At 41.0% G+C, this 72,089-nt stretch overlaps 1 protein-coding gene across 1 annotated transcript; it reads right to left on the minus strand.

Annotated features, from left to right (window-relative positions):
• Positions 1 to 19,119: 19,119 nt before the first annotated feature.
• Positions 19,120 to 49,725, minus strand: LOC134578743 (thyrotropin-releasing hormone receptor-like). Its single transcript, XM_063437768.1, has 4 exons — positions 49,519 to 49,725; positions 40,498 to 41,020; positions 37,794 to 38,217; positions 19,120 to 21,223 (listed from the first exon to the last, which is right to left on the minus strand). Exons 2-4 carry the CDS (start codon positions 40,872 to 40,874, stop codon positions 20,819 to 20,821), a joined length of 1,206 nt encoding a protein of 401 aa, XP_063293838.1. The 5' UTR covers positions 40,875 to 41,020; positions 49,519 to 49,725; the 3' UTR covers positions 19,120 to 20,818.
• Between the last annotated feature and the right edge of the window lie 22,364 nt (positions 49,726 to 72,089).

The following is a 72,089-nucleotide window of genomic DNA, read 5'->3' on the forward strand; positions in this document are numbered from 1 at the left end:
CGTGTCTGTTAAAGTGTTTGTTGGTCTTAAAGAAACACTATTGTGTCAGGAACACAAATATGTATTCCTAACCATATAGCCCCCCGGACTCCTTTTGCACCCCTAAACATAACATCTTATCTTTATTCCAGTCTGCTGGAGCTGGCTCTTCCCCTGATCTGCCTCCTTGGCTGACATCTTCAGATGTGATAATCTCAGCCAATCACAATGCTTTTCCACAGAAAAGCATTGGATTGGCTGAGATAGTCAATACTGATGAGCTCACCCAACAAAGTGGGCTGGGGGCGGAGACAAACCTCCTTGGCCAATCAGCAACTCCTCATAGAGATGCATTGAATCAATTTATCTCTATGAGGAATGTTCAGTGTCTCCATGCAGAGGGTGGAGACACTGAATGTCAGTCACACTGTGCAGCACTGCCCCAGGAAGCAGCTCTAGTGGCCATCTGAGGAGTGGCCACTGGAGGTATCCCTGCGCTGTAAGGTAAACACTACCTTTTCTCTGCAAAGACAGTGTTTACAGCAAAAAGTCTGCAGGGGCTGACTATACTCACCAGAACAAATACAATAAGATGTAGTTGTTATGGTGGCTATAGTGTCCTTTTAAACAGGGAGAGATGTGGCCTTGACAGGGACAGATGGGGAAAATGTAGATTAGGGGGGCGCCCAAGTTAAGTCATGCCTAGGGCAGCACAAAACCAAAATACACCATTGCTCACAGTAAAGTGTGTCTGAACAGCAGTCTATGAAAAGAAGATACCGTATTTATTCGAGTATAACGCGCATTTTTTTTTACCGATTTTTAATTTAAAATTAGGGGTGCGCGTTATACTCGAATAAATATACCTCCCAGGACCGCCGGGCTCATTACAAGCCCGGCGGTCCTGGGGGGGCGGGCAGCAAGCGTTTACTCACCTCCGTGCAGCTCCTCCAGCTTCCCAGTGTAAATCTCGCGAGACCCGCGGCCAGCTCTGACGCTCTGACGTCGTCAGAGCTGGCCGCGGGTCTCGCGAGATTTACACTGGGAAGCTGGAGGAGCTGCACGGAGGTGAGTAAACGCTTGCTGCCCGCCCCCCCAGGACCGCCGGGCTTGTAATGAGCCCGGCGGTCGGTATTATCGAGCACCCACTCGAATATTTATTCGAGTATAACAAGCACCCTAATTTTAGATTAAAAAAAATCGGTATAAAATTTTATACCGATTTTGAATCGAAAATTATGGGTCTGCGTTATACACGTGTGCGCGTTAAATACGGTACATTGTAGAAGTCTATGTAAAGAACTTTCACTTTAAAATGACATTTTAGTTGCATCCAATGGCCATATTCCGCTCACACCCCTGAAATTAAAGTGTTCCTCTTTGTCCATTTGAAATGTTGGGAATTATGGTAAATTGTTAACTACAAATCCTGAGCAAAGATTCTGTGCTCATACACAATCTTGTTGGGAAATTACAGTTGGTGCAATGGCCGTGCGCACGCGCATTAGACCTCCCCATAGGAAAGCATTATTCAATGCTTTCCCATGGGCAGGGCCGGTGCAAGGAATTTTGTCTACACAGGCGAAGGAGCATTTTGCCGCCCTCCCCCCTCCCCCCATACATTTTTCTTGACGTTTCTAAAATGTTTTAGAGGTGTGACAAAACACTAGATTGTAAAGATATTTAGATAGATAGATACACACTTTGTTTTTTTTAAGAGATAAAGCCATTTGACAGCCACTAGAGATGTCCTTAGAAGCAAATATAAACGCTGCCTTGGTCTCGGTGCTGTGTCCCTTTTGCACGCAGTGCTGCAATGTAAACTATTGCAGTTCCAAAGAACTGCAATGTTTACATTGCATCACTAAGTCTGCCCTCAGTGGCTGTCTACCAAAGGGGACGATTCTGGAATTGAAACAGACTTTTGGTCCGTTATCTGATGCTGGACGTCCTCAAGCTCTGCATGAGGACCTCCAGAGTCAGATTTTTACCCATAGGAAAGCATTGATTCAATAATTTCCTGTGGGGAGGTCTAATGTGCACTCGGCATTTGCTGTGCGCATGCGCATTAGACCCTGCTAGGCGCTGCGCTAAGATAAGGCAAGTAAAGGGTTTTTAACCCTTTATTTACAGGTGGGGGGGGGGGGGGCAGGAGGGAAAGGGTAGGCAGAGGGTCAGTAGTGCTAGGAACACAGCTTTGTATTCCTGGTACTACAGTATCCCTTTAAGGAGATACAGCGAATTAAGACTAAATTCGGGAACCAAGTGAAAAGGGGCTTGTTGTGGGATACAGTGAGAAATGGGATGCCGAGGAACAAATGATAGTGGATTTGGGGACAAAATGGTTTAGGATTAGGAGCCTGTAACCCCCTGTCACTCTGACCCCTTAGTGCCCTGACAGGGGGTTACAGACAGTGTACAATTAAAATATTAAATATAAAAAAAAATTCAAACTTACCCCCTTCAAGTGCTGGCAGCCAGGTCTAAAGTGAGGGGGATCTGATGAGACTGCAGGCACTCCAACACTATGGGGAGCAGTCTTGCAGAAGAGGCAGTTCTTCCAAGGTGTGTCTGCTGCCTGCAGGACCTGGACAATATGGAGTCAGGGGGAGGGGGAGGGCGGCGGAAGTCAGGCCACCTACTCACCATGAAGTCCGCCTGGGCCTATCTGCCTCCCTCCCCTCCTTGTCTCCCTCCCCTCCTTGTTTCCCTCCCCTCCTTGTCTCCCTCCCCTTCCCTTCCTGTTACAGTCCGGCTGGCCTGGCTCCAAACGCGGGCGGGCTCCAATGTACATGGGCGCCGCCATATTGGAGCCCGCAGAGGTAGCCCGACACTGTGGACCGCAGGGGACTCTGGGGGAGGTGTAAGTCACGCCCTCCTCCTGACGTCATCAGGAGTGGGCGGCGGCAGACAGAGACTTCACCTCCGTCAAGGGAGGGAGCCAAAAGGAGTCGGAGAGCAGCCTCAGCAGGGCAAGGTAGGCTGCGGCATTATAAAAATCCGAATCCCTAGCCGATGGCTGGGGATACGGATTTTTGCTCCCCCCCTGCTCGGGCGCCCTAAGGCGGCCGCCTGGGCCGCCTTATGGACGCGCCGGCCCTGCCTATGGGAATTCCGGTGACGCTGGAGGTCCTTGTGCATAGCGTGAGGACGTCCAGCGCCGTTTAAACCACTTTTCGCGTTTTAAAAACACGGAACTCCCTCTAGTGGAGGACATAGCCCTGCAAGGTAATTATTGCAGTTTATAAAAACTGCAATAATTACACTTGCAGGGTAAAGGGTGATGGGAGTTGGCACCCAGACCACTCCAATGGGCAGAAGTAGTCTGGGTGCCTACAGTGTCCCTTTAACAGCTTACAGGCTGAACTTAGAAAGATACACCTGACCATACACACTTCACCCTGTGTCCCATCTAGCAACAGGCAGCAGCTGACCAGCAAAACGTATTGACTCGGTTGGAACAAGACATTTTGCTTTAATAGGACGTATTGGGATTTAGTTCAGGCCAGAAGCTGGTGTTACATTTTTTGTGTTAGCGGCGGCTAATGAGAAGCGATAGGGTTGCGGCTCCCATAAAGAATAAAGGTTTTTTCCCTCTTTTTGCTTGGATGTAAATTCACCTCTGGCTCCTGTCAGCTATCCAGCCTGGAACAAGCCCTTATCAACCAGTGTCAATTTTGGCGGCAAATTTCAATTAAGTTTTGGTCATAGTCTTTTGGCTAAAAAGCCATTGTAGTTTTAGTCGTATTTTAGTCATCTGGATTCTGACTAAAATCGTTAGTCGACAAAATTAACACGATCAACATTATCACGTTTTGTGTGTACAGCGTGGCCCATAAGTCCCCACCCATCCAGCACACCGATACACTGGATACATGAGCTACATGGATGGGTAGGGACTTCTGGGCCACCCTATAGATGCAGAATGAACACAGGCCATGGGTTTAAGGGACGAGAGCTCCTTCCTGGTTCAGGAGTGATTTGCTGGTACTTGGAAGCAAACCCTCTAATCAGAGCAATGAGGGATACTTTCAATGTATTTCTTTTTTGCACATTATCTTATTAATTAGAAAATTAGTTACTTTTTACCTCATAGATTCACCTTTTAATAAGTTTTCTTAAAAAAAAAGTTCAACATATAATCTTTTTAAATTATTTTATCACTCTTGTATAGGTAAAGGCCAACTTGTCCCTGCAAAATTTTTCGTACAAAAAAAAAAAAAGATGTAAAGTTATATAAAAAAAAAAAAAAACAAAAAAAAAAAACACACATCTCCACACGTATTAAACTCCATACAAATATACATCACATTGGAATTCATTCACTAAACTGTTTACTAGAATGTAAAATGGATAATTGAGGCCAAAACTATCCAAACGGTAAAAAAAAGTCATCAGTTATATTTATCCAGCTTAACGGATTGTCAAAAGTTTGTTATTACTGGTAATTATACCCAATTCGTAATTTAGTGATTAAACCCCTTTACACCACGGGAAATGTAAGCTTTCTTTATAAATCCACTCACTGTTACAGCCAGGGGCCAGGATTTTCTCTCCTGTCATATGGGGATGGGTAGCACATGAAAAGAGCTGCCCTGCAGTATGTGGAATTAAAATTCTGCAGACACATCTATTCATTGGTTAAAGGGCCCACTGGGTAGCACTTATCATGAGCTGCTCACCACCATTAGTAACCCATGTGTGTCCTGGTTAATGTAAAGGAGAGATCTGGACATTCTAATTGGTAGATGTTTGTTTATAAACCTTCCATCCAATAACTAATTTATTTACAAAAAGCAGAAACTGCTAAGAGTAGACTTCAATAGTCTCACTACACAGAATAAACCAGTTACTGCTTGTCAGCTAAACTAGCAAACTAACTATGAGGACAATACTAAGTACAGTAATAACCAGTAAGCTTGCTCACACAAAACGCATGATTATTATAAAGATATTTAAAACATATAAAAACAAGCTCCTTACCTCCCAGTGAGTGTCTGCTCTATCTGCACTCACACTGAGCTTCCTGGGGTCTCACACACCTGGCTGATTAGCAACACCTGAAACTGTTACACTATCCACTAAACAGTAAATTAATTAATGCTTCTTCGTTAAAAGGGGAATTCAAACATTTATTTACTATTTGATTTATTAATTTCAGCTATATTGATCCCACATTTGAACTAACCCTGCAAATGGCAAAATTCAGTAAAAGCTGGTTTGTGAGGAAAATATATATATTTTTTAGTTCATTCTGTAATGGCAGATTCACAGCTCAGCAATGTTTTGCCTGAATTGTGTAATTTGGTTTTTAATTCACTGTTTAGTGTGTTTGAAAATGCATTTTAGGATTCCTGGTATCCAGAGCAAAGCTTTATGGGATTTAAGCAACAATATATAGGCCAGGGATGCTGGCAAGGCATCATGGGAGTTGTAGTTCAACAGCTGGGGATAAATCTTTTGTATATAAACGGTTTCTCAGGTAAAGTTGGGAGTAGGTCTGTGCAAGACTACAACTCCTATCATCCTCAGGCTTAGGGTAATGGGGCTTGTGGCAATACCATCCTACTGCTTCTGTACTTATATAGTGAATTGCTCAGTCAGTACCTAAAGAAAACAACTGGTATTCAATTAATTAACTGGGATTCAATTAAACCATATACATTGTTACATGATAGATATGTGAATGTATTCACAATATATAGGCCTTTTTGCAGCCACTGTCGTGTACATGTAATTGTGTACAAATAAAGTTTATTGAGATGACCTGTAATTTTAATTTAGGAGCGATAGATGCAGTGCTTACGGTGCACTTAATAGATATTTAACAAAGCATGATTTGACAGGAATTCAAAGTGAATTAAAAGTAAATTTTACATTATAAGCCAAAACAGCCAAACTAAAAAATAAATAGCTGAAGTAGAAACATCAACAAAGTGTTCAGTTCAGTTAATTTGGCCTGAAGTTTGAAATTAAATGAGAATTTTTGACAATACACACTTTATAGGCTTATTCGCTAAATCCTAAATTTTCGCTAACTGAAATCCGAATAGTAAAATTCTTTAGATTATAACGAAAAACCTTTTAAAAAAATTCCCGTTCCAATATTTTTGCCTACATTTATATGATTCAGATTCCAATTTACTACAACTCTAATGTTAGTTAGTACCCTTGTTAGTACTTCAGAGTTATTTACTAATCACACTAAAATAGCCGACCTGGGGACTATAGGTGGGTTGGAGAATATTTTTAGAATCAACAGGTTTATCCTTAATTTTGCCTTTTAGATTTATTCCACGAAATTCCGTTGTTTAGAGGATAATCCTGTCCTGACTTTCCACATACGGCCCAAAGTAGCCAGGACTGATAACATGGAATTAATTTTACAAGCTGGTTCTGAAAAATGATTGTCGGACCTTGAGGTTTGCACCGTAATGTTTAGTTAATTCACTAAATCAGGGATAGGCAACTCCAGATGTCCTGGACTACATCCCCCAGAATGCTCTTTCACCCAGAATGCTGGCAAAGTATTATGGGAGGTGTAGTCTAAAACATGTTTAGTGCCGAAGGTTGGCTATGCCTGCACTAAATGCTGAATTGTAAACCGGTGATCGGAGTGTTCCTTTTTTTTTCGTCTTATTGGCAAAAGGGTTTGTGCTAAGCAAATATGCTGTTATATATACGGTGAAATCCGAATTGTAAGATTTCGGCAAAAATAGCTGATATGAAAAAGTTGCTAAATCAGCGTCAGTCTAACTCTATACTGACTCTTAGGCCTCTAAAGAGCTGCTGTCCTTTCTTTAATCTGTGCCCACTGCATGCACCGCCAAGTTACACGATGTGTGTGGCAGCGAGGCAGGTATCCCAGTATCCTGTCTTCCTTCCTACATCACTGCACACTGAAACACATGCATTTTACACGCAGCAGAGAGCGTAAACGTTAAAGGCCATAGAGCGAAACGCACTTTCTTCCTACATCTGCGCATCTTTCTGTTTGCATAACTAATACATTTAAATTAATTAATGAGGGCAGTTTTTCCTTTTTTTTGGTCTTTTATTTTAAAACACTTTTTTTGCATTCCACTGTCATAACAAGGATTAAATAAGTAGAATTTAAAAAAAAAATTACATAATCTGTAAGTGCTCTTCAGAAAAGCTTCAAATCCTTCATGTTGTGCGTAGGAATTGCATTATTTAATTATATCTCTTTCCCTTGGTGTTCTATAATACAGACAATGCAAACAATGTTTCTACGAACATATTATGCATATAAATTTAACACATTGTCCCCACTGAAGCAACCAAGAGGTCACAGACCTATCCTTAAAGGGACACTCCGGTCACCATAACAACTTAATCTAAATGAAGCTGTTATGGTGCAGGTAGATCCTCAGGTGCACTCTTAGCTTATGGGGTAAAACCGTTCTCAAATGGTTTAACCCCAAAGTGTGCCTCCAGCGTTGATTCTCAGGTCCCCCAGATGGCGTCCAGCTTTTAAATCTCAGACTCAGGAAGTGGGGAGTGCTACCGAGCAGAGAGACTGCTCTTAGACTGATTACTCTTAGCCAATCAGCAGGTCCCCATTGATTAAATAAAAAAAGTATGTTTCTTTTTTAGCAATAAGTTGCTATTGGCTGGCTTATAGCATCAGCTTACCGCTCTAAGCTAATCAGCGACGCCTCTGCCTCGTGGCACTCTGCACATCATGAAACTGAGATTCAGAAGATGGATGCCACCTGGGGGACCTGAGGATTGGAATTGGAGGCACAAATCAGGCCTTAAACAATTCGAAAATTGGCTTATCCCTTTAAAGTAAGAGCCAGATTAGTTTAAGTCTAGCTATAATTCATACATAATGCTTCAAAATTAAATAGCATCTAAAATCACTTCCAAACTTTAAGTGAATGACCCTTCATTGAACTTACAAGATACAATGCAAGTACAGTGTAGTTCTCAGCCTCTCTTTGAGAGCCTATCTGATAAGGCCCAGGTATTAAAGGACACTTGTCTTTGGACCAGATACCGGTTGCAAATAGCTTCATACTATTTGGTTTACAAACCAGAAAAAACACGGCTTTATTGCTCTACCATTTCAAGGTATTTTCCAGATACCAAAAAATATAACCAGTCATTTCCCAGACACAGTCCCCTTCAAGAATTTATCCTGACACCACTATTGGGTAAATATCTTATGTGTCCACCACACACATCACACTGATGGGCTTAATTTTTACATCAAAACCCACTGAGCACTTCACAAGAAAAGAAAACAAACTTGCAGCCAGTATAGCTTTAGCTACTCGCAGAGCCAATGGTGAACGGTGGGCCACTCAAAAATCCCCTCTACCCAATGATAAGCAAACAAATTCAGGAATGCTTGGGCGTAGATAAGCTAACAGGTCAAATACACAACATCCCAAAGATAAGATATGGGACCCTTGGCTGGATGGAGACACCTCTTTACCTCGGTAGACGCTTCACTTACAATTTAAATATGATAGAATCATGCAAAAATTGAGGTCCACTTACCCTGTCACCCCTTACCTCCTTTCCACTTCTTATTTTTCTTCCTCTGTGGTGGCTGAGTAGTGGATGCCCAAACCCTCACCGAGTTAATCCTGACCCATCCTATCCACAGCCTCACAGCCTCACAACAATTTAAGTCATGACCCTATCTTCTCCATCAGCTGCAACCAGAGGCATAGTAAAATTGCTCCCAGTATTGTCAAAAATCTTGGAAAAATGCGCCCAAACACGCAACTATGTGAATATTATCATGTTTAAATTATCTGACCCCTGATCAATTAGGCTTTCAATCAGGGGATTTATCTGACCACTGATCAATCAGGCTTTCTTCAACTGCCCTCTTAAAAGTTTGCAATGACATCCAAATTGGCATGGAACAAGGAGACTTAACCGGAGCTACAGTTGCAAGAAAAAGTATGGGAACCCTTTGGAATGATATGGATTTCTGCACAAATTGGTCATAAAATGTGATCTGATCATCATCTAAGTCACAACAATAGACAATCACAGTCTGCTTAAACTAATAACACACAAAGAATGAAATGTTACCATGTTTTTATTGAACACACCATGTAAACATTCACAGTGCAGGTGGAAAAAGTAGGTGAACCCTTGGATTTAATAACTGGTTGAACCTCCTTTGGCAGCAATAACTTCAACTAAACGTTTCCTGTAGTTGCAGATCAGACGTGCACAACGGTCAGGAGTAATTCTTGACCATTCCTCTTTACAGAACTGTTTCAGTTCAGCAATATTCTTGGGATGTCTGGTGCGAATCGCTTTCTTGAGGTCATGTCACAGCATCTCAATCGGGTTGAGGTCAGGACTCTGACTGGGCCACTTCAGAAGGCGTATTTTCTTCTGTTTAAGCCATTCTGTTGTTGATTTACTTCTATGCTTTGGGTCATTGTCCTGTTGCAACGCCCATCTTCTGTTAAGCTTCAGCTGGTAGACAGATGGCCTTAAGTTCTCCTGCAAAATGTCTTGATAAACTTGGGAATTCATTTTTCCTTCGATGAAACCAATCCGTCCAGGCCCTGACGCAGCAAAGCAGCCCCAAACCATGATGCCCCCACCACCATACACAGTTGGGATGAGGTTTTGATGTTGGTGTGCTGTGCCTCTTTTTCGCCACACACAGTGTTGTGTGTTTCTTCCAAACAACTCAACTTTGGTTTCATCTGTCCACAGAATATTTTGCCAGTACTGCTATGGAACATCCAGGTGCTCTTGTGCAAACTGTAAACGTGCAGCAATGTTTTGTTTGGACAGCAGTGGCTTCCTCTGTGGTATCCTCCCATGAAATCCATTCTTGCTTAGTGTTTTACGTATTGTAGATTCGCTAACAGGGATGTTAGCATTTGCCAGTGACTTTTGTAAGTCTTTAGCTGACACTCTAGGATTCTTCTTCACCTCATTGAGCAGTCTGCGCTGTGCTCTTGCAGTCATCTTTACAGGACGGCCGTAACGGCTTTCTACCCCAGGAGCTCCGCGGTACTTACCTCCACCGCGATCCGCTTCGAGAGGACTGCCTGACAGCCCAAGCCCTCCCCCGGCAAATCAGGCCCCCGGGGGCCATGTGATCGCTCTCAAAGAGCAATCACATGGCCGCAATAGCTGGCTGTGGATCTGCCAACAGGGGGACTGTCTGGGCTGTCAGACAGTCCCCCTGCTGGTGGGTAGTGTAAAAAATATTTTTAAACATGTTAAAATAAATTAAATGTGTGTGTGTATATATATATATATATATATATATATATATAAAATATGTATATAATATGTATACATCTTATATATATGTAACGTCATACGTAGTGTATTTTAATATTATGATAAGTACATATATTAGTATTAAAATACACTTAGAATGAAGTTACATATATATGAGATATATATTATATATATATATATATATATAATATATATATATATTTTTTATATTTATATATGTATAATTACAATAATAAATAAATAAAATATTTTTTTAAATGAAAATAAATTCTATCTACATATGTAATTTCATTCTAACTGTATTTTGTTTTTAATATATATATATATATCGGTAACAAAATACACACAGAATGACATTCTATATATATCTATCTATATATAAAATACAAATAACCGCAAATATATATATAGATAAATACATATAATTACATAAATAATTACATAAGTATACACGTAAAATTTAAATACATATATATGTATATAATATTTATTAAAATTCCATGTGTATATTTAATTAATACTAAAGCAGAAAATAGCAGATACGGCTGTATGAGCAATATAAGCTAAAAAGGAGGGATAGCACATAAATGCTATCTTGGATTAACGTTACAGTACACACTTTTTGTATATTTAATTAATATTTTAACATGATTATGTGATTTTATTAATTAAAATATGATTGACGTGCCTGACAACCCAGGCAGAAAGTGCAGAAAACTTAATTTGCAAGCACTATATTTAGCCCTGTAACTTTCCAAGACACCATAAAACCTGTACATGGGGCATGCTGTTTAATTCAAGAGACTTCGCTGAACACAAATATTTGTGTTTCAGAATGGTAAATTGTATTACAATGATGATATTTTCAGTAAAAGTGTTTTTGGCATTTCTCACACACGAACGGCACGTTTACTGACGATATTATTGTTGTAATATCTTTTACTGTTTTGAAACACTAATGTTTGTGTTGAGTGAAGTCTCCCAAGTATAACAGTACCCCCAATGTACAGATTTTTTTATGGTGTTCTGGAAAGTTAGAGAGTCAAATATAAGGCTTGCATTTCATTTTTTTCACATTATAATTTGCCAGTTTGGTTGTTTGCCTCAGAATTTGCCAGTTTGGTAATGTTGCCTTTGAGACAGTATGGTAGCCCAGGAATTACCCCCATAATGACATACCATTTGCAAAAGTAGACAACCCAAGGTATTGCAAGTGGGGTATGTCTAGTCTTTTTTAGTAGCCACTTAGTCACAAACACTGGCCAAATATTTTTTTTTTTGCTTTTTTCACACAAAAACAAATATGAACACTAACTTTGGCCAGTGTCTGTAACTAAGTGGCTACTAAAAAAGACATACCCCACTTGCAATACCTTGGGTTGTCTACATTTGCAAATGGTATGCCATCATGTGGGTAATTCTCATTCCTGGGCTACCATACGATCTCAAAGGTAACGTAACCAATCTGGCAAATTTCAATGTGAAAAAAACTGAAGACTGAAATGTGCTATATTTTACCCTGTAACTTTTACCCTGTAAAACACCGTAAATGGGGGATACTGTTGTACTCCTGAGACTTTGCTGAATACAAATATGTTCATTTTATTGTAGTAAAAGCAAACAGTATTATGATATGTACAGCTAAAATGTCAGGCGGAACTACAAATTTTTTATTTTATTCATAATAAATTATGTTTCATATATAAAAAGTTTATGATAAATGAAAGCCCTGTTTCTCCTGAACAAAATGATATATAATGAGTATGGGACCACTTAATATGAAAGAGGCGAATTACGGTTGAACAGACATATAGCGCAAATTCCAGTTTTTGTTTACATTTTGTTTTGATCAGAACTATTGACTCTGTCCTGAAGGGGTTAAATACCTAGGTATGTTGCTAGACCCCAATCTATCCTTTGGCCTTCACATTGAAAAAATCTCTTCAAAACTTTACCCAAAACTAGGTGCCCTGTACAGAAACAAATTTTTATTTTCACTACAATTTAATGTTTATTGAATATATGAACCCGGATGTAACTGGCAACCACATGTGTAACTTTTGCATATTTTTTACCAGTTAGCTACCAAAGTACCTTTAACATTTGATTGTTTACAATCTTTTCTCTTTGATATGCCTTGTTTGTGTTTTTTTTTCTTGGCTTTTGAAAAAAAATGAGATAAGCAAACATACATTGTCTATTTTTACAATGACGTGACATATTTGTATACTGAGCATAGTATAATCTTTTGTGAGAGAGCCGTCAAGATGGGTCGTCTCATCCGCGTGAGTGAGCAATATATGCCCAAGTGGGTTTAAGATGCCGATAGGTAGAAAAGGATGGATACAAAGTGATTGAAATCTGGGGCCTGCGTCTGTTTCTTTTGTTCCTTGAGAGCTTTTGAACGTCTCTCAAACACGGGCAATTGTCCATGAATGCATAGAAATACAGAGGCGAGATGCATATTGAGACATACATTAGTAGCATGATAAATAGATTTTATTTAAGTGATGGAATGTCATATTGCCGAGTCTCTCTGTACTTAACTGATGTAGACAAAAGGAAATTAAATGATTATCAATGGATTTATCTAAAACCCATTCGAAGGGACACTCTACACTGTTATTTTTTTTTTTTTTTGCATTACGTAGCTATAACGTTAAATTAAATACAGAAAATATATATATATATGTATATATACATACTATAGTTTGCAGCTTTCTTCATAAAGTACTATCCAGACTAAAATGTAACTGATACATTTCAGCCAATCCTAGCAATTATTATTGGATTTATATAATATGGAGTGTTCAGCATATTCCATAAGGTTCGTATCAGCAGTATTTTTACATAACATTTGCATTTCTCTTGTCAATTCTCTCTATTTTCCAGTTTGTGAGAAAACCCCTTTTTACTGGGGTATTAATACAGCAAATTTTCTAGCCTTTTGGTGTTCTTTTTAACCCCTTAAGGACACATGACGTGTGTGACATGTCATGATTCCCTTTTATTCCAGAAGTTTGGTCCTTAAGGGGTTAAGAGTCTGTAGATACTTTGCCCAATTTTTGACACGACTCGTACATTGTGGAGAGGTTGACGAGCTTACAGAGGCCTAGTGCTCACAGTGGAGGGGAGAGGTGGCCGATTTCCCAGCCTAAAGCAATCTGAGTCCTTGAATCCACACGCTAGTGCCCTGTACCCAATCAATTGGACCCGTGGGGGTTATTCCTGTTCCCAATGGGGGGGGGGGGGATTTGATGCTAATCACCTGGAGATACTCTACCTAACCGCCATTGATACCTTTTCATAGCTGTAACCTAAGGTGTCATCTGCACTGACCTCTATGACACTGTGCAAATGGCTAAGTCTGCAGACTAACAATCTAATAGAAGCATTTGACAATCTCTGCTCTCAAGATTGGGACAAGTTGAAACAGCGCAAACAAGATGGAACTAAGTTGCGCCAGTGAAATGCGGAGAGCCCTCAACCACTCACAGCCTCCATTACGGCACTCGAAACAGGTCGCTGCAGCCACATACCTAGGAAGCAAGGTTCGGGGGATAAACCTACACATTGCAGCCCAAAATCCGGAAGGGTTCTTCGTTGGTGACGGATGGGCCTTCTGTGAAATCTCCCTGGGCTCCGATTTCCGCTCAAAAACTGGCAGGATCTGTGGTGCCAGATGCTGGCTCAAGAAGTGACCTGGGGCTGGTAGAACTGACTGTTTTGGACTTGCTTCTATGTTGGTTCAAACCCATTTTATTTAACTAAAGCTGTACCTGAGGCTGGAGTAGGTTAACAGGCCATCATCTAGGGATGGTAGCCAGTATTTGGTTTTGTCTTTTTAACATCTGCTCAGTATCTCTCCCACGTTACCCCAGTGGCCCCCCACTCTCAGGTTATTTTACCTTTTCATTTTCATTAATTCTATTTCATGTGCCAAAGTAACTGCAGTTATTATATTTAAATCTGTTTATGGTTTATTAAGCTGGACGCTCAACTTGTCTACGTAATATGGTTGTAACTGTTTTATTGAGTCTAAGTAATCCAGTTCCCATATAACATGTCTAGTGTTGACTATTCCTTATTACATTCACCCTAATAATAGTTGCTTTATCCTCACAACTGATCGTTCTCATTGCTCACCACTTTTAGGTCTTCTATCTGATGACGTATATACCTTTACATCGCTGTAACTGTGGTTCAGACTGGATTTTTTGCCTTATTTTGGATCAACAGCAAAAACCGCTGTGAAAAAGGCTGTACTTGAACAGATGTCTCTTTTCAGCCTATGTAACTGCATAACCAAAACTTAAAATTCAGGTGTAGTGTGATTATTATTATTATCCGCTTCACACATTTATCAGCTTCATGCGTCTCATTACTATTTTTCAATTTCTAGAGATTTATAAAGCACAGACATGCTAATGATTTCACAGCAATAAAAATAAGAGTGATAAAACACATTTGATATTGCAGTTTTGCCTATTTAAAACATTTGATGAATTTGTAGCTATAATTTGCTTTAATTAGGAGAAAGTAACATGTATACATAGAGATGGTGCAGGGTTTGTTTTTTATATATCTGATGCAATCATTGTATGCATTAGCGATGTAGTATAGTGGGGTTGGTATGACAATTCTCAAAGAGTAAAAATATATATATATATCATGTTTCAGTGGAAGATACATATAGCCGCAAGGGCAACATATACTATCATTTAGCAAGTACAAATAAATTACTTTCAATATGAAGGAGGGTGGTCTAAAGACAAACTTGTATGTTAATACTTAACATCTTAATAAGAGGAACAACTGCTTAACAACTAGAAGGATCATCAATATCTTTAAGGGAAGTGTCAGGATACCTTTACAAATGCTGTGCCAAAATCGTTGTACTTAAACCTCCCAAGTATCTAGTAAGTATAATAAAGCAAGTTGAGTTACCTTTGAGCCCTCCATGTACAGGAGTATAGGTTTAGCTACAGTATGCGCGGTGGATACTCTTCATTGTACAAAGTAGGGTCAATGAAACGATTACCCCTAACCATGGGGATTGCTTTTGGGAGGAGGGGGGTGGATTATTTAAGCCAGGTAATGGAGCTGTTTGTGGCAGGAAGCCTCTAAGTTGTTACTTGAGCCCTTAGCTGTCTGTACAGCTTTAGATCAAGCAGCTAGTAATTTATAAAAATAGAATGCAACCAAATATATCAACATATAATACATTTCCTGAGTCAAGAGAGCCAATTTCATTTGTAGGAATCAAGTCCCCAGATCAGAGTAAGTACAAAGTCTTGATAGGTCCCATGTCCATTTGGTGGTAGGTCCTGAGGAATCTGGTGGTGGTGGCCCAAGAAATGTCGGATCCTCCTGTGGAGATAATATTTTAAGGACAGTTCCATTGTGAGTAACAAAAATCCCGGGGCTGTCCAGATGTAAGTTATAATAACAGTCTCCTGTAATTGGCTCTTAATTGTGTGAAGTTTTCTTCTCCATTGTAGAGTAACTCTGGTGAGATCTTGGTAAACTTGCGTATGCAGTCTTGCCTTGTAAAAGGTTATTACATTACAGCATACTGATGCTGTTGCCTGTGGTGATTAATGCTGTATACCCTGTTAAAGATAACCTTTTTGGGGGAAGTCCTTCAAAGATGTCATACCGTTGTGTAAGTCCAAGATGTCCTCATCTAAGGCTCTGACATGATCAGTAACTGCTTTGATCCCTGTTTTAACAACTGCTATATCTGCAGTGTAACGGATCCCTTATACTCCGACTAATTATATCCACTGTAGTTCTCCCAAATCCAAGGTAAAGCAGTGATTATAGCTCCCAATTCCTGAAACATCAGCCTAGACTTGATGAAGGGTAGAAACGAATGTCTTTAATCTGGCCAACTGGCCCACTTATATGCAAAATCAGGAGGCAGAAAAAAACACACCCAGAACGCTCCCACAAAATGGTTACAAATTGGTGTCAGCATGACTAGGCGTAAAAGACATAACATTTTAAAACACATGAAAATACATAATAAACATATATGAATCCCCACAAATATGATATCCCTGGATAGCCTGGATCTGAGCGCCCAAGTTGTCCAAATAGTGCCCAGATCCCACGAATACAGTTGAATTGCCACCGGGGTAAAGTTTTGACCGCTCATGAGGCGTCTGCCCAAATTAGTTCCATAGTTTTAGTGATAGCGGTCGGTCAATTTCGGGAGTTCCAAACCGAACAAAAAGGTGAATGGTTTCCCTGGCTCATAGGTAGCAATTGTTCGCCTTGTTCGTGCAAACAAACCTACCGAACAGCGCTCTCCCGACTTATCGCTGAAAGAACCAGGCGTTAGTATATTTTCACCAGTGTTCATGCGGTTGACTGCCCTACTTGTAGTTCCAGACACTCGACCAGGTCCCACTGCCTGCATTCATGCGACAAGATGGCCACAGTTTTCTCTAGCACATGGCACATGGTTCAGTTATTTGAATGGCAGCCACACAGAGAGAGCACTTAGGTCTATGGTTTCTTTGTAGTTAATGAGCCAGGGGGGAGTGGTTGGTGTTCGGTAGATTTATCTACCGATCGCAGGGAAAGTGTTTCTGTTCAGGGAACTATATAAAACAAACCAGGGAAAGTTCTTGTGAACAGAAGGAAAAAGTATTACGTTTGGCACAAGATATATGGCCCATAGTCGGTGAGCAGGAGGCTAGCTTCCACACTCCTCCAGGAATTCGTGGCAAACGTCCAGGGTAAGGAGGGTTTGTCACATGCAGCAAATAACTTCAGAATGTCTATGAACAAGTTTTGAATGTCCTGTTTAGTAGCTAGTATGGAAACCTCTGGAGCTCCTGGTGGAGCCATGATAACCCCTCAGTTTGGGGGTGATTGTAAAGCATCCAGTCTGTTGACACCAGAGATTGTGTTACAGGCCTCATGACCTTCACAGTTGGCCATTTTGGTGTGCACATGTCTTTGTAAGCCGTCACATTTGGTTTCTAGAATGTGTGTCCCATGACTGCAGAATTTGGAGTATGCCCTTTCAAAGCTCATGTCTGAGTGAGTTGTCCACTGTGATCAGAATGAAGCTTCTTACTGCCGTTTGTGTATGGGGGTAAGTAGGCCCCAACCTTGCGCCCATGGCAGTTTGCTACCGGGGCAACAAAGAAGAGCATTTATCGATAGGATTTGATCTCTAGATGAAAATAGCAGCTGTATCATAGGTTAATGTTTTATGATAGGGTGGATATAGGTTTTATACTTATCACTCCTACTTTTTTTGTAGAGTAAATGGGTTTTCCTACTTAGTAGCATTAGAATCTGCTCACACCATGAGCTCTGCAGGCAGCACTTTGACTGCCCATCTGATTGAGCAACTCTTTGAGCCGGGCAGGGAATTGTGTGAAGTGTTTGCACTCACTGCAATGCTCCTGTAAGTGGTGGAGGTGATCAGGTAGTACATACTCACACTGTACAAGTACTTGTATGGCTTAACAAGGAAGTGATGTTTTCCTAAATTATGTCAGAGAGGAGAGAGTGGCATCTGGTTCCCAGAGATTGAATAGAAAATTAAGTAACAGCAAAAATTGTAAATGTAATTTTGCATGAACAGCTACTTAGCACTGTCATTACTATAGCTATGGCATTTGAAGTTGTAACGGTACTTACCCAGTCTGCATGCCGGCAGGAGTCCTGCCTCCAGGCGAACTGCGTGCGGCTCGAACACACCTGGCTCCTAGGGGACGCGCGCACCGAATAGTCTGATCGGGCGCGCGGCCCATAAAGTATTGGGAACACTGCTCGTGTCACAAGCACATTTTTAAAGGGGAAATGGGAGCCTAATCTTGCGCTCGGCTCCCATTGGCCCACGTCGCCCCTATTCACGCACATTTTGGGGTGCAGGCATGACATAGACCAATCAAATTAACAATAAACATATTTAAACTTACCTGGCCCTAGATTCTGTGCCCTATTGGGGTTTCTGTTCCCAGTAACCTTTAGTGCGTTCTTTGTTATAGTGTATTGTATTCTGGTATTGACCTTGGCTTTGGTTCCTGACTCTGAGTTTCTCTTTAACCCATGCCTTCTTTTTTTTGATCTTCTGATTATTACCGTGTACCTGACTCTGGCTAGTTCTCGTTTTCGCTGTCTCTCGGTTACCCTGACCTCGGCTTGTACTTCGACTACGCTTTACTCTGTTTAACGTTAAGTCCTGCCACTCTAAGGCCCGGTAAGATGTTTATATTTCCTTAGTCCGTTCCTTGTGATCCTAAACGCGGCGTGTTAGGGTTATACTCCGAGATAGACGTGTTTTTGTTATCATAAAAAACCCATTACCTGGGATTATCTAAAACAAAACAGCAAACAAAAAACACATACAACCATTTAGGATTCATTTTCCATTTAACACTGGTCATTTATTTCAGTTATATTTTAAGTCCGATACATATCACATATTTGAAGAAATACAAAATGGTAACTACAGTAACTACATATAAAAAAAAAAAAAAGTCAATACACAGACTAATGTTTTTGCTGCAGAGGTATAGAAAGAAAAAGAAAGAAAAAGCAATAAATGCAACAGAAAAAAAAGACTGTTCTTGTATAATAGAATTTTTTTTATCAAACCATCTCCGGTTGTGCACACTATGCTTTTATCAGTCATCGTGTTTTGATTTATGATACAATTAGGTTTTTGTTTTTTTTATTAGCTATTTTGTTCTCTTCCAGCTTTAGAAATTGAAAAAGTTCTAAAGGTGCCTCTTTGTCCAATGTCGTACTGTCACAATAACCTGTTATACACACCGAGATCATGCATTATTCAATTGTTGTTATAAATCCAGTACTATCTCACCAAAATAAACAGAGTAGGACTTTAATCTTTTATTTTATTTTTTTTAAATTTCTTAAAACACTTGTTTTCAGATAATGTAATCACTGGATCACATCAGGACACGTAGCACAGAAAATACCTACACACACAGATCATTAAAGGGTGCAGATTTACAAGCAGAGGTCAACAGAGCTTTGAGAATTCAACTCATTATTGTCATTGCATTGCTGGGTTTTTTTTTTGTTGTCTTAAAGGGACACTTTTTGAGCTGAGTGGTGAATGTTAACTTGAAAACACAACGCATTTTGATTCCGCAAATACTGTCATACAATTGTCAAAATCAGCAAGCTGCTTTATTACAACAATGGGGCTATGGTGCAAGGGAATTATTCACTAAATAGTGAGTTGACATAGATTTACCACCGAAGAGCAAAACTTAAGACCAAATAGTTGGGGTTGAACAAGTTTCCTTGTGGGCGATCAGATCCGGTTGAGTGTTACTGCTGAACGTTTAGCTATAAATAAATGTTAAAAAAAATACTTTAAACACCGTAACCACTACAGCTCTCTGTAGTGGTTGTGCTGGCAGTAGCTTTACTAATATAAGCCCAGCAGTGCAGGACTAGCACATTGGCTGAGAGCATCAGCTGATTTATCTCAGCCAGTGAGCTAAGCCCTGTATAGCTCTTCAAAAGAAGTAGTGCAGGCAGGGAACGGTGCCCGCAGACTCAAGATAAGGAGTCAAACTGTTCTAAATATGAAAATATGGTAGTATGATTTATTTGTGACTCAGCTCCTTCTGTACCATATGATATTCATACTGCTATGATGCAACTTCAAGATTGTTCTATAGGACAAAAGATGAGCGAGCTATGATCTTCACGTATATAGCCTTCAACACCTATAACTGGCCTTAACTTTGGTAACTGTTGCACTGAAGGAAGGCCTTTTAAAATTCCGGTTATGCCACGATACACTCAAAAAAAGTAAATGACACAAACAAAAAAAATTGCATATCATGTAAACTGAACAAGTTTCCGAATATTTTCTTCTTTTTAATTTTTTTTAATAATGTTCTCCATTGTACAAATCCTTAAAATACTTACGGCAGGTCTGCTTTTATTACTCAAATTGTGATGGTTAATTTTGACATATAATGTGCTTAATTTACACATGCTATTGCTGGTATAAACAACAGCAACAACCTTTTTTAAGAAAATCATTTTTGTGACGTCAATGGCTCAGTTAGTTATATTATTATTTACTATTCATAGACACTAACATGCCATGTGATGGTAGGTTTATTCTCTTTCGGTCTGGTGTCTCCTGTGTGAACCCCATATATTTTGTCGCCAGGTAAAAAAACGTTGATACTTTAAAGATATGGCCGCTGTAATTGCCGTTTAAAAATAAGATTTGGCATGTATTGTAATTTGATAAATAAATGACATCCACTTTGGTGGTTGAATGAAGATAATCTCCTAATTTTAGGGATTAAGGATTGTGGCCTTATCTGCACACAAAATGATACAAACAAAGCTTTAACAATTAACCACTTCACCTGCCACTTCCATGGCATTGGCCAACCTGGCGTAATATAGCACGGGAACACAATGAACAACCACTAGACATTTTCTTTGATTTTGCCATAAAAATGTTGGCTTCGCTACATCAGATGGAATGGAATGTTCCCACTTAACAGCAACACATTTGCAATGTTACACAGACCACAACTTAGATCATAAAAGAAATAGGTTAAACGACGCTGTAGTAAAGTTCTCCTTCAATTCCTCCAATGCTGGTCTGTTTTGCTAGAACCGCAGGTTTCTGTAGGACAGCCTTGTCTTTCTTCTCCGCTCCAGTGTTGTTTGCATCTCGAACCATGCTGTAGCTATTGGTGGTCATGTACATACTCCTCCTTTGGGTGTCTTCATGCCCACACTTGCACAGTCTCTTGAAGGCGGTGCGGAACTTCTGGGACATCACATTATAAATCACAGGATTGATGGCACTGTTGGCATAGACGCAAATGCGGCAAAACAAAAGGAACCAAGCGTCCAGGTATGGGTTACTCATGAAGGAGTTGACTAAAACTAAGGTCCGATAGGGCATCCATAAAAGAGCAAAGAGTATCACCACCACTGCTAACATCTTGGTGACCTGTAAAAAGAAAGAGAAAGATAATTAACTGATAACATAAATATTGTACAACAGCAATTCTCAAACCAGTACTCCGGTGCTTCCAATAGTCCATGGCTTATGGATAACCCTATCTGTATACCGGTATTTGGGAACAATACTAAAATACACACTAGTGGGAAATAACAAATTTTAGAAAAATCACCATTTAGCAAATATACCCCCAATGAGAACATGCATTAATTTAACTATGCATTTTTCATTGGTGGTATAGCTAAAAATAGTTTGCAAAAGCTGCAGATCTTATCTTAATCTTATGTTAAGCCTTCATAAGCCCTCCCCTTCTAATCCCGCCCAGACTTTCAGTGACTGTCCAATCACAGACTTCCCAATGCAGCTCTATGAGAAGTCTCTGCAAGGCAGGTGCTCTGGGCATTTTCTGCCTCTTGAGTTTGTCTCCACTGAGCTAACCAAACCAGGAAGTAACATAACCTATTATCTGATTGACAGTTGGAGAGGGAGGGAGGGGGGGGGGGGGAGTTGTAACAAGGTTAGTGTAAAAAAAAAGCAAGTTGAAGGGCTTTAGGAGCCTGAAAGGAACCCTTTAATAAAAAGTGAGAATTAATTTTGTATAATGTATCTGCATGGTATAGTAAGAGTAGGGATAGTTAATAGGGCCATATTTGTATGTGAATATATGTCTTCCATTTGCTGAAGAACATTCTGCCATAGAATAGTCCTATTGTGCATAGTACATGCAGAGGCATCGGCAAACATCTTTCTTTTCACATATTTGTTTTTATTATTGAAAAGGTATTTTGCAATATTCAACATAAAAAAATGAACATCTTTCTGACATGTTGTGCCAACAAACAATAATTCAAGCCAAAAAAAAAACATCTTTATAATTGCAATTCCATTCAAATATACAAATATGAGCAGGTTGAAGGACATGAACAGTTTGCTCAAAGGAAATCTACTTAGTGTTATTTATTATAACGAAAATCACAAAGCCATTAAAACCCTTCCGTCAATCTCGGAACCTGAGTTCCTTATTCCTCTATGACGATAATTTCTTCCATGTCTCACTATTACTAATGTCTCACTATTACTAATGTCTCACTATTGCTAATGTTTATTGTTTCAACTTGTTATTGCCGAACGCAATGCGCTACTCTTTCTCAAGAAAGAGGGAGGGTGGAACAGAGGCACAAGTTTGGGAGTGGACCACCCAGGTCATTTGGAAAGTAATATTTCTATGGAATTTTTTAGCTCATCGCAATTAATAATATTATTTACAAAAAATTGGATGTATGTAGTAAATAAGGGTGTAGGAAAGGCAATTTAACTAGGAATATGCCTGGTTGTTTGTTTAACCACTATTAAAGATTACTTATACGATAATAAGGACTCTCAGGGTGACGGGTACTTCGTTTGTCACTGAGTGATTTACCTAAAGATGTGGTTAGCCATTCTGTGATCAGACTGAACTTCTGTGAACTTATTTGAAGGGATCAGCTCACTATTTACAGAGCCTTGATCTACCTATCACTAAGGTCGTGTCTGATCCATAATCTGCAATAAAAATCTTAAACCAGTGTAAGGAGTCTGTAGATATAATTGCATGCATGATCACATACAACCTCTAGTAGAGGAATACGGCTCGGTAATTAAGAAGTCTATTTGAAGCCAGTTCTAAAACTGTTGGCCAGTAATTTGTCAGGGACTCGGTCATGTAGAGATGCAATTATTTATGGTTAATAGGACAGTATTAACTGAAAACATATATTTAAGTTGATCTGTCATCAGAAATAGTCCATGCACCATCATATAGCATTTTGAAAGCTTTATATGTCTTGTCTTGATCAATTTTCAATCAATTTCGGTTTAACACAAAGTAGTGAATTTCTAGGTGCCAGAAGGATTATGATGAGACCAAACATGAGAAAATTCTACTGTGCCAGTAGAAAAATTACTATTGTGCATCACCGACACATCTCAAGTCGGACTTTTTTTTTTCCTGTTTCCACAACTTTCCCAGAGTTCCTAACTTCAGATGCAAATGAGAACTGTGACAAACTTGCCTTCGCCACGAGCTCCTAGAGGGAGCTAGCTTCCTGCCCCAGGACTATGGGCCATGGAAAGGACCTGTAAAAAAACTTGGTTTGTGGGGTTTATTTGTACTGTTTGGGAACCGAAAAGACTCACGAACTGCGGATTACCACTGTGCTTGTTAACCCCTGTTAACCTCTCCTGATACCTCAATCATCAAGGTTTCTAATTGTTCGGCTGGGTGGCCGCCGTTTGTATGCATAAACACGTGGGAACTGAGTTGGCCATCTTGTTCACAAGAATGCAGGCAGCGGTGTTCAGTCGTCGAGTTCATGGAACTACAATTGGACACAGGTACTCCCGAACACCATTGAACTTTGACGAGTGCCTGCTTTTTATCCACACATGTCAGGAGAGCGCAGTTCGGTAGGTTTGTTCGTATGAACCATACAACAAACGCTACCAACAAGCCAGAGGATGTGTTCGGTAATTCACTCGTATGGAACTCCTGGAAGTGACCGGCCGCTACCACTGAATCCCTGGAACTGATTTGGGCTGAGGCCTCGTGTGCGGTCAGTAAACTTTACCCCGGTGGCAATTCGATTGTGTTCGTGGGATCTGAGCGATATTTGGACAACTTGGGCGTTCAGATCCAAGCTATCCGGGGATGTAATATTTATGGGGGTTCCTATATGTTTTATGTATATTTCTGTGTTTTTGATATTTTGTATTTTATGCCTAGTCATGCTGACTCTGTAATTTGTAACCATTTTGTGGGTGTGCTGTGGGAGTGTTCTGGATGTGTTTTCCAGCCTCCTGATTTTGTATATAAGTGGGCCAGTTGGCCAGATTAAAGACATAAATTTCTACCCTAAAGTAGTAGAGGTCCAGGCACTCCTTGTTTCAAGACAGGTACTTTATTAGGAACCACAACAGCAACGTTTCGACCCCAAAAGGTCTTTCTCAATTTTTTGAAATTTTGAAATTTTTGGAAATCTGGTGTTTGATTCCGGTTCAGCAAGCACCCTGGCTTCAGATTTATGGGAGTGAGTGCAGTTCCACACACACTACTAAAGATTAATTACCACCCATCATCAAGTCTAGGCTGATGTTTGGGGAATTGGGAGCTATAATCACTGCTTCACTGGGGATCTGGGAGAACTACCGCAGATATACTCGGTGGTATAGGGCAGTGCTCCCCAACCTTTTTATCGCCGCGGACCGGTAAACATTTGATAATTTTTCCGTGGCCCACTTGTTTTGATTTAATAAGACAAAAAAAACCCAAAGTCACATATATTAAAAAAAACACGCAGACACATACATAGTCAGAAAATCACAAACACAGTCACATAAAGACATAGACTCAAAATTGTGTGTATGTGTGTGTGAGCGGTGCAGTGTGTATGTGAGGGTGGCAGTGTGTGTGAGAGTTGCAGTGTGTGTGTGGGGGGCAGTGTTTGTGGGGCAGTGTGTGTAGTGTGTGTATGGGGGAAATGTTTGTGGGGCAGTGTGTGCAGTGTGTGTATGGGGGCAGTGTTTGTGGGGCAGTGTGTGTAGTGTGTGTATGGGGCAGTGTGTGTATGGGGGCAATGTGTGTAGTGTGTTTATGGGGCAGTGTTTGTGGGGCAGTGTGTGTAGTGTGTGTATGGGGGAAATGTTTGTGGGGCAGTGTGTGTAGTGTGTGTATGGGGGCAGTGTTTGTGGGGCAGTGTGTGTAGTGTGTGTATGGGGCAGTGTGTGTAGTGTGTGTATGGGGCAGTGTGTGTATGGGGCAGTGTGTGTATGGGGCAGTGTGTGTAGTGTGTTTATGGGGCAGTGTTTGTGGGGCAGTGTGTGCAGTCTGTGTATGGGGCAATGTTTGTAGTGTGTGTATGGGGCAATGTGTGTAGTGTGTGTATGGGGCAGTGTTTGTGGGGCAGTGTGTGTATGGGGACAGTGTTTGTGGGGCAGTGTGTGTAGTGTGTGTATGGGGCAATGTGTGTAGTGTGTGTATGGGGCAGTGTTTGTGGGGCAGTGTGTGTAGTGTGTGCATGGGGGCAGTGTTTGTGGGGCAATGTGTGTAGTGTGTATGGGGCAGTGTTTGTGGGGCAATGTGTGTAGTGTGTGTATGGGGCAGTGTGTGTAGTGTGTGCATGGGGGCAGTGTTTGTGGGGCAATGTGTGTAGTGTGTGCATGGGGCAGTGTTTGTAGTGTGTATGGGGCAGTGTTTGTGGGGCAGTGTGTGTAGTGTGTGTGTGTGGGCAGTGTGTGTATGGGGCGTAAGGAGGCTTTTTAAAAATGTATTTAATTAAAATTAATATATTCATGTCCCCCCTCCCTTCTTACCTTTACTGGGAGGAGGGGGGACATTTCTTAGTCCCTGGTGGTCCGGTGGGGAATCCCTGGTGGTCCGGTGGTGGTGAGGTGAACTCTAGCCCAGTTACAGGGCTAGAGTTCACTCTCGCGAGATTTGGAGCGTTGCCGTGGTTACCGCGGCAACGCTCCAAATCTCGCGAGAGGAGGACCCGGAGGAGCTGCAGGTAAGAGCTTCCGGGTCCTCTCTCACTCCCCTGCCGGCTGCCAGCAATGTGCCTGCAGACCGGGGAGGGAGATCTCTGATCTCCCCTCCGGTCCGCAGGCACATTGCAGGGCTGGCACTTGGGCAATGCCAGCCCTGCATTAGCCGGCAGGCTCGCACACCCCTGGGCGGCCCGGTACCGTTTGATCCACGGAGGGAACACTGGTATAGGGGATCCATTACAAGCACAGACAGCCATTGTGTTTCAAAATTCGTTCTGCATTTCTGCGAGTACCGTGGCAATGGTACGCTGTATTAAACACAACTTATTTAAAACTAAAGCATGGCTTGTAATCCAAAAAGACCAGTAACCATAGACAGCCACGGGCTCATTCACTGCGAGTCTACAGTACTTGCGAGCCTAGATTTAACAACTTTCAAAAATGCCTTCAATTCAGCTGTAACTCTATTATTTGGTCCTTTAAGGAGCATTCAAGCACTATAACCACAACAGCATGATGCATTACTTATGGTGCCAGAAGTTTCCAGAACCCCACCCCCCTGCCATTTTAAGTTATCAAGATGTTTAAGAATGCGTAACCCTGGGTGAGAAGTCAAACTATTCTAAAACAGTTTGATTATTCACAATTGCTGATTTGGGGTGAGGTGGGCACTAGGGCACTCCTGGCACCATCACCACTTCAATGAGTTGTAATGGTTGTGGTGTTTTGTGTTATCCTTTAAGTACACAGGAAAAGTAAATTAATTATTACAAATAATTGAAAATGACGGCTCCCCTTTTAAACCTGCCGATGGGTCTCCGAGGCTAGCATTGGCCTCCTCCATATGGTTCCCTGCCCACGTACGACACACACCCCTCCAGTCCCCAGAAGAATAGTCATATGGGGACACATAAACCTACAAATGTCCCCAAGTCAGGTAAGAAGCAAATTCACTCTTTCAGATATATTTCATATGTAGGAACCTGCTAGAAAAACAAGAACTACTGCATCCAAACTCAGTGGGAATATCAATATATAAATAGATAACATGATTTCTGGCGCAGTATGATTCGTAATAACTGCATATTTTTCTTTTATGACCTCGACTTGCTGAACTCCTTTTTCTTGGAGAATTAAGGGGAAAGCACAGCTGTTGCAGTCCTTTCCTGCTGTAATTGTATTCATAAAAATGCAGGTATTAAAGTGTAAAACAATCCAATCTCACAGCAGGCCATATCCACTTGAACGCAACGCTACCGCCGAGAGTGTCTTATTTCTGCTTTTAATAAACAATACAGCAGTAGTCAGAGAAGAGGAAAAAATAGCTAATGGATTTCTGGAGCACTGATAGGAAAACTGATTTGTGTGGTCCCAGCGTTCAGTGCCTGTGCGCTGGCCATTGCTCCCTGCGACACGCGTCAGGGCACGGAGAGCTAGAGTGACAGGGGGACTCTGACGTTTAACTCTTTGAACATCAAACAGGACTTTGCAAATCACTCTTACTTGAGACACATACATAGAGAAATGTTACTTTCCAACCATGAAAGTCACTAACGACACACATTGTATCAGTGGTACACCCTCCTCTGCAATTCTGTCCCCTTTACATAGTATTCCCTCCAGCATGAACTGCCGTGTTACCTTCAGTGTTCCCTCCCGTGTTCCCTCTAATGTAAGCTGCCATGTTCCCTCCCGTGTTACCTCCAGCATGAATTGCCGTGTTCCCCCCCAGTATGAGCTGCCGTGTTCCCACCAGTATGAGCTGCTGGGTTCCCCCCAGTGTGAGCTGCTGTGTTCCCCCCAGTGTGAGCTGCCGTGTTCCCTCCAGTATGAGCTGCCGTGTTCCCTCCAGTATGAGCTGCCATGTTCCCCCCAGTGTGAGCTGCTGTTTTCCCTCCAGTGTGAGCTGCTGTGTTCCCCCCAGTCAGGGCCGGATTAACATAGGGGCTGATGGAGCTGCAGCTCCAGGCCCAGGCCCATGGAATAGGCCCATTTAAAAAAAAAAAAAAATAATAATAATTTTTTTTTTTTTTTTACACACACTACTCTTAGGTTTGCCACCTGACTGGTATTTTACTGGTTTGCCACCTGACTAGTATTTGAGGCTGCCTGGCCGTGCCAGTATTGCAGTAATACCGGCAATACAAATGCAGGTATTTTTCTCAGAATAAATGGAGATTACTCTGCAATACAAGCACCGGCCAGTAGGGGTCACTGTGTGTGGAGAGAGGCAGGGATAGGAAGTTACAGCATATCCCTGCCTCTCTCTACTACTTGCTGATCCGTGGGGGAGCAGCAACACAGCACAGAGTCCAAACAGCAGCTCTACAACTCAGGTAAGAGAGGGATGGGGGGGGGGGGAGAAAGGCAGCAGGGACACATGGGGACACTGAAACACTAGGGGACACACGGGGACACTGAGACACTAGGGGACATATGGGACACTGAGACACTAGGGGACAAATGGGGACACAGACACTAGGGGACACTGAGACACTAGGACACATGGGGACACAGACACTGGGAGACCTGGAAACACTGAGACACTTGGGGACACTGGAAAACATGGGGACACTGAGACACTAGGGGACACTGAGACACTAGGGGACACTGGGACACATGGGGATGCTGAGACACATGGGGATGCTGAGACACATGGGGATGCTGTGAGACATAGGGACATTGGGAGACACTGAGACATTGGGACACAGAGACACTATATCCCCATTTCTCCCAGTGTCCTCATGTCCCCCATCCATTGTCGCTAGTGTCTGTGTCCCCAAGTCTCCCAGTGTCTGTGTCCCATGTCTCTCAGTGTGCCTAGTGTCCCCATGTGTCCCAGTGTCCTTATATGTCTCAGTGTCCCCATGTCTATGTCCACAACTGTCCCCATGTCTCCCAGTGTCCCCAAGTGTCCGTCTCCCAGCCAGTGTCCCTAGTCTCCCAGTGTATGTGTTCCCATGTCTCTGTGTCCCTAGTGTCTTAGTGTCCCCAAATGTTTCAGTGTCCCCATGTCTCCCAGTGTCTGTGTCCCTAGTGTCTCAGTGTCCCCATTTCTCCCAGTTTCCCTAAATGTTTCAGTGTCCCCATGTCTCTGTGTCCCCATGTCTCTGTGTCCCCAGTATCCTAGTGACATGGGGACACACTGAGACATTGGGACACTGGGAGAAATGGGGACACTGAGACACTGGGAGACTAGGGGACTGGGCGACATGGGGACACTGACACTGTGATACATAGGGACACTGAGACACTGGGTGGCTTGCGAGACTGAGACACTGGGAGCAATCCATATATACAGCAGAATCAAACTGTGAGTAGTTTGTTGGTGATTTTACAGAATTTTCTCTGATGTCACTCCTTGTGATTATGCAAATGATTAACGCTGGTATTTTTTTCAAACAAAAGTGGCAACCCTAACTACTCTTCACATACTCTTGCTTAAAGGAGCACTATAGGGTCAGGAACACAATCATGTATTTCTGACCCTATTATGTTAAAACCACCAACCTGGCCCCTTCTTGCCTCCCTAAGTATAGTAAAATATAACTTGTGTTCAAGTCTGCAGCTGCTGGCTCTGCCTCTGAGCTGACTGTCTGCTGACATCATCAGAAGTGGTGGTCTGAGCAAATTACGATACTTACCCATTGGATTGGCTGAGACTGTCAACTAGGCAGATCAGGGGCAGAGCCAGCACAAGTCCAACATAGCCCTGGCCAATCAGCATCTCCTCATAAAGATAAATTGAATCAATGCATCTGTATGAGGAAAGTTCAGTGTCTGCATGCAGAGGGTGGAGACACTGAATGGCAGTGCTGCACACTAGGCAGTACTGCCCCAGGAAGCACCTCTAGCAGCCATCTAAGGAGTGGCCAGTGGAGTTATTTTCTCTGAAAATGCAGTGTTTATTGCAAAAGGCCTGAATGGAATGATTCTACTTACCAGAACAAATACAATAAGCTGTAGTTGTTATGGTGACTATAGTGTCCCTTTAAATCTGGAAGCTTAAGAGAGATGTATGGGAACAAAACTTGTGTGGACTGGCTGACAATGAAATTAGTTTAGGTAATGCAGACGTTGGTCTCTCTAACATTGTGGCATGTTCCCTTTTTTCTACACTCACTACAAACACCTTTTCTCTGTCTCAGACTATATACCAAGAACTTCTGCCTGCTAGTAAGAAGGTAAGGAGACAAGTGGACATGTGAGTGCTAGGGGACAGTCCTTAGAAAGCATGGAGTGAGCGCATCATTAGAAGCATTTATGTCAAGCTCAGGGTGCTGCCTGCATAGTATGCCGTTAGTTGGACAGCCTGCAGGATTGGCGGGCAGCCTGACATGCATTCATGCCAGGCTGACCTTCCAATTCTTTGGACAGATATGCCCCCTTTTTGGGCATGTTCTCCCCTTTTGGCAGGTCTGGTCACGTGATTCGCACCAGTGGCCCACCCTTTTACCCCGCCCATTGACTTCCTGCTTCACTGGACACTGCTGTTAGGGGTTATGGATTTACTTGAAAGATGAAAGCATAAATTAGAGAGATTAGCATAGAGTATGGGTTTTCTTATATCCTCATCCTATGAGTTTCCCTCCAGCACCATCTCCATCAGATACATGACGCTTGGGAGGCATGAGTGTTTTAGTGTTTTTGGTCAATAAGATTCCGTAATTAGGCCCATCATAATTGTCAGCACCAGGCCCAGTGTGCTCTTAATCCGGCCCTGCCCCCAGTGTGAGCTGCTGTGTTCCCACCAGTGTGAGCTGCCGTGTTCCCCCCAGTGTGAGCTGCTGTGTTCCCCCCAGTATGAGCTGCTGTGTTCCCCTCAGTGTGAGCTGCTGTGTTCCCCCCAGTGTGAGCTGCTGTGTTCCCCCCAGTGTGAGCTGCTGTGTTCCCACCAGTGTGAGCTGCCGTGTTCCCCCCAGTGTGAGCTGCCATGTTCCCCCCAGTGTGAGCTGCCATGTTCCCCCCCAGTGTGAGCTGCTGTGTTCCCCCCAGTGTGAGCTGCTGTGTTCCCCCCAGTGTGAGCTGCTGTGTTCCCCCCAGTGTGAGCTGCCGTGTTCCCTCCAGTGTGAGCTGCTGTGTTCCCCCCAGTGTGAGCTGCCGTGTTCCCTCCAGTGTGAGCTGCCGTGTTCCCTGATTACTGTACAGACAGTTGTTGGTCTAACTGTTTGGATTACTGACACCCTGACCCTTGCTGACAATAGAGAAGCCGGAGGAGGTAATATAATCCCGAATATATTTTATATGTCATATAATATGATCTATTTATGGCCATTGTAACTTTGCAGGATAACATATATTAATATGTGCTACAACAGAATGATATAGAGTTTTTTCCCAATAGTTCCCCGTCAGTTTTAGCTTGTGTTTCTGGATATAAGGGGAGCAGAGAGATCTGTAGTCTCCGAATCCCACCCATTCCCATGTAATTGCGGACGTTGGCCCACTGAGAGCAAAGTACGATCACAGGTAGCGTTCTCAAGGGCGGTACGCAGCTGCAATACCTCTTACTGGCACCACCAAATGGATGCTAAGTGCTCTACGAAACTAATTCACTACTATAAAAGCATTTTTCATGCAGCTGTTAACCCTATGCTATTAAATACATGTTCATCTATAATAGCATATTGCCCAATGACATGTACAGCACTGGAGGGAGGGGTGGGGGCAGGGTGTGACATTACTTGAAAAGGTCAGTATTCTTTAACCTCCTAGTGACCGAGGCATGTGAGGATGCGTTTTGTCCACCGTAAATTAAATCTTTAAGTCTAAGTGCACATATAGAATATGTATATATATATACACACACACATATACACACATTCAGCTAATACTCTACAGAAATACTGGGCAAAAGATTAAGTACAAATAAAATATTTTAAAATGAGGAGAAATATTAATTTCTGTGCAACTAAAACTAAATAACTCCTAAAAGATTAATTTATCAGTCCGAATTATTAAAATAAATGGTTTCCATAATTTCCTGAAAGTTAAACGGGCAATTTAGTCAATTTAATAGCAATCAGCAAATCAGGTCGGACAGATTGTCATTCACAGCTGTCTGTGGGGCTGTCACTGATCTAAACAACACAGTGACTTTTTTAAATTTACTTTGATCTCCTGACAATTCACATCTTAGTAAATCACCCTGACCAAAGGATGTCATTTCACAACCAAATAACATGTTTTATAATGATCTATATAGCAATCTACACATCTGGATGTTTTAGAATTATAATACACAGACACTGTTCCAAATATATTTTGAGAGACCCAAATATCTCTCCAGGAAAGAATTGCTAGTTGTTACCCAAGTCAGCAAACATTTACGATGCATGTTAATACAGCCCTAAGGGATCACATCGACACTTCAATGACCTCAGTAAACGAATTCAGTGTCTGCATTACTAATGCGATTTTACTGAATGGGTCGTGAAGGGAAGTATTATTATATGTTGCGACACATTACGTAGATCAGAAAAAACAATCAATACCAATAAGCTCAGAACTGGGAATTTGATTTATGTGCAAAGGTTCATTAAAGGGACACTATAGGCACCCAGACCACTTCAGCTCTGGTGGTGCAGCTAAAGTGGTCTGGGTGCAGTGTCCCTGTCAGTTTAAACCTGCAATTGTAATTAAAGCACATGTAAATTAGCCCCTCCCCCCACCCCCCGCACGCCGTCGGCTGACATCAGTAGAGATGGGGCAGACGCAGAGCCTGACCTTGTACCAAGAGACTTTGGCGCTGGAAGCAGGTAAATGACAGAAAGGGGGGAGGAGAGGGTGGCGCAAGGGAGCGCACTATATGTATTCCTAGCACGATAGTTTCCCTTTAAAGAAGAAATGTTTGATAATTCCTAGTCTGTTTATACCAGCAAACTCAATCAGGAGTTCATCCAATAAATATTAAATTCACTTGGAATTCCCAACAATAATCCAATGAATTAAAAAAATAGAATCGGAAAACTTAGGTTCGCATAACCAAGCTGTGACTATAGCTGAATTGGATAAAGTTTACAAATCAGCTATTTTAATTTTTGTTTATTACGTTTTCCAATTTGGCCGTCAATTCACTACAATTTTGTCTTTAATGAATAAACCCTTTGATGCCTTTATAGATTTTACATTATATATTTCGTATATAACATATTTACGTACCACCACCCCTTTTATAGTGTAAGCTGCTTTCCCTGAAGGTCATCCTCCTCTCTTGTTCACGTAAGTCACCTTTTTATTGCAATTCTTTATTTAGGAGACATGATACACATCTGAAACAGTACGTTATAAACCTATACAGGTCTCAATTTTATAATTATTGTAACACAAACAAAAAGTACAACTGGAAAAAAAAAGGGGAAGGAAAAAAGGGCGGGGGCAAGTCAAAACCAAATATCTTTGGACACAGTTTGTTGCATGTTTAATTTACTCATTATATAGCGCAACAGCATATAGTGGCAGCATATTATTATCAATATTGTTGCACTACTATTAAAGGACCGTTTCATCATAATGAAGTGGTCAGGGTGCAGCGAGCCCTTAGTTTGAACCCTGCAATGTAAAACATTTTATTTTTTATTTTAAAACACTGCAATGTTTACATTACAGGGTTCAACACCCCACTAATGGCTTTAACACTGACAGCCACTAGGGGCGCCTTCACTGACTGAGTAAAACTGGGTCACATGACCTGGAAGCTCACAGGAAGTGTGAAATCAATGCTTTCCTGTGTGAAGGATTTGGTTGCGCGGGGCGCTCACGGCACATGCGCACCAGTTTTTATATGTTCATAGAGGTGCATTGGATTAGAAATAGTCTCGGGGAGCCAGGAGGTGGAGGGGCAGCAGCACCGAGGGAGTCTTGGCACTGAAGTAAAGGTAAGTAAAGTCCTTTTTTTTATGTTTTTTACTGGAAATGGGAATTCCTAAACAAACCAACCGAAAGGGCACTAGAGCATTAGCAGCACAATTCTAACACTATAGTTTTCCTTTATTAGCTGTTATGCTAAAGATCCTTGTTTAACCTCTTTTTTTTTTTTTTTTTGACAATTTTTAATGAGTGAAAGGTAATTTGGAGGTAGAGAAAAAAGAGAAAAGAGGGAGTTCACAATGATATAGGTGGGTTAACAGAATCAATCAACAGATACCAATACGCTCTGCTGAATAGATCAATACACAAATTGATATGCTCAGTATTTACATGCGTCTTATTTTACATGAAAATATCTGTAGGCTCTCGTCCTATGGTTCATTTTTAGTCACCTATATACATCGGCTTAGCCATTTTACAGAATTGGGTGATAACCCTTAAGTAGCAGTGCCGGACGGCGGTTGACTTCATAAAATAGGGGCAATTCTCTCCCTATCGGTTTCTATATTGTGCCAACAGTCCTCCTCAATGCCTTCTGGCTGAATTCCTGCTTTCGGCTCTCACCTACACACTCTTAAATATTTCTACCATTAGTGTGGTCTCGGTGAGTACTTCCCCATTCTAGCGCACCCTCTTAAATTCACCCAACTCTAATTTTTTTATTTTTGTGATAGAAAAAGTAAACAAGACAAGCAAGGAAGGAAACAACTATATACAGGACAGATATTGCTACACTGGTGTCTCGTGAATGGAATCAGTTCCTGGGATTAGCCCCTGTATGGCGTCTCATAACTGATGTTGATGCCCTTAGTTGCCATTGGCACTCTAGTCACAACTGCGATGCTCCTCAAAACGAGCTCTATGTGACCCTCAGGTACATGTTGTTGTCCCCTCTCTCCACCACGTCTCCGTTCCATCACTGTGACATCACCATGGCTTCACACAGCTCACGACTATCAAAATGTAATTTTTCCTCTCCCCCCTTATGTTTTCTGCCCATCTTCCCAGCATCGTGCCGGTTACCTATCAGGGCTCGGTGCAATATCGGAATGTTTAGCTGTATATGCGTCCCATATATCGCATGCTCCTTTTAGGTGTTTTTTGGTCCAATGGCCGCATGTGTCATGGATTTATAATCTAAATTTAAGGATATTTGTGTTAGCAGTGCCAAAGATGTTGGTGTATCAGTGTACTTCCATGTCCCAGCTATCAAAAGGTTCGCTGCTACTAACATACTGTATGATAAAGTAGAACTGCAGCCGATCTCTGAGTGTTCGTGATATAAATAAAAGACATAGTTCAGGGGTGGGTGTTGTGTCTGTTCCTAGTGCTTTAGACGCAATGTTTTCCACTATGCTCCAAAATGACTTAATGGCTGTGCACGTCCACCAGGTATGGAGCATTATGCCTGCCTCTTGTGAGCACCTCAAACACATGTTAGAGGCAGTAGGGAATATGCGGGACAATCTACCTGGCACCATATACCATCTATACTGGAGTTTCCTTATCAGTTCTTTAGGCGGTTAGCCAAATTTATGTTTAACCTCCTTTTTAATCCTAAATCTCCAGGCGCTAGACTTTAGAGTTTGTTCAGTAAACACCGGATAGCAGCAAATTGAAATAGAAATGGACAGATTTTAAGGCCCAAATGACTGATTTTGCATAATTCTCCATGTGAGTTGTAGTCCGAGCGTAGCAATTTTAGTCTACATTTTCCAATTCAGTTATCAAGTCTCTACAATTCAGCATTTAATGTGTAAACCCCTTCATGTACCTATTGGCACAGACATAGCACATCCAACCTTTAGAAGTGTCTTCACATAGTACTTTGTCTTTTATCGTACAGTAATATTCAGAATACTGCTTGCAGTATAGTTATGTTGCTATGGAAATTGGACGGCATTTTAAGGTTGGCCCCCATTTGGTTATCCAGTGCAAATTAGTAGTTGATGTTCTAAGCCAGACGCTGTGATTGACAAAGCACTCGATGCGACATCATAATGTATTTCTCTTGCACTTTGCCAATCACACATCTCATAGAAACACTAAAACCCCATAATTTCGCAGGCATAGTCTACAAACTTAAATTGCTTTACATGTACGGAGCGCCTAAAGAAATGGAAGGATTTGGGGAAATAATAACCCTTTGTAGCTGATTTAAAGAGACACTCCAAGTACTATGTACTGTGCATGTCTTACTGCATACGACAATTCGAAGTGAAACAGTTTGAAGAGATCGCTGTAACAATAAACCCCCTTCAATGTCTGATATCGGACAAGGAAGTTATGCTAAAAAATCTAAAGTATCTGTCTGTGCGCACATAGCACCATAGTGGTTATGGTACCTAGTCCACCATGCGCTGCCCCTCCACTTCTCTTCTGGTCCTCAGAGTGTGAATCTCCTGTTCGAAGATTCTGTTAGCTCTCCTGCGCTAACCTCAGGGCAGGTCCAGCTCATTAGCTGATTGCTCTCAGCCAAAAAGACAGGCCTGCACTTAGCTTAAACAGAGCAATTCCGCTGTCATTGAAGCAGGAAGTGGTGCATGTTGCAACCCATGTAGACCATTAGAAAATGTATTGATTCCTTACATTGGGGAGGGTGCCAGGCACTCCTGACACCATCGTCACTACAGGATACTGCAGTGGTTCTGGTACTTAGATTGTTTTTTGTTTTTTTTATAGATGCAAACACCTTACATTTTGTGTTACTGTATCAAGGTATGAAGGGCTTATTCACTAAATGGGAATTGGAGTGAACTGAAACCCAGTCACATTTCTTTCTGTTTATATATATAGTATATTCTGATGTAAAATTTGTATTTTAAAATATAATAAATTCCACAGGAGGAAATGAATTATCATTATGCAAAGGTGATAGGTTTCCATTTTATAAAAAAACTAAAAAAAAAAAAAAAAGAATATTTTAATTATAATCACGCAAAGAATATGTCAGTATTTTTCAACACAAAAAGATAATATATTAATTATACAAAAATGCAAGCGAGTACTGAGCACAGATTCCTTCAGGGAAATATTCAACCTGTGAACTTTGCAAATAATTAGAGATAGGGATCTTTAACCTACACGAAATTAACATCTTTGTTAAAGTAATGTGAGTCAAGATTCTGCACTGGCCACGTGTACCGGGAGATCGCTTTATAAAGTGCTGTGCATGGATGCACGAACTAGGGGAAATAGGGGCCATGGATACACCCCAGGCTATTTACTGGGTGCAGGTAATCACCCCAAGAATATATCAATCTGGAACAGCTATAATTGTACTGATTTAGCGTAAGACTGCTTTACAGAGAAAGTTAGCTGCCACTGGGTCATGTAACCTGTAATCTGGTACCCCAAAAATAATGTGACCTCATACTGTGCCCTCACACCTGCATGCGAACATGATTGTCCTATTTTTGCTAGAATTGTCTTATTTATGACTGATTTCATGTAACAAGATCTTTAGTTTGTGCAGTTATGAATGTGTCACTCTTAAAGAGGTAAAATAGTATTATTACATTTCTTTCACAAACCTATACATATTGGAATATAATAAATGAATATATATAGTATTGAAAAAAGAGATGCACTCTGCAGTCTTCGATTAGTGAAGAGGTATTTTAATCCATATACAGGTTTACATGTATCAGATCGACGTTTCGACCCGTTCGGGTCTTCATTAAGATTAATGTGTTACCCCAATATTAATCTATATATAAGAAATTTCTAAGTGCACTCACCAATGTCTCACCAAACGTCGATTGGATACATGTAAACATGTATATGGAATAAAATACCACTTCCCTTATCGAAGAGTGCATTTCTTTTTTCAATACTATATATTTTCGACATCGGATTGCACCAGGGCATTAATTTTCATTTTATGTATGAACAGAAAGGGGGAGTGCCAAGCCAAGTATGTGTATATATTATTATTATTATTATTTTATTATTTATATAGCGCCAACAAATTCCGTAGCGCTGTACAATGGGTGGACTTACAGACACATATATATATCTACATAAATCTCCAGCAAAATATATATACAGAGAGTATCATATTTTACAAAATAGTAACACCAGTAATGCCTCATTTACATTTTTGGTGAGACCATCATAGTGTTATATATGTTTCTCCTGTTTTACGTTTGTGGTATTGCTAAATTACCTGTTTTCTGGAGGAGAGCGCCCCCTTGGGCCTGGGTCGGTTAGCAGTTTTGTTGGTGTCTGCTTGGGAGCCATTTTTCTCCTTGGAGCTTTTTTCCCTCCAACGTTCGGTAGTGCTTTCAGGATGATGGGGTATGGGGCTGAGAAACAGAACCCTCCCAATCAGGCCATACAGGACTGTGGCCACGAAAAGCGGGATAACATAGAAAATAGCGAAGTCCGTCAGGTATATGGGCAGGTAGAGGTTACGGGATACTTTGTAGCCACATTCCACCTGCTGGGTCTTGTTAACGTGTATATCGACCAGGAAAAACCAGAGCATGCAGTAAATCGACGTGAAGATCCACACTACGGCAATGATACGTTTAGCCCGCGACACAGTGCAAACGGTCTGTGCCCTCATTGGGTGGCAAATAGCAATGTACCTAGAGAATAAACGCAGGTAAACAGAGATCAGGGATAATCGATAAATGTATCTGTCAGATATAAAAAATATTTAAGAACCGAATGTACTTATGATAACTATTAGACTTGTGCAAAAGTCTGTTTCGGACGGTTCATTAGAATCAAATGTTTTTTAATCCACACGCAGATGAGATGATAGTGTGAGATTTAAAAGTGGAGTTTTATTCATTGAAATAAAAAAATAACACTCCACAGATAGATCCTGGGCAATAGACCCTTAAGGACCAAACTTCTGGAATAAAAGGGAATCATGACATGTCACACATGTCATGTGTCCTTAAGGGGTTAAGATGGGGGATTAAAAGACATTTGATTTGGACAAATCGTGCGAAACAAACTTTTGCTCAAGTCTATATACCCATAGGTTTTGCTTTTGTTTTGTTTTGTCTACGTGGTAATAGTTTGAATGTTACCTCATTTAGAACATACGAAAGTACTGTCCATTAAAGTGGAACTGTCATATCTCTGAAAAATACACTATTGAAATTCCACATTGAAAACCACCTATAACTTTGATCCTACATTTTGAAATATGCTTGTCTGCTCATCATGACTCGCTATTTAGCGAACAAACCCCTTTCTTTACCTACACATTGAGCCGGGTGAACTGTGGACGAATGCATGTCAAGAAAAACTATAATAAATTACATTTAGAAGAATCAATACTCGCTGCTGTGTGCAAATTATTTTCCTCTGTAGCACATTTTGCGAGGGGCTAAATGAAATTCCTTTTATTTTCATAATGTTTGAATTTACCAGTAATCGTGTCCGTACAATATACAAGTTCCACAGATACATTCACTGTACATCATAGTTTGGGTACCAAACTGCATTTAGAGGGACACTTCGAGGTGTAAATATGACATGATCCATCTAATTGAGTTTCACACAAGGTATTATTTTGTTTTGGTGTTATATAAATATTATATAATTGTTTGCAAAATATAGCAAAAACCTCATGCCAGGAACATAGGTTGCTAAGTGGCAAAAATACCATGGGCTTCTACCCAAGAGTATATATATTTATGGCCCCTCCTAAAATAAACCATGTCCTAAGTCCAAATCCTAAATCCTAATGTGTTCTATGCAGCACAATGTATCAGAGTATAACATGGATCTATATACACCACATGTACTGTGTTAACCTCAAGCCATTCTGTTATTATCCCTTTCACCAAAGCATTAACACCCTACCCCAGGGGTGCCCAAAAGGTAGATCCGCAGATGTTTTAGAACTACAATTCCTATGATGCTTTGCATGCCTTTAAAATGACGAAGCATTGTTGGAGTTTAGCAGCATATGGGGATCAACTTTATGGGCACGTCTGCCCTATCTCCTCTGTGCTGTATAATTAACTCCAAACATGGTGCATTCAAGATAGCAAGGACTTGGAGACATAATAAGGCCCGAGACTTTCAGGATCTCACTTGGGGCTCCAGCCAGTGTTCACCTCCCCGCCTGCCCCCCCCCCCCCCACCTAGCGATGCCCCTGTCTTCCTTGTGCTTGTGAAAGAATGCACAACAGAGGTTCATGGGAAATATACAGAAGTCACAATAATGGTAGTTACTTTTTGCTTTAGTAGATCTACTTGTGATGTCTCATTCATCAACAAACTAAATTAATATAACGTGTGCAACTGAGGGGAATCACTGCCAATTTTCAATCACAGTAATGAGATGGGCAGGACTAGCTGAGATAACTGTGACATCTTTATAATACATTAAATAATTAGTGCTAAATACACCCATTGGTATCCTTTTATTAAAAAGGGGGAAAAAGTTGAGGAAGAGAAAGACAGAGGGAAGAAAAGAAAGAAAGATTTGGAAAACGGAAAGGAGAACACAAAGGATAGAACAAGATAAAAGGAGAAAGATGGGAAACATTCTGTGAGCTATATCTATCCCATTCTCTACTACACCCTATCTATTATCTCCAGCAGGTGAAGATGCTGAGATACATAATGTAGCAAACAAAAAATATCAGTTCAAAACAGAGAAAACACCGACTGTTAATTCTTCAGAATAGCACGGCTGTAACTAGCTAAGTACACCATCCATTACATAGAGAGAAATATAATGAAACAATAAATACAAAATCAAAGGTTAATGCCTCTGTAATGCACACAATCGTCCTCATAAAATATGTTATTTGCCTTCAGCGCACGTTTGGAGAGCATTCTTTCTGCCATAATGTAATATATTTTCAGTCACTTCTTGGAGGACTTTTGGCCTGTCTTACCTTTCCACTGTGAAAGCAGTGATCGAGCACGAGGAAGCGTTGATTCCTAAATACTGGAAGTATGTTATGCCCAAACAGCCTGCGTGACCATAAATCCATGTGCCGGCCAAGCTGTCGGAGACATTGGGTAATCCAGCCGCCACCAACACCATTAAATCTGCCACGGCCAGACTGACCAAGTAACAATTGGTAGGTGTCCTCATGTCTCGTGTGATGAACACCACCAGAACCACCATGATGTTTCCGATAATACCAATCCCACAGATAAACAAGACCAGGAACACTGAGATGACTTTATACTCGACCATGCTGTAAACCAAGTCATTGTTGGCTAAGGAGATATTGGTGGGACTGTCAAATTTACTGCTGTTCTCCATGATGCTAGGAAGTTCAGAGGTGAGTTTCAAGGGTTCTGTTAGTTACAAGAAAGAAGTATCACCTTTGTATCCCATGTTGGGCTGCGACTGGAACTTTGCATGTTGATCTCACAGCCGAGGCTGAGCTTCAGGCCACCAGTAAGACACTACATGAAAGTGGAAGAAAGGAAACGCAATATAAGAAACAAATAACAACATTGTTCCTTAAAATATTGTGTAGTATGTTAAAATTGCTGAGACTGCATGGTTTATTAACAAAACTACAAATTCTGGAGAATTAACAATGGAATTGCACATTGTATGTCAATATCATTGAATTAGAGAATTCTCTAAATCAGCTTTTTTTTTTCATCTTGACTATTTTGCCCAGATATTAGCAATTCCCTTGTGGATTCTCGACAGATTCTGTTTAGAGCTTAAACGTGTTGGTTATCATCTACTTTCTAATATTTATTCAGCAGATATTTTCTGTTTTAAAGAGAAACCGTCACATCCCAGGGTTTTTAATATTGTGTTTACTTATCCCCATTGAGCATAGAGAGAGCACAGAAAGAGGATGAAGAACAGAAACAATGTATCTGTTACTCCTTCTCCTTTGCATAGTGTGCCCTGGCTGTGCCAGGATTGGGCTGATGTCAAACAGAACAGAGCATTGCATAAAAAAAGTTAATACAAGTTATTAACTGAGCCGAGTAGGCATATGGTTTTAACAGGTAGTTCAAACACAATTTGACCACTAATCACTGGCTCTGGGAAAGTCAACTCTAATTTGTATTTGCCACTATAATTATAAACAACATGGGCAAAAACTGCAATCTTCAACCTGCCCTGATCACTGAAGGCACCTCTCAGACAAGATATATGGCATCCATTGCAGTCCTAAACGACTGACTCCAATATGGCGCACAACTCTAGTGGTACCTCCTCCAGCTCCATGAGCTGTTGTCCCCCACACTCTCCGGCCGGAGGGGATCCAGGGTAATCCAACTGGGATGCAATGATATCCTCATTATCCAAAGGATAACCAAAGAAGATGTCTCCAACATGTTGGAACATATCTCTGGCCTTATCTGTACAGAAATTGGAGGCACATGTTTCCCAGGCTGAATGAACGATACAAGGTGCCTCTATTATAGCATGTGAGGATAAGGATGCTACAACTCTCCATAACACCGCCTTACCTCACATTTTGACAAGAACGGATGACCTGGATAATTGAGGCAGGCGCTGTAACCTGAGAGTGCGAGGTTTGGGATTGGGGACTGTTTAGGTTGAGGTTTGCCTGAGGGCATGGTATGAGATGTATAATTACATTTGTTAAGTTAATTGGTAGAATCTGTTTGAGTTTGTAGAATGCTGGATACCTGGAATATATATCCTTAATTATTTAAATTTTGAGTGAGATAACACACAGGGGTGTTACACTGTTACAGATTAATAGCCCTGATCACTCTGCTTACTCTTATAGGTACCTTCGAGGGTGGCTGAGTGATGTAGGATGTGGCCCCGCATATCCAACACAGACTAACTCTTCTCTACATTACATGAGCTGGCCCATATAATATTTTTTTTCTCTCCCAGGAGATTAGACCATAACCCTCTTTGGAGGTGGACCGTGGAGTATTTCTGGACCCTGCGAGTAGGTGACAGTCAAGTGCTGTGTCCTGGAGATGGGGCTCCAGACAGTGTGTAAACTCCAATAAAAAAAAATTTCATGCAACACTTGTCTCACTCCTCTTTGCTTTATTTTTTACTTCCCTTCTACCTATCTGCTCTTGGTCCCCTTATGCTATCACCCTCCCACTTCCCCACCCCCCTTTTTGCTTGTCCATCACTCTCCCCAAGCTATGAATGCGGGTGATGGCGAAAATTGAGGGTCAGCAAGAGAAGAAGACCCTCCTTCAAGACAGCAGATCTGAAGTTGATCTCCATCAATGTCGCATCATGCAATTCAGTAATAGATTAAACAGATTTAACAGAATAAAAGTGCATAAAACAGTGTAAAGTATGTTAGAACAATAGTACCATAACCACTTCAGAGTAACAATAAAGTGCTAAGAATAACTTGCCTTGCATCCATTTTCTATTTTCTGATTGATCTGATCTACCCCTAATGAGCCCCTAATGAGCCGTGTTTGGAATCTGTGTACATGTCACTATGTTGATCTAAGATGTGAAAGTTGTAGCCATGTGAGTCTACCACAATTGTGTTTATATCCTGACAATTGTTTACGTGACTTTCCCATATTGGAGCTTTACGCCATATTTATTGTGCTATTTGTGATTATATACTTAATAAACGCTGATTTAACACAAACACAGTTTGTATTTCGACTTCTCTGCACATCGGAATGCTGGGACACTAATTAGCTCAATTAAGGAAATAGCAAGTTTTAATTAGGTGTTGGCAGCAAACGTTTCAATTTTAAATTGTTCTTTTTATCAGTAACTGCTTCTGCGCCCCTCACAGAGGTTTTAGAATTTGCAGCGTTACGTCAAGATTGTCACCTCCACACTGGAAAATTATATTTTGACGTTGTAAGGACAGATTTATTCCTTACAGTTTGATGAGATGAAAATAAAATAAATCTCCGAAAAACATTGTTTGAAACTGATTAATTTAAAGAAAGCGTCAGGTAACAGTGCCACTTTAACCCATATTAAAGAAGAAACATATTAAAAAAGAAACATTTACCAGGGAGACCCAAATACAGCTATTATTATAAAGTGTGACTTGTTAGGAATTCAAGCTGAATTTCCCATTTTTAGCCAGTAGTAGATGAATAGACAACTGTGTTTTCACTTTAGTTATCTTGGTTTAAATCTTGACTGGCAATTCACACTTATTATTATGATATTTATACAGCGCAGTCAAATTCCGCAGCGCTTTACAATGGGTGGACGAACAGAGATGTAGTTGTAAGCAGACTAGTTGGACACACAGGAACAGAGGGGTTGAGGGCCCTGCTCAATGAGCTTACATGCTAGAGGGAGTGGGGTAAAATGACACAAAAAGGTAAGGATAGTATTAGACTAATGACAGTTGCAGAAGAGGAATCAGTTAGGAGCTATTTGATAGTTTAATTGATACGCTTTTATGAAGAAGTGGGTTTTTAACGATTTTTTGAAGGAGTGGAGACTGGGTGAGCATCTAACGGAGGAGGGAAGTGAGTTCGACAGGAACGGTGCAGCCCTCGAGAAATATTGAAGGCGAGCATCAGTGGTGGGAGTACAGACAGAAGATAGACGTAAGTCTTCAGCAGATTGTAAGGGCCTAGACGGGACATACTTGTGTATAAGGGAGGATAGATAGGTGGGAGCAGCATTATGTAGACATTTGAAAGCAAGAACCAGAATTTTAAATTGAGCTCTATATTTTATAGGAAGCCAATGTAGGGACTGACAGAAGGGTGAGGCATGGGAGGTGAGGGCGGACAGGAAGATGAGCCTCACAGCCGCATTCATTATGGTCTGTAACGGCGCCAGTTGGGAGCACGTAAGACCACTGAGAAGCGGATTACAGTAGTCAAGGCGAGAAAGGACAGTGGACTGGACCAACACCTTAGTCGCATCTGGCGTTAAGTAGGGGCGGATGCGCGCAATGTTTTTGAGATGGAAATGACCGGATTTGGCGATAGATTGAACATGAGGCTTGAAAGAGAGCAAGCATGCGTGGTGGAGCTGATGGTATGAACTTTATTGAAGTTCATTATCGCTAATTGTTGAATCGTGCTCGGTTATATTGGAAAATATTTGCTAATACATTATTTGCTACTAAACAAACTTCATAGTTTCAAGACATGTGTTTCAGCCTGAGTCTGATAAGAATGTCCCACGTTCTGTCAGAAATTTACCGTTGTTGATCGTGTTAAATACTCGTCATGGGTTATCATCCTGGAGGCTAAAAACCTAGATTTTTTTTTAGCTTGAATTTAAAAAGCAAGATTTAAACATGACTTCACTCCCACACACTAACCTAGAATCATTCGTTGTCAGTGAATTCGCATGTATATCTATATCAATTTCTCCATCTGCGCACATACTGACACATCATATCAAAATGTATCTGTCTTTCTGTCTGTCCATCCACCCACTTATCCATCCATCCTTCCATCTATCCATCCACCCATCCATATGTCCATTCATTGATCTATCCACCCATCCATCCATACACTCATCCATCCACCCATCCATCCATCCACCCACTCATCCATCCATCCATCCACCCACTAATCCATCCATCCACCCACTCATCCATCCATCCATCCATCCACCCACTCATCCATCTATCCATCCACCCATCCATATGTCCATTCATTGATCTATCCACCCATCCGTCCACCCACCCACTCATCCACCCATCCATCCATCCATCCACCCACTCATCCATCCATCCATCCATCCATCCACCCACTCATCCACTCATCCACCCACTCATCCATCCATCCACCCACTCATCCATCCATCCATCCACTCATCCACTCATCCACCCACTCATCCACCCAACTACCCACTCATGCATACATACATATACACATCCATCCATCCATCCATCCAACCACTCGCACATCCATACATACATCCCTCCATCCATCCATCAATCTATACATCCAACTACCCGCCCATCCACACATCCATCCATCCGTTCATTCATCAATCAATCCATCTAACCACCCGCACATCCATACATTCCTCCATTCATCCATCCAACCACCAGTCCGTCCACACATACGTTCATCCATCCATCCATCAATCCATCCAACCACCTGCCAATCCATACATACATACATCCCTCCATCCATCCAACTACATGCCCATCCACACATACGTCCATCCATCCGTCAATCAATCCATCCAACCACCCGCCAATCCATACATACATACATCCATCCCTCCATCCATCCAACTACATGCCCATCCACACATACGTCCATGCATCCGTCCATCAATCCATCCAACCACCCGCCAATCCATACATACATACATCCCTCCGTCCATCCATCCAACTACCCGCCCATCCACACATACGTCCATACATTCATCAATCCATCCAACCACCCGCCCACGCATGCATACATATATGCACACATACATCCTTCCACCCACCCATCCATAGATACAGACATCATTCCATATATCCATTCCTATACAGAGATATGACAGAGTAAGAGATTACTATTGGTGCACGTCAGTAATTTAAAATAGGACATGTCAAGGCCAATGGGCATTAAGATGAAGAGTTTAAAGGAAGGCAAACCAAGAGAAAGTCTAGCATGGAAAGATAGTCTATCTATCTATCTATCTTTTCCTCACTCTAATTCAGTTTTTTAAGTATTCAGCTTACAAAAATGAACGCAACTTGCAACAGTTTAGAATGAACAAAATCATGGAACAGTATTGAGGATTGAAATGGTCATGATGGTACTTTAAAAAGAAGGGGTAATGTATCAGAATATTCTGCCCTTAAATAACAATCTCCAACCCATAGCATAAAACAACAACTGCCAAATGATCAGTACGTTGAAGGCCCCAAATGAATTGTGTGCCGAGTTCCAGATCCTATACTTGGCTGACAGATAAGCAGGAATTGCTCTTTCTTCTGTAATGCCAACACAGACCTAACATCCCCAGTGATTAACACAAGGTAACACAATGCAAACCATGAATATAGTGAGGATTCACACAGAATGATACTCTATTCATCTCTAAAACGGAGATCTAACCCTTTGTACAATATAATGTGAGCTCCTATAACAGGTGTAATGGATAGGATGAGTCAGCTTAGTCTAAGAACCCATTCATATAAGAGTTATTACTGTGTACACAACACTAGAACTCTAATGTGGTTTAATAGTGTTACCAGCTCAAAACCTCTCATTAAACACTTATTACTCAAATAAAAATAAATAATAACATATTGGCAATCATTGCAAACATCATATTTCATTTATTTAAGAGAAAGTAAATTCAGTTGTATCCTCACAGTTTTTAAGTTGAACTACGTTTCCCATAATTCTCTGTCACATTCAACTACAGGTGGATGATAATGGTTGGACATGTTTGTTTTATGACTGTTCATCTAGATGAAAGGCCCAGAGGATTACATAGGAGAGTGTTACAATGGGACCAATAGGCGGCGATACCCCAGGGTCCCATGGTATCAACAGAGTTCAAAGATGGTCAGAAAGAAGGTTAAATTAGAGTGTGGGCCCACCCTAAAGATATATTTGAAAATATTTTCCTCACTGATATATTTACCAAAGTAAATTGCAGGACAGTTTGTGAAATTCTAAACATTTTATAGATCAGCTGACTTTGAAGACAGTGCTGGGTTCTCGTGAAATAGGCAATCATAAAACAAGACAATAAACACCAATGAGGATTTCGCTCGTCTACTATACTGTACATTATTGATTGGCATCTGAGTGGGAAGGTAAATTAATTGAGAAAATGTATATATGACATGAATGATTACCGCTCATGCCTTGTGAATGGTTTTTCAGTAAGAGCACAATAGATCCAGATACTCTGCCTACACCCCTGTAACATTTGAATCAATCCTAGAATTGTACTTTTTAAATGTCGGTTAAGTTATAAATAATAGCAATTAGACAAGAATGAAGAGACAGTTGTGTAAGGTCAAGACATTAACATGGATTGTAACAACAGATACAAACTAATTGGCTCATCTTGCCTCCTATTATGAAATCTCAGACCAATTCCACTTATGTCTTCTCTAAGGTAATCTAAGACATAAAACCATATATTACAGAAACCCACCCACAGGCTAGAAGTTTATTTGACAGCTCCAAACATTATATTTGTGAAAGCTACTCAGAATAAATCACTCAATGTTTTTATCAAAGCTACTAATTATTCACGAATCGTGTTAGAAACATGTAATTATTCATTACTTTGCATTGAGAATCTGATTTCACCCATTCTCCGCTGTCTTTTAAATTACATAATCCCAACTATTTATCATAAACAATTACCAGCATTCAAAGGGCTCACATTTTAAAGTCAGTCTAAGAATCTCCCAGCTCCACAACACAGAAAAACAAAATGCAAATACAGTGTTATATTTACTAGCCGTACAATACAAAGCCATCTCTGGGGAAAAAATAACACAGACCACAAGTGTCAATAGCTAGATCCTTGTCTGCACTACAACTCCCACAATCCTCTGCCAACCGTTAACAAATACTGAAAAAACAAGATGCAAAATATTTAAGCACAACACTTGCTATAACGTATATTCTTTTGCATTTGTCAGATGAACAGCTTTAATACAAATATCACAGAAAATAAATTGTTTTACAATAAGTTCTTTTGATTATTTATAAAACTTGTTTTGCAGAATTGAAATTACTTTCGGAGTAAGACAAGCGTAGACTATGGAAAATTTCCATTTCAATATTTATATGTTAAACAGAATTTCATCTATTGTATCTTCCAATAAAAAGCATTTACATACTCGGTGCTAATGCAAATGGAACACTAAGAGAAGTCTCTGAACAGAAGATTTACAAAAATGACTTACATTTTCTCTTATAAAATAATATTACAATTTCACGCCTTCCTGAGTTGGTTTGGCTGTGTGCTTTATACTAGGGACATTGTGACAATGTAATATTTCCTGCGGTTGGAAAAATTAAATGTTAAAAACATGTTCTTTCAAAGGCCCAACCCCTGTGGAAAAATTCGAATAAACAAAACAGCTAGATAAAATAAGCCTAGACTTAAAATGGTTAATTCCATTTGTGCAAAACACTCATGCAGATGAAAAGGGATAATGGATATGGGAATGGCTCCATTGAAAGTTTTGATTACACCCTGTGTTCGTTCACCCCTAAAAAGCACTTTTATTCCTACTGCAATTGCTTTTTAAGCTAGACATGTTTTGTTGGGTAAAATCAAAATAATGTAGTTTGATAGCATCAAATTGTTATCTCTGAAGGCAATAATTACATTGGCACTCACATATTAGCACTGATAAGACATCTGCACATCAGAAGAATTCCATCGAAAGCCAACAGCTGCTAAAAGCTACATGAACATAGGAGCTGTAGAAGCTGTGGTCCTCACAATGAAAGATGAATGAAGTACCAGAATAATGATAGACTGTAACATTTAAATCATTAAGGGAACAATCCAATTGTCCAATAGCAGCAGAAGGTTTGGAAAATAAAATCCATCCGTCCTGTAATTAGTCCCCAGGTCACAGCATGCAACTGTGTAAATGGAAAATTTGTCATAGAAGATAATAGGAATAGTGATCACATAATATTATCTCGAGATATTAATTTTCCCAGTTTACTAGTAGGATGTAATCATCCTCTATCCTGATGCCTTGCCTGTGGAGGAGCCTGTGGGGTCAGAAATCTAAATTCTGATCTGTGTCTGATTTCTTTTAAAAGTAAATACATGGAATACAATCAATGATGAGCATTTCATTGTAAAATAAAAAGGTGAAGGCTCAGTCACAGGGAGATTCTTTCAGCTTCTTCAAATTCCACTGCCCATACAATTTGTGCAGCAGACACTAGTACAAGGACATCTCTAAATATTTCAGCAGTAAGTACTAAGACTGACAAGCACTTTTGCATTAAGGACAGAGAGGACCTTAAAATGCCAAACTCACCTGTCAGAGAATCCCCTGAATCCCTGGTCTGGCAGCTTGTCAGATGTAGGTGTAGGGCAGCAAACTGTCAGGATGCTCTGTGTTTGTGTGTGTGAATGGTTCTGTTAGACCCTGGTTCTGTCACAGCTAGTCTGATGCTGATAGTTATAAGGGGACTTCTCATGTAGCTCCTAGATTCTCTTTGCCACACCAGCCTATGAGAGAGCACAGGCTGAGCTGGCTGCAATGGGGAGGGTGCAGCACACTTGCTTATATATAGTGGAGTGTCTATGGGGGTGTGTTGGTATGTATCTCACTGTACATGGCACCGGATACATAGTTTATTTGGTGATGTGTTTAAATGATTCACATGGCTCTAGTTCATAATGATGCTGTGACAATGTGTAGCTGGAAGGATACATCTGTGTGGGACAGTTGTAGTCATAAACTAGGTCAGGCAGGCACTGATTTGGCTGCTGCAGAACCTCTTGGCTATGGTAAATGGATCTCTTTAATAACAATAACTGTTTTATTTATCTCTCCTGGCAAGGCTGAGGTTAGATTGTATTTCTTGTAAACATATTGAAAATAGGAGTTAGTAAAATGTAACTAATCTGTCTCTCTGGCTGAGCCATAGGATATCATTGAGAGCTGTCCAGAGTGCTGAACGAGGCTGAGGCTGGCTTTACCAGCTCATAGAGCAAGCAATGTCTTAGGGAAATTAACTCCTTCGTGGCTGACCACATGCCAATACTCTTACTATAACAGATTTTGCTTAACCCCTTGTTAGATTGAAGCCAAACAACTTTAGATTGGAAAAACAATTAACAAAATCATTATTGGAAAAACAATAAACAAAATCTTCATGGAAATCACCTTGTAGTGTTTGCCTGAGCCAACCTTGTTTTACTGGATACATATCAGTTTTTCATGCTGTTGGGCAGGGCAAGAAATGCACTTCCCTGAAAATGGGCATGTTTCAGAAGGGAAATCTATCCCCCTACGTTTTCCAGGGGGAACCCAATAGTCTTGCTAGCTTGGCTTATGCATTGACTTTACTTGTGCATCTTAGGAATGTTACAATGTAACACCCTGCTGACCAGCACTTTTCATGGGGGGGGGGGGGGGGGGGGGGGGGTAGCAGTAATAAACATTTAGAGACTATGGGTTAAATGGCCTACTTTTTGAGCCATTTTATAGATAATGTATTATTAATTTATTTATTTTTTTAATTCTGCTACAATCGCGTTAATGTAAAATTCATGTTGACTTTACCTTATATTACTGGTGATTCATACTTGTGAATAACCAATGTACACTCCAATTGGTCTGGCTACCAATTTCCTACAATTTTTGTGAATAGTTCCAAATTGCAAATGGTGATGAATTGAATGTATAATAAATTCAGCCTCAAATAGCTCAGCTGTAAACAGAGCTATTGGATCTATTATTTCATTTGTGAATGCATCCCTGGCTGCTGTTTAGTGAATAAAGCCAAAGTGTTAAATCAGAAGTACACCGAATAAAAAAAACAAAAATCATATTAAATATTCCTTAATATTTAGGATGAGAGTTAGACATTTTATTATTTTTTTGCAAGACTTGCCATTGCATTGCAAATGTTATAGTATTTCCTAAAATAAAATCTATTAATGAGGCAATATCCTTAATTTATGTCTCTTTTACCTTTTAATGCATTTTATCACCACTTACAGGAAGATCTATGATCTAAGACAAATAGCACTACAGCAAAATAAATTATAGTTCACTACCCCATCTGTTTCTAAGGATCATTGAATTCTTGATTATTTAAAAGCAGGGCATGGGATGGTGTTGTTATGACATTTAGAGGCAGATTTTACCCATTTAAATGTATGATTGTTACAACAGGTCTTGTGTGGACAGCAGGTAATAGCTTTGTATCATAGAACTCTTAGGGCACTAGAATTGTAGACATGGGAATATATTGTTGAAATGAAGTGGAACAGACCAATAAATATATTTACAATAACCCCTTTAATAACAAGAAGTCATGCAATACTCTATATTCTTACAGGAAACTACTAACAAGGAGTGCATTTTTACATAATATATTGGCATCCCTGCTTACATTCCTCATACTGATTCCCCCTACAATATACTGCCCTAACACATTCACCAGTGGGTAATTAAATCGCAAGGCAGGAAAGCTGATGATGTCATGCTGATGATGTCACACTGATGATGTAGCACTGATGATGTCACACTGATGATGTCACACGGAGGATGTCACACGGAGGATGTCGCACTGATGATGTCACACTGATGATGTCACACTGATGATGTCACACGGAGGATGTCGCACTGATGACGTCACACTGATGATGTCACACGGAGGATGTTACACGGATGATGTCACACTGATGATGTCACACGGAGGATGTCACACGGAGGATGTCGCACTGATGACGTCACACTGATGATGTCACACTGATGATGTCACACGGAGGATGTTACACGGATGATGTCACACTGATGATGTCACACTGATGATGTCACACGGAGGATGTCACACGGATGCTGTCATACTGATGATGTCACACGGAGGATGTCACACGGAGGCTGTCGCACTGATGACGTCACACTGATGATGTCACACGGAGGATGTCACACAGAGGATGTCACACGGATGATGTCACACTGATGATGTCACACGGAGGATGTCACACGGATGCTGTCATACTGATGATGTCACACTGGAATGGAGTAGTGTTTTTAAACCACCTATTTGCCAATGCTTGAAGTGCTGCACCTATTAGTAGCCATGGTCCCCTGCTTTCCTAGAGACAGAAGCTGGTTCCCATTTACTTTATCTTTTGGCATTTTTTTTTTGTGTTGTGTAAAGACTTTATCATTAAAACCACATTAACAAAACGTTTCTGTTGGGTAGTTTCCATTTATTCAGCTAACGACACCTGTGTTCTATTTAGATCCACATGTAGCAGTGTCTGGCCTGGCCTTTAAGTAGTTGGTTGATATCATTTCTACGTTGAGTTGGTTAAGATTTCTCAAACCAAAAAAAACAAAAAAGGCAACGGAGTATGGATGGATTGGCGCTGATTTGAAAAGGTGCAAATGATGCAACCCTAGTGTCTATAGTCACTCACCAGACACTACACACAGTATACAATAATACACAATACAGGGTGTGCAATAATAACCACAAACACACTGTGAGATATACTTATTACAGGGAAATCCTGATGATAAATATGGTATACCCCTGATCAATCTGCAAAAACAGAAAAACTACATGGCATAATGCTGTTTAAACATACAGAAGGAGAGGACACAGAGGTAATGGGTCACTCACACCTTCCAGAGTCATATATAGCAGGCTCTGGCTGTATTGGCTCTTCAATAAATCAGGCTGCTTTGATGTGTTATTAAGATCTGTGGCTCCTTCTCCCAAATATATTGTGAAGAGACTTGAAGTTTATTAAAAACAATTTACTTCAAATATAAGGTGCAAAATACAGAAAATAGCAACGACATAAAAGTGCATAAAAATCCAAGATAACAAGCACAACGCGTTTCAACCTTACAATCTTCCTCAAGGTGCATGATTGTTCCTTCCCTCTGTCTGTTTATATAGGGACAGAGGGAAGGACAGAGGGAAGGACAGAGGGAAGGACAGAGGGAAGGACAGAGGAAAGGACTAATCATGGGGTAATGGCCTTTTTGCCCATACTTGTCTTCGTAGATACCAGGAGAGAATGTGATGTTACACTTTCTGAGCTGGTGACATCATATCTTTAGTTTTCAGAGTGGCCTTGCACATGTCCATGTGGGAAATTATAGACATCTCAACTTTGACCACCAAGAAAGAGTCAACCATGGAGCCGAGGCCAGATATGAAACAGAAAGATGACATCCTGTTTAACACTACAACTGCAGGGCACTGACCTGCTGTCTACCTTTATCACTATGGGAAGGTGACCTAATCTCTTACTCTGCCATTGTGAACTACTGCGCAAGGTGACATGCTCTAAAACACTGCAAACATGTACAGGTAAATGCTGTCTACCTGTGGTCTAACTCTACCACTATGAGAGGGTTACCTGCTGTCTAACTTTACCACTGTGAGAGGATGACCTGCTCTCTAACTCTACCACTGTGTGAGGGTGACCTTCTATCTAACCGGCACTATGAGAGGGTGACCTTCTGTCTAACTGGCACTATGAGAGGGTGACCTTCTGTCTAACTGGCACTATGAGAGGGTGACCTGCTGTCTAATGCTAGCACTGTGAAAGGGTGACCTGTTGTCTAACGCTAGCTTTGTGAGAGGGTGACCTGCTTCTGTCTAACTCTAGCACTGTGAGAGAGTGACCTGCTGTCTAACCCTTGCACTGTGAGAGGTTTTCTAGCTGTCTAAAATAGGACTGTGAGATGGGAAACTGCTGTCTAATTCTAGTTTTATGAGAGGGGGACCTGCTGTCTAACTCTAGCACTTTGAGAAGGTGGCTTACTAAAATGTTGAAATGTTCCACTTGATATGCAATTACTAATTAATCATCTAAGCTCAGGCATGTACTGCTCTGAAAACCAGATGTGCAAATGGCAAGATCTAGATTTGACCACATCTGCTGGCTGCTATTTAGTTTCTAATGGAAAGACAATATTCGAGAACAATTCTACCATTCCACACTAAAAATAAACTTCAGAGGGATTCCTCAAACTGCCTCGAACTGTGCTGCTGGAAATTGGATTCTATAAATAAATAATGGTGAAGACTCCCGGTAATAGCATTGAGCAGGTACAAAGGTTCACATATTGAATCAAAATATCGCATTCAATATTTACTGAGTGTAGCTGCTTCGTTAGTTTGAAAAACAGCAAAATGTCTAATGATACGAATAAGTGAACTATACCCAGCAACTGGTGTGACATAAACCTAAGTGGTGAATAATGAAATGCAACTTAAATTATTACCCTTCGGAGACAGTTAAGGAAGTTAACGTGGTTAATGTAAAATCTAGCAGGATATCATTTGTAGCTAGCTGCGTGACCTATATATTTTTATTGGTGAGTGAGCAGGTAAATATTTCCTAACAAAACACAGATGTGGGAATGTGTCACGATAAGAAGTATTGATAAGTGATGGATTCTTGTCTTCGGGGGAAAAAAGCTAATGATGGAAACTAAAGTGAGAGAATGCAAGAAAAAATACAAAAAAACAAGCAATAAAAATAAAATTGCACATGTATCTTCACCATCATATAATATAGTAAAAAAAATATTACTTAGATATTTCCAAATAAATTGTCACATGGGACCATGGGAATTTAGCTTGGCAGACCATGTTTGGAGATAGACCACAGTGTGACTTAAAGGGATACTGTAGTCACTGCAACCATTTCATCTCAATTAATTGGTTATTGAGCTGGAAGCCCCCTGTCACTGTCCCTTTGTTCCATTTTTGAGCAGCTTAACACTAAATACTGTTCTCTGGCTTCCCATAGCCTGGCCCGTACTGGAAGTGTGGCTAAGGTTAAGATTAAACACTTCCTTAGCCATAGCAATCCAAGGAATGGGTGGCTGTTATAGGCTGAATGCAGTCACTCTCAGCCAATCACAGCCACCCATTTGCTGCTCAGGCTAAGATTGGGGGGAACTTTGATTTAACATTAAAAAATGGCTTAATGCTGAAGGAAGGATGGCGCTAGGGGGTCTCCAGACACCATAACCACTTCATTGAGAGGAAACAGTTAGCGCCTTTAATGAAAATATCATTCACAGATGTCTAAGTGTTGCAGTATCTGTAGATGTGTAGTCCTATTGTATTATCATTTCAATCACTTTTATTAGTTTGATATTGTCAGAAAAAGCAACGCTTTGTGCAAGCCACCTACACATATCAAGACAAAGAAAAAACACTTCCCGGAACAGCGAACCTCAGTGAGGGATGAATGAGTCACTGGGAATAGGAAGGTCAGATCACAGAAGCCTCATTATATGCAGATTTACAAAATCTTTTATCACATAGAAGGTTTGGTGAAATGCTAACAGGGGATTAAGTGAAGGAATGATGGATTGTACCCCAAAATATTCTGTCTGCTTCCTCCTATCTCATAATAGTCCACATTAAAACAGGTAAAAAACACAAAGTTTGTTCCTCACCCCAAATCCACTTTTTCATACACAGAGATAGACTTCAGCACTCACTAATTTGTGAATTGACCCTTTAAGCAGGGGTGCCCAAATGTAGATCCCCCAAATGTTTTAAAACTACAGCTTCCGTGATTCTTTGTCAATCTAAAGACATTCTAAAGGCATGCAAAGCATCATGGGAGTTGTAGTTCTACCACAACTGTGCATCTACCATTTGGGCACCCCTGTCTTAAAGGGCACCTGTCATGCCACTAAGTGCTCCACAGGAATTAAATCTTCTCCTTAAACGGTCTCCATGGACAATCGGGGGGCTGTGTCGGTTGCTGGGAAGAGTTACTATGCTTTCCAAAGAAGGAAAGCCCCAGGGAAAAGGTTGCCGCTCACACATGGCGTCGCTGGAGCCAGTGAGCAGGAGGCGAGCATGGTATAAAGATGAACACATCAAAGGTAAATAAGAAGGTATTTTATTCCGACACTATGGAAGGAACTAAACAGGATTACAATATGCGTTACAGGTTCACTTTAATAACAATATTTTGGTTTATTGATATTTTTCATATCCTGACAATACCTTGCCGTCCAATGTCTGTTATGTAGAGAGTATTGGGTATCTACTGGCAACCAATCAGAGTACAGATCTGGGTATCATTTAGTAGACCTGGGGACTACACAGCCAGTGTTTTAAGCCTTTTTTTCTGCTGATTTCTGAAGCTGTGCATTTACCGAAAGCCTTTTCCACTTTTCTGCAAAATACATTGTTCATAAATGAATCGTCCAAAAATAATGATGGGGAATTGTAGTTACTGATCATGGGTTTATAGTTGAGACGCAAATTACCGCAGACCCGGTATTTCACACAGTCCAGATTTCAAAGACTGATCAGAATTAATCAGAGAATTGCAAACGTTGGACCAAAATGACCAAATTAGAAAATAATTCACGTTTAAGTTACTTTGAATTCCTGACAACTCACAATTTGGGGTTTATTCATCTATTGAAAAAAATGGTTGAAAAAGAATGTATTGATCAATCTTTTCAACCTTCAAAATGAGGTTCCCCGTCGGGGATCAATGGCCACATGCCTGGTATATATAATCTCTACAATGCTCTCTTGATCACAATAAAGGGTTAAAAGAAAGTGTTTAAAAAATTATTATCGAGATTTTTTAAAAATACCCAAGTCTTGATGTTAATTTGTGACTTGCAAAAACCCCGGATGTCACATTATCATTGTGCCTCTGATTCTTGGAAATGTCGTCTGTAAACTCATTTGAGGCTAAAATGTCGTTGCTATGCATGCTACATTTTTTAATGTTTTTTAACGTTCTTAGAATTTGAAGTGATTCTTATACAAATTGAAACATTGCGTTTCTGGCACACAGTTTGTGAAAAATCGAGGAAGGCCAGCTTAAAATGAAAGGTCTGTTTTAAAGGGATATTCCAAGCACCACAGTGGTTATGGTGCATGGAGTGCCCTGTTGTTGTCCTATGGTAATTAGTCAAATCTTTCTTGTATGCATTCCCACCATGAACCTGCAGCCACAGCTCCGTTTGCCATCTTATGCTGTGGTTTATTACAGTTAGGTTGGCCCTTCATGGCCCAGCTCAGCTCTGTAGAGCTAACTGGATAAAATTGCAGGAGGAGACTGGAAGCAGGGGCTGGGGCCATGGGTAAGTACTAAAATGGTTTGACTACTAACCTTAAGATGGAGCAAGGGCACCTCTGAACTGTTCCTGTAAATAAAATAGAACACTGAAGCATGTTTAAAGGACCACTATAGTGCCAGGAAAACATACTCGTTTTCCTGGCACTATAGTGCCCTGAGGGTGCCCCCACCCTCAGGGTCCCCCTCCCGCCGGGCTCTAGGGGGTGGAAGGGGTTAAATTTACCTCCAAAGTTTAGTTTCCAATATTGTTGAATGGGTAAAGCAAAAGCAGTGGCCGAGTGACAGTCAACAGAGGGTTGTAGTCAATGGAGTATATTCGAAGCTTGGGCTTGTCACCAGTGGGGTACCTCAGGGATCTGTACTTGGACTCATTCTCTTTAATATTTTTATTAGTGATATTGCAGAAGGTCTTGATGGTAAGGTATGTATTTTTGCTGATGATACTAAGATATGTAACAGACTTGATGTTCCAGGAGGGATAAGCCAAATGGTAAATGATTTAGGAAAACTAGAAAAATGGTCAGAGCTGTGGCAGCTGAAATTTAATGTGGATAAGTGCAAGATAATGCATCTTGGATGTAAAAACCCAAGGGCAGAGTACAGAATATTTGATAGAGTCCTAACCTCAACATCTGAGGAAAGGGATTTAGGGGTGATTATTTCTGATGACTTAAAGGTAGGCAGACAATGTAATAGAGCAGCAGAAATGCTAGCAGAATGCTTGGTTGTATAGGGAGAGGTATTAGCAGTGGAAAGAGGGATGTGCTCATGCCATTGTACAGAACATTGGTGAGACCTCACTTGGAGTATTGTACGCAGTACTGGAGACTCCAGTCTCCAGAAGGATATTGGTACTTTAGAGAGAGTTCAGAGAAGGGCTACCAAACTGGTTAAAGGATCTTAACATGTATAGCTTGGAAGAAAGACGAGACAGGGGGGATATGATAGAAACATTTAAATACATAAAGGGAATCAACACAGTAAAGGAGCAGACTATATTTAAAAGAAGAAAAACTACCACAACAATAGGACATAGTCTTAAATTAGAGGGGCAAAGGTTTAAAAATTATATCAGGAAGTATTACTTTACTGAGAGGGTAGTGGATGCATGGACTAGCCTTCTAGCTGAAGTGGTAGAGGTTAACACAGTAAAGGAGTTTAAGCATGCGTGGGATAAGCATAAGGCTATCCTAACTATAAGATGAGGCCAGGGACTAATGAAAGTATTTAGAAAATTGGGCAGACTAGATGGGCCGAATGGTTCTTATCTGCCGTCACATTCTATGTTTCTATTCCATCACGATGCCTGTGTGACACAGACCCTGTTGACATATTCACGTGTTTTGCTCAAATTCTTGAACCAATCAATTCCCATGTCTTGGATACTGACTGGTATAGAAACATGCTCTACATATTGGGCATGTGGTTAAAGAAAAACAAGGCTTTTCACTGAATAACACTGAACCCAGGACTGGATTAATGTAGGGGCTGATAGAGCTAAAGCTCCGGCCCATGGAATAGTCCCATTGATAATAAAACAAAATGTTTTTTTTTTCTACTCTTCACATGCTCTTGCTTTGTGTAGAGGGAAGTCAGTTTGGGAACTTAGAAGAGATGTAGGGAAACAAGACATGTGTGGACCGGCTGACCATGAAATTAGTTACGGTAAAGCTGACTTTATGCACTGTGTAAATGCTCTTACTGCTTCAGAGTCTCTAACACTGTGCCATGTCCCCTTAATTCTACACAAATTACATCCAACATTTCTCTAAGTTTTTGCCTGCTAGTAAGAAGGTAAGGAGAGGAGTGGACAAGTGAGTGCTGGGGGACACCCAGAAAACATATAGAGCGAGCACATAATTAGATGCATTTGCACCAAGCTCACTGTTTGCATAGTTTCTCCTTAGTTGGTCAACGTGCATGATTCTTGGGCAGCCTGATATGCGTTCGCGCCAGGCCTACTGTCCAATTCTTTGGGCAGTGCTGGTTACGTGATTTGCGTCAGTAACCCATTCATTTACCCCGCCTACCAATGACCTGCTTCACCGGGCACTGCTGCTAGGGGATATGGATTTACTTATAAGATGAAAGCGAGAGATTAGCACAGGGTATGTGTTTTCTGATAGCTGCATCCTGTGAGTTTCCCTGCAGCACCACCTCCACCAGGTACACGACACTTGTGAGGTATGACTGTTTTAGTGCTTTCTGCCGATAACATTGTGTAATTAGGCCCATCATAATTGTCAGCACCAGGCCCAAGGGGCTCTAAATCTGACCCTGACTGAACCAATCAAGATGTCTAATTTCTGTGTGAGCGCGGTGTGTCTTGTCTGCACTGTTACAGTTACTAACGTGTCAATTGTCAGGAAATCAAAGTGACTGAATTCAAAGTGAACTTTCAGGGTAAAATCGCTGAACTGAAAACACAGCTGATTTGGAGAATTTTCAGATTGGTCTTTTAATGCCTAAAATATAAAATTCACTTTGAATTCACACTTTGTTTGATTTCATCGAACAAATCCTCAAAAATCTGACAGTATGTGGTGGAGTGTTAATCACAGAGATAACGAGCCACTAATATACATTGACGATACAGTGACGATACAGTGACATAAGTCATACCGTGTACACTGTACTATTTATAAAGTCAATTTAGCAATTCCAAAAACCTGTGAAAACTAAAAATAACATTAACTGATAACATGTTGCATGAGAAATCGAATCAGTTCCACAAAGTGTTACTATACGCACCGCATGCCTGCAGTTTATGGAAATGCTTGATTCTAATAGTTTCACTAGAATAAGGAGAAAACATACATTTACACAGAACTGAATCTTAACCTGGAATTTGAAGTTTGAGGCTATTTAACCCTTTCACTAACAGGGACTTTTTCATTGAAAAAAATATTAGCATAACATTTCAGACGAACTTCAAATTTACACAATTTTTCCTTTTTCACTTAATTATTGGCATACTGTGTCCATTCTCATGTAATATTTCAAACGGGGTCAAAGATGCTATTTTTTTTTCACATCCAGTTGGTGACCGTGTGACCAAACTAGATAAATAAAAATGGCCAAATACCTTGCTTATATGTATTTGTAAGGACCTTGAAGGCATTAGTAGCTTAACCAACATGGCAACAGAATGAAAAACAATGCCCCCACACAGTAAATACAGCGAAATAATATCTTAAATAAAGGTATTTCAAAATCCTATAGCAATCGTTATCAATCTTAAAATGCTAATGTAATGCTAGAAGTGAAATGGTAGAATCAGTTCACTAACCCCTGAGTTGATCCATTGAAACTTTCAGTGACTTCTGACACAGACATAATGTTTCCTAGATTACCGGTATATTGAGGGTGAGTGAGGCTTAATAAACTAAATTGTATTAATACTTGAAGGTCTAACCTTTATATTCGATTCTGGGAGTGAAGTGGTTAATAAACAGGGAATTTGGGGGATTTTCCAGTCAAGTATTTTGAACTAAAACTTGGGAGTCTATGATTTTTGACTACCAAAGTCAGGACAAACACAATACACTACTTCATCCGGACCACACATGGGTTGCTAAGATCTAGCATCAAGCGCAGCAGACTACCCTATACTAGCCGTAACGTACACTTGAGTGAACGGGGATACAAGGAGATACAAGTGGTAACCCTACTGTTTGTCAGGTGTATGAGATTTTGTAACCCTGTTATACCTTGTCGGGGCTGTCAACCAATGTCATATGATACTGGTTTGTGTGTGCAACTCGTTGTGTCATGATAAAATAAAGAATTTAAAAAAAAAAAAGCACCAAGACAACTTTAGCTTAATGATGTAGTTTTGGTGTATACGTCATAACTCACACATCCTCCCTACACACTTTCTGAAAAAAGTTAAATTTTATTAGCTCCCCTTATTGCACAGTATGTTTAATTTAGAAGTTGTTATCTCATGCTCTGCAACAGCCTGCTGCGTGTGACTAATGTTCAATTAAAAGAGCTGGAGATAAAAATGTCTAAAGTAAACACACTGTGTTGTAAGATCTGAAACATTTTTTTTTTCATGTTGGCTGTGTCAGTCACAGCCAGGGGAGGTGTGGCTAGGGCTGAATAAACAGAAACGAAAGTGATTTAACTCTTAAATGGCAGTGAATTGAGCAGTGAGACTGCAGGGGTATGATCGATACACTTCATTAAAGGACCACTTAAGTCACCCAGACCACTTCATCTCAGTAAAGAGGACTGGGTGCAGTGGTCCTGTATGTTTAACCCTTGAAGGTAAAACATTGCAATTTTGCAGAGCGGGTGATGTTTACCTTAAAGGATTAAACACGTTCCTAGTAGCTGTCCCACGGAAGCCATGCCTCCTCGATTACATCACAGGAAGCAGAGAGGCCACTGTTAAAAGATAAGTTTAAAGCTTTTTTTCATTTCACTCTTATTGGAAGAAGACGAGGGGGAGGACCTGCATATAACAGGAGCAGTATAGCGTTAAGAATAGAGGTCTCTGTTGCTAAAACATATTGTGATCTTTTATGCTAAAGTAGTGTTGGTGCTAAGAGTATCCCTTTAAGAACTTGGAGTAAAAAAAATACTCAAAACAGAATGCATGCAGATTTGAATCAGAAGCGGCGTCATCTTGGCAGAATATTAAGGGCTCACTGATGGCATTAAATACCGTAATGAAAGGCTGCATCAATGCTATCACAACATTATGATCTACGGGACAGATCTGTCTGATGACTAAAGCAGTGATTGTTTATGTAAATATCCGAATGCTGCTATCTAATTACACACCATGTACCTCCAACACAGGGAATTCGGAAAACAACGCGGCTCTTAATTCTATATAAACTCCCATTGCTTTGATTGTCAGTTACAGGGATACAAAAAAAAATACATCAAACAAAAAGTGAAATACATTGTGCTTATTGTGCTGGCTGACACCATCTGTAATCAAAAGGCTTGATGTTAAAACACTGAATTCTGTTTATATATATTGCCCATTCTAAGCATGCCCTGTCCTCGTGTCTTTGCAGTTACGTTTAATAAGTTTAAATAGTTACTCTGAGCACTGTGACCACTTCACTGAACTAAAGGAGGAGGTTGACAGACTTAAGCCTTTTTTCAGTCTATAATACTTTGAAAACGATCACCGATGAAGAAAATGAAGGTTCTGTGAAACAGTCCAGTCATAATAGAATGTGACGCAGATAAGAACCATTCGGCCCATCTAGTCTGCCCAATTTTCTAAATACTTTCATTAGTCCCTGGCCTTATCTTATAGTTTGGATAGCCTTATGCCTATCCCACGCATGCTTAAACTCCTTTACTGTGTTAACCTCTACCACTTCAGCTGGAAGGCTATTCCATGCATCCACTACCCTCTCAGTAAAGTAAAATAATGGTATAATATTTCCCTTCCTGACTGCAGAACCAACCAGGTCTTGTCTAAAGAATTGGGTAAGAAATTAACTATTCCGCGTTACCAGAACAACAGAGAGAGAGAGAGAGAGAGAGAGAGAAAGAGAGAGAGAGAGAGAGAGAGAGAGAGAGAGAGGTATCTTACATGTCACATCTCATCTGTTTCAGCACACTGCAATCAATACTGTTACTTGTATATCAGCAAACAATGCTGTTTGTCTCTCATTATTTCCACAAACTGAAAACAAGATTTTAAACTGCATTCTTCTGGGACTGGGAGCTCATTAACTATTGGAAGGGGGGCCCATCAATTCGCAAGATTTTTAATATTTTGTTTACCTCTCACCTATATTTAACAAGTTTGAGTCTATAAGATCAGAGAAATAAAATGGTAGAAATACAGAAAATGAAACAAAAAAGATCTCCGGAATAAATGTCTACTACCCCATACCTTGTGCTAATCTAGCGGCACGTCTAAACTCCAGACGAGGAATAGAAAGTATCTCAGATGGGTCCACGGAAACAGCGAAGCCAACCTCATCAATTAAAACTGGGCATTAATTGTGCAAAATCAAAATGTGTAAAATATAAAAAAGGAATCTAGCTTGCTGTCGGTGAGCTGGCCCTACATTAAAGGGACTCTTAAGCCACCAGAACAACTACAGCTTATTGCATTTGTTCTGGTGAGTAGAATCATTCACTTCAGGCTTTTTGCTGTAAATGCGATTGCCTTGTGCTGGCTCTGCCCCTGATCTGCCTCCTTGACAGTCTCAAACAATCCTATGGGTAAGCATTGCAATTGGCTCACAGAATCACTTCTGATGATGTCAGCCAATCAGGCAGATAAATGGCAGAGGCAGCCGCTGCAGTCTTGAATACAAGTAAGATTTTACTATATTTAGGGAGGCAGGGGTGCTAGCTGGTGGTTTTAGCCCTATAGGGTCAGGAATACATGATAGTGTTCCTGACCCTATAGTGTCCCTTTAATGTTTGCTGACTTGGGGTTTATGTGTCGTGTTTTCCTTTTTATATTTTATACGTTTTGAAATTTCACAATATATGTCCACTTTTAACTGAAGATGTTGGCTGCATTATTCGCATCTGGTAGAAATCTACATCACTTTATTTTTCCTCTGCCCGGGAACTGAGCACCCCCATCCTGGCTCCCTGTCAGTCACTGGTATAAGCTCCTCCCTTTTCTGTCATTGATCACAGTAAGTGAAGGAGGGGAATCAGAAACATTGTTTCTTTTTCTCCTCCTCCAAAACAATGTGTGCCTTGGTTGTGCCAGGAAGAAACCGGATTGTGACGTGAGTTGTGTAATCTTTAGTAACATTTTAAACAAACTGGAACATGAAAAAAGGTTCACACAAGTTATATGTGACTGTTAATCTTTTATTCAATGGTGTAATTTTTAGAGAAGTGATGGTATCCCTTTAAGTGACAGAAGGTTGGCCAATGCCTATCCCTAAAACTCATGATAACATTAATACTTGTAAATAACACACTGATAACGCATGTGCTAATGCCACATTATGATTTATAAAGACTATGAGCAGGTCATGGCAGGTCATGGCACACAGTGACCCCCTGTCCATCTTCCTGCACACAGTTGCTCATTTTTGGCAGGTCTAATATCGGGAGATGGAGGGGGTAAGAGGGCCCATTAGGTGGGCATTTAGTGTTAAACAAATATGTCTGCCCCTTTGAGGTATGTCATCCCAGAGCGTATGAGAAGTAAGCCAATCAGGGCTTCTGAACCATTCACACCCAGAATTGCATTACGCAGCTATTGATACATTGATACATTTGTGACACACTTTCCTGGGTGACAGAACCAGAACCAGTCTGATGGGTGATCAGATGGACTCAGGTAGACTGGTGGATCCACCATGTGACTTTACTACTCCGTCATAACAAGTCAGTTTGTAAAAATGGCTGTGGCTATAAGCCTGGCCCGTTATTCCAGTTATCAGAGGACCCAGCAATATTCCCTCCTGTGCCAATCACAAGACTGGCCAGTGGCCAGAGCTGATAAGAGGCTGATATAAGACCTGGCGCGGCTGCTATCAGCTTACTCAGCTATTTCCACTTATCAAATCCAAGGAATGGAACTATTGTCGAGAGCTGTACTACATATCCCATAAAATCATGCTGGATTAGGGTTTATGGGATACATTCAGATCCCAAACAACAGATTGAGATACCCCCTGATTGACAGAGCCACTTTGTTGTCTGGGGAAAATGAGCTGCTGCTAATTACTTGTGGATTTGTCGCAATGCAGGAATTATATTATTTTGCATCGATTTTGCATGTTTTTATATATATCGTTAAAGCATAAAAATGGGGGTCACATGACTCACATCCTACCCCTTTAAAATAGCTAAATGTATCCTTTACAGTGAAACAAGTTTTATATTATCACGGTTGTTATTTAAATATCATATAAGACAAATGAACAGCCTATACAGGACCGAGGACTTCTCTATCTATCACAGGTCTGGCTAGGGTTTCAAAACCACTGTTTAGTAAATTAACCCCATGACTGTAAACTTTTACAATGATTGCTGGTCTTGAATATTCATTAAATATAGTGACATCATATCTACAGTATCCAAGTAATAACAATTAATAATTAGCCTGTTTTTTTCTGTTAAATGTAAAAAAAAAAGATAGGTTTTCTTTGTAACCTACTACTGCCCTCTGGTGGTAAACACAAAATGTGCAACTGCAGAAAATAACCACTTTAAAGTACAAAGTGAATCTACATGAGCAAATTTTGCAATTCACAAATGGCTAAATTACAAAGTATGGAAGCCTAATGATAATCCAATTACCTTGATGCAGACCTGAAATCCCAACTCACACACTACTTTTAACCCCCCTTTACCATATAGCAATATCCTAATTCCCTATTCTAACCCAGATCCACTTGAAAACATCTGAGACCTATTGACTCAGTGTGGTTTCAATTTGATTTATAGATAATAGATAATAAAGTATATCTTGAGAAATCTTGCACTGCTAAACATACAGAGTAGCAGTGACATGTAACGAAGGTAAAGACACTGTAGGCGATCAGGGGATGAGCATGACATGTCGTTATTAGCTTCACAATGTTTACATTTATGTATATAGCAGAGGATATAGGAAAAGTAGTAATTGGCATCTTGAGAACAGGCAGATTGAGCTAATCGATAGTGCTGGACACCAAGGTAATAGCAGGGCCGGTGCAAGGATTTTTGCCGCCCTAGGCAAAAGTAAAATTTGCCCCCCCCCGTGACATCACAATGCCCCACCCATATGACCTGCCATGTTAACTAACGCTAGTGCTGGAGTGCCGCCGTGTTTACATTAAAAGGCCTGCAGGGACAGGCTATAGACACCAGAACCACTACATTAAGCTGCAGTGGTTCTGGGGACTATAGTGTTTCTTTAATGTGAGGTAAATTAAAGGACCACTCTAGTGCCAGGAAAGCATACTCGTTTTCCTGGCACTAGAGTGCCCTGAGGGTGCCCCCACCCTCAGGGACCCCCTCCCGCCCGGCTCTGGAAAGGGGAAAGGGGTTAAATCTTACCTTTTTCCAGCGCTGGGCGGAGAGATCTCCTCCTGCTCTCCTCCTCCGATCCTCCTCTTCTCCTCCCCGTCGGCTGAATGCGCACGCGCGGCAAGAGCTGCGCGCGCATTCAGCCGGTCACATAGGAAAGCATTCATAATGCTTTCCTATGGACGCTGGCGTGCTCTCACTGTGAAAATCACAGTGAGAAGCACGCAAGCGCCTCTAGCGGCTGTCAATGAGACAGCCACTAGAGGACATAGGGGGAAGGCTTAACCCATTCATAAACATAGCAGTTTCTCTGAAACTGCTATGTTTATGAAAAAATGGGTTAACCCTAGCTGGACCTGGCACCCAGACCACCTCATTAAGCTGAAGTGGTCTGGGTGCCTAGAGTGGTCCTTTAAAGATTAGTGCCACAAATAATATACTAGATTGCCTACTTACAACCAGATGAGGATGATGATGGGCTCTAGCTGCAGTCTGGCTCCACTGGTCTGGTGTAGAACAAGATCTCTGGAGGCTGTTTGTTACTGTGGTCACAAAAATCAATGTTCTGGGAGAACGGGAAGCAGCTCCATTTTTTGGGGGCCCTTTACACAGCTCAAGGTCTGGGTCCCAGGGTCCACCTTCATGTTCCACCAATGAGTATGTTCACAGGGGGTGGAGTGTGTAGGGGATGTCCTGATTTGTGTGTAAGGAATGCATTGTGTGAATCTGTGTTTGTATGTGTAAGGGCTGCAAGGTGTGTTTCTGTGTATGTAAGGGATGAAGCGTGTGAGTCTGTAAGGGGTGCTTTGACTGTGTGTAAGGGGTGCATTGAGTAATAGTCAAGAGTAAACTTGAGTTTTAGAATCTAAACAAATCTAAGCTTAAACACAGAATATATGCAACGCATTAGAGGGCAACTAGACCTGTATAGAGATAATGATGAGGTTAGTAACCACTGGGCCAGGCTTTACATTTGACCATTTGAAATTGAAATGAAGGCAAATTAAATTGGCTGAAATTGAACAAATTTGGAGCTTAGTTAACACGCCCACTGTAATGTGATTGCTCTTAAATGGACACTGTAGGCACCAGAACTACTACAGCTGAATGCAGTGGTTCTGGGGCATATAGTCTGTCTGTCCCTGCAGGCTGAGCAGTGTCTACACTACTGCCTAATACTCCCTCTGGTAGCTGTCATTCAGAAAACCACTAGAGGGACTTCCTGTGCTCGGTCCTACAAAGATTACAGAACAGATATTCAGCGTCTCTACTCTCTGCGTAGAGTTGCGGATAGCTCCTCAATGAGATGAATTGAGTCAATGCAACTTTATAACAAGATGCTGATTGGTGAATTGCTGTGCATGCACACTTTACTCCCCATGCCTCCCTATGGTTGAGATCATCGGCATAAATGGTCACAAACAGCGGAGGGGGGGCCATAAGCTAAACAGTTATAATAAAACTCTACAAATACGGATTTTTATTCTATTTCTTGACGCTTTAATGTCCCTTTAACCCCTGGAACCCAAATAACTACATTTCATTTTGAGAAGGAGGCTTACCTAGTGCAAGGCGGGAGCAAAATATAAAATATGTTTCTGCCAACATTCCCCAATCTCCACTTTTTTCTGCTCTAGTGGAGAATGGAGGAGAACAGGGTCCTTCATCACGTCAAAAAGTAAAAGACTAGCTGTAAGCTTTAAGGAGCATTTTTAAAGTGCGATATCTGCAATTGTCAAAATAGAAGCAAAGGGGTGTGCGGCACACGGCCAATGACCACATAGTGGAAGCTAATACAGGGGAGCACCATACATATATTGCCGAGGGTCCATCAGATTGGACCAGCTGGATCATTTTATTAGCACAACAGCGTGCACTTTGTAGGCTGAGCAGTAAATCTTCTAAACAATAAGCTTTGGTTCTTTTTGTTGTCTATACGCATTGCTACGAGTCATGTAGCTATGGGCTGCAGAATAGAGTAGAATTTATAAACAACAGGGAAGGTTACATAAATGATTAGGTGGAACGGTAAGTGGTCCTCGAATGTTAAGAAAGAAAAAACGACTAAATGTTTCTCTCAATAGGCGGTTGAGTACCCGAGTTAAATAATGAAAAGTACAAATGTAAGAGTGACGGAGCAGAGATTAAGTAGCGGGAGGTCCATTAAGTGGAACACCTAGAGAACTCTTGTGAGCTCACGAGGAGAAGGTTGCTGATTTTTTCATTCACTTACAAAGCTTCATCCAGCCCTCAATCACTCCACGTTCTTACATGTTCTTAAACTCTTTTAATTAAGCTTACAATAGTGCATGTTCCATGCATGCAGCATGGTTAAAGGCTTAGATATTCCTTATCTTCAAAGAACATTTTAAAATATACCATCTTAAGGTTCTTACGATGCAACGGAACACTCGCAGCTCAGGGTTTATTGAATAAACAGAGAATTGAAAACCACACTTGCTGCACGTAGCTGTCAGGAAATATTTAGAGCAGTGTTTCCCAACCCAGTCCTCAAGGCACACCTACCAGTCCAGGATTTAAGGATTACCCAGTTTTGTCTAAGGTGTTTTTAGAAAAAAAATAAAAAACACCTTAGACAAAACTGGGTAATCCTTAAATCCTGGACTGGTAGGTGTGCCTTGAGGACTGGGTTGGGAAACACTGATTTAGAGGGACTGCATTTAGAGGAGATATTGTTGTAGCCTCGGTGCAGGACTGTGGTTGCATTTGTTTCCGGAGGGGTCTCCTCCTAAAAGTCACATTCTGCCCCCCCCCCCCCCCCCCTATTTTTTAAAGGGATTTTTTTTTACTTTTATGGCATAAAGTAGACACAACATCACAGAGAATGATGAAGCATTGCAATTCAGTTACGTATGTTCAGCCCCATCTTGAGTGTTGGAACCAGTGTTGTCTGCCAGGACGTGGCTGATGATATAACATGCACCCCGTGTGCCGTATGTTAAGGACAACGAATAGTGAACACGACATAGAAGAAGGAACAATTAACAAGCCAAGGGTAGGCAACCTTTGGCACTCCAGATTTTGTGGACTACATCTCCCATGATGCTTTGGCAGTATTATGGCTGTAAAAACATTATGGGTGATGTAGTCCATCATATCTGGAGTGCGGAAGGTTGCCTACCCCTGAAGTAAGAGGTATGAGTGCACAGCATCCTGTGAATGCATGGTCAGACCCTCTGTCTGCTTCTCATTCATAAAAAAAACACAAACAACCTATAATATGTGCAATCTTTTATCTACAATAATAACAAATGATGACAGTTCTCCTTTAAGTCAGTCTCAGGATGTCATGAAGCCTCTAATTGCCAGCTACAAAAATTAATTACTCAAGGGTACAACAAGAGGCAATGGTTTGTAATTAAAATAATTCATTAGGGAGGAAATGTTTTGCCAGTCTCATTATTACAAGTTGAAGTCACTTCTCATAAGGTAAGACGAACATTCTGTCTAGTTGCAGTGAGATAGTGGTATATCCTGAGAGCCTCCAGTCTACTGACGGCATGTGGATAGGAACAGGTATGCTAAGCTAGAACGGAAAAAGAAGGATCCCGGGTGTGAACCAGGTCGGTGGAAGGTGTATCAACACATCTAATGTTGGAACAAATGTCCCTCCCTGCCCCGTCCCTCCCTTTCAGCCTGTACAAACAACTTACAGGTTTATTCACTAAAATGAGAATTGTTGGGAATTCCACGTGAATTTAAAGTTGATTTACATTTTAGAGGAAAATATCTGAACTGGAAGCACAACTAAATTAGATCCATGCAGAGTCAAGGGACAGTCTGGTTTTTAAAGGGTTGGAGAGGTCAGCAGCAATGATAAATCAAACCGGGATCTGGTTCACAGTTATATTTCTGAAAGTGAGCTCACAAAGCAACTTTGTATCGCAACGTAACAAAATCTCTGAGCGATACAAAGTTGTCGCTGTTTCCCTTTAACGCGGCTGGGAGGGAGAAGTCACTAATTGAAGGCGAAGCTCCATTGGCAAGGACACACAGACCCGAAAAAGGCTTAGAGAGAATTGGAGTAGCGGTAAGTTCCAATAGTGGCCTTAAATTTGAAATTCACTTTGAGTCCCCCACAATTCTCAGTTTAGTAAATAACCCTGTTATCGTCAGTTTGGCCAAGCCAACTGCTTGCAGACTGTCTGTCTAGACCAGGTTTCACCAAACTCCGGCCCTCCAGATGTTGTTGAACTACAACTCCCATGATTCTCAGCCTATCTATTTCATTCATAGAATCATGGGAGTTGTAGTACAGCAACATCCGGAGGGCTGGAGTTTGGGGAAGCCTGGTCTAGACATGTACAAATAAAGTGTAAGTTAAATTACTCATTATCTCGGAAGCAGAGGCGCTAGGTGTCAGCAGAGTTCTGATTGTTAGAACATTTAAACTATTAGACAAAAAAATTTAATACAACAATCTGAAATAATAAAATAAGATGTAATAATACAGTAAACAATGATACAATTATTTGTAATAAAATGGTAAACTATAATAATAACACAATAACCTGTAATAATCAGGGCCAGCGCGTCCTATGGGTGACTTAGGCAGTCGCCTAGGGCGCACCAGCCGGGAAGGGGGGGCGCCAGATTTTGGTGACCTGGCAGGAGGGAAGCGCTCCTTCCTGCCAGTCACTCAATGTAGCGTGACCGGGCAGCGCGGACCGCGGTACAGGAGCTTCTGTTTCCTGTACCTGGCTGCTGGCTGGTCTGACAGGAAGTGCTGGGGGTGAGGTGGGGGGGTCCACTAAGGAGGGGTGGGGGAGAGAGGCCCACTAAGGGGGGAGAGTGGGGTGTGGTGGACCACTAAGAGGGGGTGGGGGGGTCCACTAAGGGACAGGGAGGGGAGTGGAACACTGAGGGACAGGGAAGAGAGGTGAGAAACCACTAAGGGACAGAGGGAAGGGGAGAGCTCTAAGGACAGAGGGGACATCTCTAATGAAGGGGAGGGGAGGAGAGAGCACTAAAGGACAGATGGGTAGGGGAGATCACTAAGGAACTGGAGGGGAGGGGATATCACTAAGGGAAAGGGGGGGAAAGGGAGAGCACTAAGGGACAGGAGGGGAGAGCACTATAAAAAAAGAGCTGCTCCCCTCTCAGTCCCTATCTTACCCCACAAATCCTCCCTTTCAAACTACACACATCCACAATGCATCCTTACTGTGGCGGAACCAACCTCGCCACTGGGCATTGGAGAAGTCTGTTTGCCCGTCTCCTGCCTGCTGACTATAGCCCCTGGGAGATTTGACCCTTTAAATACAGGATTTGGGCATGTTGTATTGTATTATGCTGCTACTGGCCCTTTAAGAACCATCTGGAGCGTACTGTGAAGTTACTGGGTGGCCACCATTTCATGTATCAGAGGCACATGGTGAGAACAATGGATGAAGCACATGGTGAGAACAATGGATGGCGGCCATTTTAACTCACAGACACTGTTGTGACTTTTCTACACGGTGCCATCTCGCCGGTATTTGGTGCACAAAGACATCGTGCAGTAGTTTTAAACTATACAACAGGGGACACATTATACAGTAATTATTTTTTATATAATCTGTATATGTTCTGCGGAATCTGCATTAAACTGTATCTTCCAAACTACTGAACGGATCTGGGTGAATTTTGGATATGTGGTTCACCCAGATCCCCCAGTTCTGAGGATATACTTTATAAGGGGTTATTGCATGTTTTGGGGTCCCTGTGATATGTTTTATAAAACTGTATTTCTCTGCCTGTGATAATTATATTTGCCATTGTGTTCAGTAATCATATCACAGGCAGAGG

This window comes from Pelobates fuscus, chromosome 12, assembly GCF_036172605.1.
Source record: "Pelobates fuscus isolate aPelFus1 chromosome 12, aPelFus1.pri, whole genome shotgun sequence".
NCBI lineage: Eukaryota > Metazoa > Chordata > Amphibia > Anura > Pelobatidae > Pelobates > Pelobates fuscus.

Excerpts from the sequence above, each read along its gene's own strand:
- LOC134578743 (XM_063437768.1), bottom strand. The coding sequence starts at position 40,874 with ATGGAGAACAGCAGTAAATTTGACAGTCCCACCAATATCTCCTTAGCC. Across the intron at positions 38,218-40,497 it reads ACTGCTTTCACAGTGGAAAG|GTACATTGCTATTTGCCACC; the intron begins GTAAGACAGGCC and ends TTTATTCTCTAG. Across the intron at positions 21,224-37,793 it reads CGCTCTCCTCCAGAAAACAG|GTCACCAAGATGTTAGCAGT; the intron begins GTAATTTAGCAA and ends TTCTTTTTACAG.